General features: G+C 38.1%; 5 protein-coding genes and 1 long non-coding RNA gene across 25 annotated transcripts; 4 read left to right on the top strand and 2 right to left on the bottom strand.

Annotated features, from left to right (window-relative positions):
* The first annotated feature begins 5,680 nt into the window (after window positions 1-5,680).
* On the top strand, window positions 5,681-9,359 carry LOC137947906 (serine/threonine-protein kinase 54-like). The gene is made up of 6 exons (XM_068793745.1): window positions 5,681-6,402; window positions 7,113-7,234; window positions 7,438-7,649; window positions 7,767-7,941; window positions 8,455-8,589; window positions 8,947-9,359. Exons 1-6 carry the CDS (start codon window positions 6,096-6,098, stop codon window positions 9,151-9,153), a joined length of 1,158 nt encoding a protein of 385 aa, XP_068649846.1. The 5' UTR covers window positions 5,681-6,095; the 3' UTR covers window positions 9,154-9,359.
* A 6,686-nt stretch (window positions 9,360-16,045) lies between these two features.
* Window positions 16,046-20,384, top strand: LOC137948312 (selenocysteine Se-methyltransferase-like). Its single transcript, XM_068794356.1, has 7 exons — window positions 16,046-16,270; window positions 17,240-17,296; window positions 17,391-17,605; window positions 17,689-17,818; window positions 18,731-18,934; window positions 19,392-19,463; window positions 19,947-20,384. Exons 1-7 carry the CDS (start codon window positions 16,103-16,105, stop codon window positions 20,082-20,084), a joined length of 984 nt encoding a protein of 327 aa, XP_068650457.1. The 5' UTR covers window positions 16,046-16,102; the 3' UTR covers window positions 20,085-20,384.
* A 262-nt stretch (window positions 20,385-20,646) lies between these two features.
* On the bottom strand, window positions 20,647-24,001 carry LOC137948373 (protein RDM1). 2 transcript variants are annotated; one of them, XM_068794454.1, is made up of 3 exons: window positions 23,813-24,001; window positions 22,737-22,887; window positions 20,647-21,822 (listed from the first exon to the last, which is right to left on the bottom strand). In XM_068794454.1, the coding sequence occupies exons 2-3, from the start codon at window positions 22,873-22,875 to the stop codon at window positions 21,455-21,457; spliced, it is 507 nt and encodes a 168-aa protein (XP_068650555.1). In that variant the 5' UTR covers window positions 22,876-22,887; window positions 23,813-24,001; the 3' UTR covers window positions 20,647-21,454. The 2 variants fall into 2 exon arrangements, with proteins under 2 accessions (XP_068650555.1, XP_068650556.1); XM_068794455.1 differs by having other exon boundaries at window positions 23,858-24,001.
* A 931-nt stretch (window positions 24,002-24,932) lies between these two features.
* Window positions 24,933-35,568, bottom strand: LOC137948274 (pentatricopeptide repeat-containing protein At1g03100, mitochondrial). 13 transcript variants are annotated; one of them, XR_011111603.1, is made up of 10 exons: window positions 35,145-35,568; window positions 32,805-33,048; window positions 31,496-31,609; window positions 30,415-31,319; window positions 27,319-29,880; window positions 26,859-27,063; window positions 26,637-26,735; window positions 26,239-26,429; window positions 26,047-26,150; window positions 24,933-25,364 (listed from the first exon to the last, which is right to left on the bottom strand). XR_011111603.1 is itself a non-coding variant. In XM_068794300.1 (5 exons), exon 5 carries the CDS (start codon window positions 29,815-29,817, stop codon window positions 27,466-27,468), a length of 2,352 nt encoding a protein of 783 aa, XP_068650401.1. In that variant the 5' UTR covers window positions 29,818-29,880; window positions 31,213-31,319; window positions 31,496-31,609; window positions 32,805-33,048; window positions 35,145-35,568; the 3' UTR covers window positions 27,292-27,465. The 13 variants fall into 13 exon arrangements, 1 of the variants encoding a protein (XP_068650401.1); XR_011111605.1 differs by having other exon boundaries at window positions 26,239-26,466; window positions 31,213-31,319; XR_011111607.1 differs by having other exon boundaries at window positions 26,239-26,432; window positions 31,213-31,319.
* Window positions 35,569-45,577: 10,009 nt separating this feature from the next.
* LOC137947857 (type IV inositol polyphosphate 5-phosphatase 7-like) lies at window positions 45,578-51,135 on the top strand. 4 transcript variants are annotated; one of them, XM_068793673.1, is made up of 14 exons: window positions 45,578-46,325; window positions 46,409-46,496; window positions 47,308-47,370; window positions 47,489-47,576; window positions 47,676-47,780; window positions 47,865-48,495; window positions 48,699-48,892; window positions 48,969-49,077; window positions 49,189-49,337; window positions 49,435-49,691; window positions 49,797-49,906; window positions 50,150-50,213; window positions 50,296-50,454; window positions 50,543-51,135. In XM_068793673.1, the coding sequence occupies exons 1-10, from the start codon at window positions 46,296-46,298 to the stop codon at window positions 49,658-49,660; spliced, it is 1,683 nt and encodes a 560-aa protein (XP_068649774.1). In that variant the 5' UTR covers window positions 45,578-46,295; the 3' UTR covers window positions 49,661-49,691; window positions 49,797-49,906; window positions 50,150-50,213; window positions 50,296-50,454; window positions 50,543-51,135. The 4 variants fall into 4 exon arrangements, with proteins under 4 accessions (XP_068649774.1, XP_068649772.1, XP_068649775.1 ...); XM_068793671.1 differs by having other exon boundaries at window positions 50,287-50,454; XM_068793674.1 differs by having other exon boundaries at window positions 49,797-49,910.
* Window positions 51,136-54,157: 3,022 nt separating this feature from the next.
* LOC137947858 (uncharacterized) lies at window positions 54,158-55,564 on the top strand. 4 transcript variants are annotated; one of them, XR_011111562.1, is made up of 4 exons: window positions 54,158-54,242; window positions 54,413-55,161; window positions 55,274-55,411; window positions 55,523-55,564. It is a non-coding gene; the product is annotated as an uncharacterized lncRNA (long non-coding RNA). The 4 variants fall into 4 exon arrangements; XR_011111560.1 differs by lacking the exon at window positions 55,523-55,564 and having other exon boundaries at window positions 54,413-54,565; window positions 54,672-55,161; window positions 55,274-55,516; XR_011111561.1 differs by lacking the exon at window positions 55,523-55,564 and having other exon boundaries at window positions 54,413-54,802; window positions 54,904-55,161; window positions 55,274-55,516.
* The last annotated feature ends 6,415 nt before the right edge of the window (window positions 55,565-61,979 follow it).

Here is a 61,979-nt window from a genome sequence, read left to right as displayed (position 1 = left end):
TGAACTTGATTATGGATGAAGTGATAATTAACTACTACATATTTCATTCTGGAGTGAACCATGAGATTGGATAAATACAAGAGATCTCAAAGGAAGGAGATTTTCTGCCGCAAGTTGTCAATCTTGCAAGAGGCAAATGGGATAATACGATGACAACAAGTTGCCAATCTTGCAGGAAATTGTCGAACAAACGAGGGGTGAGACAGAGACGCAAGTAGGTTTGCTTATGTCTTCCGACGCTATCGTTGAAGACAGAACAATTGATTTTGGGTTTGATGAGATTGTCAATGCAGCATGGATCAAATGCGTCGCATGAGCAGAGGAGACAGGGAAGGGGAAGAGTTGGGGGGGATTCCATCACGTTTGGTGGCTCAGCTTGAATCGTTGGAAATTCACGGAAGCTTTGCTAGTGTGAGTTTTGTCGGAGAGGGCGTGACGGGTGGAGAGGCAGAGGAAACGATTTCTAAAAAATCAGAAGAAGACAGATGAAAAGGATTAATCGATATGCTCTGATACCATATGAGATGTTGAACTGAACCACATCTTTGCATTGATTAATAGCGATATTTATATACAATTTACAACAGAAAGGATAAATGCAATCATTAGAGATCTTATCTCCTAAATTGAATGGAAGATAAGAAATCTTATCTCCTAAACGGAAGGGAAGACAATCCCTTATCACTTATGTGGCATTAGCTCAAATAATCCTATTTGCCTATTCATGTGGCAATAGCACATAACCTAGACCCACGAAGATATTTTTAAATAACTACCTAGAGTAATAAATTAGACCTGGACTAAAAATTTTAAAAAATATATGCATTAAATCCTTTTTTTTTTCTACTAAACACTACAATAGGTCATTTGCAAAAATTTTGAGACCTACAACTCTTGGATCTGAGTGTGAAACATTAATGATTTGATTTTTTTTCATCAAGGAGTTACTCTTTACAAAACGTTAGACTCCTTTCATTGTGTTCGATCCCTTTTGATGTTCTATTTTGAGAAAATGGTCTATTCCTTCAAACAATTTGACTCTTACTTCTAAAGCTCTTCTCTTTGCATAATGTATTTGACTCATTTTCTAATTCAAAACTCACTATTTAAAGGGGTCAACTCATTTCGGTTTTGGTACTTCTTACTGATAAGGTTGACTCTATGGTAGGTGGTCGACTCCTGCTCTTTAGTATTTAAGACTTCAATTCTCCTACTGAAGTAATTGACTCCTTTATGTTGTTGGTTTCTCTTGTCCATTTTACCATGTTTGGCTCTTTTAGGTTGGTTATTTGAACAATTTTTCTTTTCTTTTGTTCGGTCAAATGGTACTAATAGGCTATTCAAATTGTGTTTCTTGTCATAAGCTATTTGTTCCCTTTTGTGTTTGTGTGAGGATCATTTGGATAGTTTTTGGCTAGAAATTTTCTTTGGAACTTTTGAGCTATAAGGCAATTTTAATGCATATCATAATTAATAACTTTATTTGTTATCATCAAATTCAGTGAAATAGAAGTTTGAGACCATTATCCTCCCATTAGTGGACCCTCTCTCACATTGTTGAGTTGTCTCAACATGAAATCAAGGTATTTATTCATGTGGTATTCATATGAGTAATAACCATGATTTTTTCTCATCTGCAAAATACAATGGTTAAGGGGTTCAAATATGCTATGAACAAGAAATAATGAAGCAAACCACTAATGACAACCTTTCATTCATAGCTCACATTGGCCATTTACATGACCAACTAGAAAATATGTACAGAGGGAAGCCTTCACAGTTCCCCATCGGCTACTAAGTTCATAATGGATGTCAATTCAATTAAGGAGACCCTTATCTCACGTGGGAATAGCACAAGGAAGGTATAGGGTAGTAGGGTAGAGAACATAGGTCTTGCATCCCTCACTAAGTCACTATCTTTGTCACTCACTAACATCCCTCACTAAATCACTATCTTTGTCACTCACTAGGGAGGGTACCCCATAGAAGTGGGGAGAGGGATTAGCCTAGTTTTCTCTCTTCCCTTGGGTCTCTCAAGTTTAGGTTTGAAGGAATTGGCCATCATGCATTGAATTGATTGACCTAGTTTGGAACAAACGATAATATTGATTAATCATACTTTAAAAATACTACAATCTAGTATTTTTATTTCTTAAACATAGGAATATAGGATGTAAAAAATAAATAAAATAATTATTTTTACTATTTACTATTTTTATGAATTTAAAATTTTATTTAAAGATAGCAGGATTAAAGAAGGCTTTTCCCTATCCTCTCTAAGTAGGAATGAGAAGCTACCATAAACCTTGCTCTTGTAACATGTTATCAAAATTAATATTACTATAAACCTTATCTAATTTTTGTTAGTTTTTAATTATTATAATATAGTAATAACTCAAATTTGAACTACGTGAATGAGATTCATCCACACGATGACACGAGCTTTATTTATCTTTAGAATGTGCTTAGGAGCTAGCTAATTCAAAGCTATTCATTAGACAAGCAAAACCGATATACTTATGCGATACTATAATGTAAATAATTTCATGAATAAGACTCATTTACATGAAGATAATGTTGACTAAACCAATTATAATTGGTGATTAGTTAATTGGGAAAAAAATAACCCATACCCATTTTCATTTCATTTAATATACGATAAATGATAAACGGGTAACGGGTGGTAAAATTACCCAAATGCCTAATCGGGTAAGAAATTATTTTATTTTATTTTATTTAATAAATAATAAATAATAAATAATAAATGAAGAATATAATTGACTCCCCTTGATAACAAGTGTGTTTGAATAAAACAACTTAGAAGAAAAAGGGAATTGACATCATATATATATATATATATATATATGTTAAAATTGATAAAAGACTAAGTCTAGAATGAATATGGGGTTGGTGCACTTATTATAAGTACCTCCCATTCGTCCTCACAAAAAGTCCCAACTCATTTCATGGCGAGATTCAATATCTTTGCGATCATAAGTCGTCTCTTCCAGAATTTGGAAAATATGGGTCGTCAATCCGATGGCATTTCCGGTTATTCGGAGGCAAACGGGAACGTACCACAACAGCAGAAAGCAAGAGAAGACTTCCGCAACAGCATCCCCGATGACTCCATTAACGGCGACCGCTGGTACGAAGCCCGAGCGATGTTTGAAGGGATGTACAGTTCCAGTGACGCCTCTTCTTTATCAGGTCGTTCTACGGGTTCGGTTGGGGCAGGTGAGAACGGAAGACACGACCGAGCAGTCTACGAGGGTTTCCTTTCAAGTCCCAGTATTGCTTCAGACAAAGCGGATTCTCCTGCTACTCGAATTTTTGCACAGGCGCCAAACGCTGATGCAAAGACGAGTAAAAATGCTTCCCTGGTTGGGCGATTCACGAATGGAAGGTCTAAAAATATAGCGGGCAGAAGTCAAAGCAAGAGGTTGATGAAATAATAGCTTGCAAGGATGCCTGCAACCCTGCTGCTGTTGGTTTAATCTTTGTTATCTGAGATTTACGTGAATAAAACTGTAACTCTTCTTGTATAATCATCGTCCCAAGATATATTCTGGTCTTTCTTTTTTTCTTTTTTCCCTTAATTTCTGTTACTGGGTATGAGATCAGGGGTGGTGTATTGGTTCTGCAAGAATATGCCATGAAATTTAAAAATTCTGCAACATGAGACCAACGTTGAGTGGGAGGATCAACCTTCTCCTAGTGAGATCTAAGTCTTCAATCCTTTTGAGCACAAGATAGAAATTGATGAAGCTTAAGAATATCAGGATGCAAAGAATTTTTTAAAGATTTGAAAAGAAATGCAAAATCAGATTCTTTTCTTTAAAAATGGGGTTTGAATAGGAATTTCAAGTAAACAACCATTGAATGCTTTTGGTTTTTAAGTAAATGCTCAACCAATGTTTTAAGAGACGTTTGATAGGCTATTTATAAGATTCTCAACCAAACTAGTTGCTATTTAGCCAATTGCAAAAAACTGACAAACATTGGTTAATCACCAAAAAACTATGATCTACCAATCGTGTGTAACAAATATATTTTGTTGATGGATAGCTTCATTCAACATATTTTCACGCCTTTCTAAAAATCACTATTGATCGATCATCCTAATTGTCAGTATCTTGAAATGACTTCTAAGCATGATAAAAATAATCCTAAAGTGTTCTAGCAGGTTTTAAACATTAATATGGATCGATTGAACACGATTTTGAAAAGAATTTATCCTGAAGCTCCAAAACTCTTGTGTACCTTTGGATTGAAAGTTTGTTGACTGTTATCATATATGGCTAGAGTTCTTGAGATATTTCCACTTGACTTGACTCTCGTCTTCAAGTCTCTGTTCTTCTTCATTTTGTAAGTTCTTATTGGTAGTAACAATCTTTGCTTTATTTTTGCTTCGAGTCTTGACTTGTCAACTTGATTGATCCTTATTTTCTCTTAAATTTTTGTCATAAACCTCACAATATTTACACTAGAAGGCGTTTACGTAGAATACACTGAGAACACCGTTAGTAGCACACTTTCAAACTATCCATTTTGTTATTATCAAAATAATGGAGATCAACATGATTATACTAACAATCTTCCCATTTTTTTATGATAACAAAATCCCTAGCTTGAAGTTCATATGTATTAAAAGACTCATGTTGGTATTTATTGCCAAAGAATCGCATCCGTATGCATATTCTAAAATTTTCTAACCATATGAAATAAAGTCCTAAATTTTCAAGCATTACAACATAAAGACTTAACTTCCTTAATATGGGCTTCTTTTGATCTATGCATGTATTGGAATTAACTCCCCCTAGGCTTTACTCTTGAATTTTCAAGTTTTAAGTTTATTTTTAATGGGGATACCCTTTACTATCACTAATCTTGAGCTAGAGATCAGGTCACCCCAGTCCAAGACAACCTGCCAAGTCGAAAAATCATGCCCTTAATTTGGTTCACCCAGCCCAAGCTGAAAAAAACTATGCTCTTAAACCGGACCAACCGGTTCGATTTGGTCCGGATTAGCCAGTACGGCAAGTACGCACCGACGCCGATTGCTTACGAATGCCGTGTCTTTTCCCTCAGCGTTGTCCAACAAAGGCCCTAGGGATCGTCAACGGGCCCCACCACTATTCTAACTTAAAGTGGGCCGCTGGTTCGTCCAATGAGAGCGTGAGTAGAACCGGATAATCTCGACAAATCCGTCTCGTCATTCACGAGACATCTCATTTTTTTATCCCGAGAATTTGGGGATACTGCAAACTGCCCACGGAATCCCGTGAGAGCCAACCGAGGCGAATAATTAAATAAATTAAATGAGTAAATTTTAATTAAAACAAATAAAAATTTATTAAATGAACGAATCTGTTTTTCCACAAGGGACGAATCCAACGGTTTTTGTGGGCGCTCGTGTCTACTTAGATTCCGTCCCTCTTCGGCACTCAACTGTATCAACATTTACGATCGTACCCCTAAAAGGAAAATAAGGCTAACCCTTATTCTAGTTCTGAAATTACCGAAATAGCCTACAGAAAATTACTTAGATAGCCCCATATGAAGCTATTGCCCTAATTTTAAGATAATTAAATCTAGATGCCTAACCGACTTTTTGCTCAAGCAGTAAAATTTTGGGAAGATGAGAGCGTACGAAGAAATTAGGAAACTCCTACAGGCGACAAAATTTCTCTCATTCTTTGATTTCTTCTTGGGGCGTCTTCTGGTGAATCGGTCATGGCCATATTTAAGGGCGTTTTCCCTCTCGATTGCTTCCCTTCTCTTTGCCTCCTTGAATTTCTTCCACCAGCTCCCTCGCACCTACGTACCCACCTTTTTGTTGATGCTATCATGCGTACAGCGAACGAGCGATTGAGAGTTTCTTACCCCTTTTTAATTTTATTTCTCGTTGCTCACAGTAGTCAATGAATTCGGCTCTGTGCGATCCTTTTGTCGAGTTATTCCTTTCGGGGTTTCTTCACCGCCCGTCTTTGGAGGGGGATTCCAGTTTTCTGTCTTCCTGTTTAGTTTCTATAATTTTTCTTTTCTCTTGATTGGGCTTCTGCCCTTTTGATAAGGATTTATTATAAGAAAAAATGAATGGTGGAGGTGAAGTAACCACTAAGAAATCTGATGTGGGAGGTTCTGATGCCATGGTAATGGGGGTGAGAAGTCTTAGCAATAAAGAGTTGTTTGTCAGAGCAGATCGAATCGATTGGAAAAGTTTGGATATCCAATTGGACAAGCACCTTAGCAGGATCTGGTCGAGAAATATAATAGAGGAGCCGAGGCACAAGGAAGAATGGGAAATCGATTTGTCTAAACTAGAAATCAGATATGTCATAGCCCATGGGACTTATGGTACAGTGTACAGGGGTGTTTATGATGGCCAAGATGTTGCAGGTAACTTATATTTTATCTGTTTGCTTGCTTCATACAGCTAAGTAATGTCTTGAATGCTTATGTCATCTGCTCTATGGATATCATCACAACTCAGGTCTTTCTTGAACTGCAGTTTGGTAGGATAGTCATTGAGGATACATCATTGTTTTTATTTACCAAGCAATATGATTGAACTAGTCGTACTTGATGACTAGACTTATTTGCTTGTATCTCATTTCATTCAGGCATTCCTGGAATCCCGAATGATTTTATTCATTAGCAGTTTGCTTGATGGAAAACTCTATGAGATGGTATTCAGAATGAAGTTTGATTTTCATTCTTAGTAAAACATGTGTTATTGTCTTGTTTAGAACAAATTTGCATTTCTGAACCGTATTGTTGTTCTTAACTACATTGAAATGCACCAGCTGGTTGTGTTATTTGTTGTACTGGCTTGCAAAGATACGGCTGTGGATTGAGTTAATTTTTGTCTGTTCCGTTTGCTTAGTCTTAAGTGAGATTTGAAGGTCATAATTTAATCGCTTGTACGTGCAAATTTTTTTATTCTTGATGTTACCTGTCTCACAGTGCCAACATAGTGTAACTATGAGCTCTAGACTCCAAGTGGTTGCTATATAATTGTATACAAAGAATAATTGGCAGCATCATTTTGTTGTTTTCAGAAAATGGTCCCTTTCTCATAAGTTTGAGATTTCTCTATGCATAAACAGTGAAGCTGTTGGACTGGGGAGAAGATGGTTTTGCTATCAATGCTGAAACTGCCGCTCTCCGGGCATCTTTTCGCCAAGAAGTTGCTGTTTGGCACAAGCTTGACCATTCAAATGTTACCAAGGTTAGTAATTTTTTAAATAAATGAGGTGCTTCAAATTCAAAACATGTTATGTGTAATTTTTTTGCCAAGAGGCTGCTTTTGTTGTTGTTGTTGTAGTTTTTTTTTTTTGTTTGCTTATATGGTTCTCCACCATCTTCATATACCACTAAAACTAGCAAAAGTTCTAAATTTCCAAATTCTTTTCTTTCTTTTGTTTTAAACAGTTTGTTGGGGCATCAATGGGGACTTCAGAACTCAAGATCCTTCCTAATAATACTTCAAACAATGGTGATTATGTTTCAATTCCATCCAGGGCATGCTGTGTTGTTGTTGATTACCTTCCTGGTGGGACTCTGAAGCAATATCTGATAAAAAACAGAAGACGTAAACTGGCCTACAAGGCTGTAATTCAGTTGGCCTTGGATCTCTCAAGGGGGTAAGAACTAGTGTTCCTCTTACTATTGTTCAAGTGGCTCTTGTGAGTCTTTCCTATGCAATTCAGGTTTTTTACGTGAATAGTAATCGTGTTTCTTCTGATTACCCTTTTTTTCAGACTGAGCTATCTACACTCAAGAAAGATTGTCCACCGAGATGTTAAGACCGAAAACATGTTGTTAGACTCGCATAGGACTCTCAAAATTGCGGATTTTGGGGTTGCTCGTGTTGAAGCTGAGAACCCAAAGGACATGACTGGGGAGACTGGGACCCTTGGTTATATGGCTCCTGAGGTACTGTCCAATTTGCTACTCATAAGTAATTTCAGGAAACAAATTGTACTATAGACGAAATAACAAGACTTTTTGTGGACATGACCTGTACCTATCCTTTGATAGGTGAACACATTTAACACAAATCAGTTTGCTAAGATAGCTAAAATTGGTACAAGATGAGCTTGGGGAATTCAAATAAGCAACACCCTCAGCGAGCCAAGGATCAAGAGCTGTAACACTTTTTGTGTTCTTTTGCTGCTGTGGAAAGGCCTACCACTCCACTTATGAGGTGATGTATTTGAAAAAAAGTGGTGGCAATAGATGTAAAAAAACACTGATAGCCTCAGACTCTTGGGGATGGAGTGTGAGATCATCTATCTTAGGAAGGTGCAGCTCTCGAGTCCTTTTGTGGTGAATCTGTCTTGTTTGTGTCATCATACTCGTTTTGACATTCTTTTCTCCATCAGTTTATTGGTTTGTTTTCTTTGAGAAGTATTTGTGCTTTAGTTAATGTGAGGAATATCTTTGCAGGTCCTTGATGGCAAGCCTTATAATAGGAGATGTGATGTATATAGCTTTGGTATATGCTTATGGGAAATATACTGCTGTGAGATGCCATACTCTGATCTAAGTATTTCAGAAGTTTCATGTGGTGTAGTACAACAGGTAAACATTGATTTTTTTTTTTTTTTGAATCTTGATTGCACGCACATGCAGTATTCTATTTCCCTGTGAGATTTTGAAACAAAAACTTCACATTAGAAAGCCCTCATGTGGGCTACTAGAGTTGAACTCAAGAACCCAACACACGACAGGTAGTGATTGTTTTTGGTGTTTTATTATTAATTAGCAGGAAAATTTGTATGTGCGTCCTTGTACTGAGTCTAGTTGATGAGATTTATGATGGCGGTGTATGCCGATCATGATTATTTGGGACTTTTAGGGTCACTATATTTTAATTAAGAATTTGGAAGAAGCATTTGACCTCAAAACGTTATATTTATGCTGTTTTTTTCAATGCAGAATTTACGTCCTGAAATTCCCCGTTGCTGCCCAAGTTCTCTGGCAAACATAATGAGGAAATGCTGGGATGGCAATCCCGAAAAACGGCCTGACATGGCTGAAGTTGTGAAGCTGTTGGAAGCCATCAACACAAGCAAAGGTGGAGGAATGATACCTGATGATCAAGCTTCTGGCTGCTTCTGTTTCAGTACCTCAAGGGGACCATGATTTTCCTTTCTTAGTTTGTTTGTGATGCGCCTGATTGGGAGATCTTGATCATTTGTAAACTGGGATTTAATTTCATTGTAGCTCGTGATGAGCAGAAGAATGTCTATGTAAAGTCGGTGCTCGTTGTTTTGCTGCAGAAAGAACAAGAGGGAAATGCTTGTAGTTCATTATCTAATGAGAAACGTGGGGACCCTGTCAAAGGGCCATTGGAGAGGTTGGCTCGTTTCTAGAAGCGTTAGACTGCTGCCCGCTGGAAGGTAAGCTTTGTCACCAGTGCCTAGTTCATCGGAACCACACACTTTCACTTGAGAATAAGACCTCAATTTTCTGTTAAGTATTGTATTCACATTGTCGGACTTAAATAACCGATTTAAAAATTATAATAATCTATACATGAAATGATTGAGAGAGATTACAGTCATTACACCATAGTATAATTTCATAGGATTTGTTTACCCAATGTGTACTTCTTGCATCAGATTTTTGATCCAATAATTCACATATTGTCTTGGCCATTTTCCTGTATTCAGCTCCAACTGATGATTTAGTTACTATATTTTGTTTTTTATTTTTTCAAGTGACTAAATTTTCACCTACAAATGTAAAGTATCCAGATGTAGATTGTCAATACTCTATTGACCCCAGCCCAATCAACATCAATATAACCTTCAATTTTCAAGTCGTCTCTTTTTTTAAATAAACTGCCTTTCCCTGGAGATGATTTCAAGTAGTGTAGGATACGCTTGACAACATTCATATGTTTTTCACATAGAGAGTGTATAAATTGACTAACTACACTTAGTATATAAGCTAAATCTGATCTGGTATGTGCAAGATACATTAACATCTCAATTAGTCTCTGATAATGTTCTTGTTATTAGGGACTTGATCTGAATGTGTTCCCAATTTTAAATTTTCTTCTATGGGAGTATTAACTAGATATTTTCGTTCAGTTTTAGATTCTTAGTTTCCTTCAACAAGTCTAAAATATATTTTTTGTTGAGATAGAAAAATTCCTTCATTTGATCTTGACACTTCAATACCTAGAAAATATTTTAAGTAGCCAAGATCTTCTATTTCAAACTCTCTGGCAAGATGACTATGCTGTCTTCTTTTCTTCTGGATCATTCCCAGTTATTATCATATCATTAACATACACAATAAGAGTTGTGATAGCCTCCTTGTTAGATTTCAGGAAGAGAGTATGATTTGAGTTGCTTTGCTTGTATCCGATAAATTTCATAAAATTTGTGAACCTTCCAAACCATGCCCTTGGGGACTGTTTCAAACCATATTGGGATTTCCTCAATATACATACTTGTTTGCACTATTTGGTTTGCATAATACATCAAGGAGGTAATTCCATATATACTTCTTCTTGGAGATCTCCGTGTAAAAATGCATTTTTAATATCAAACTGATATAAGGGCCAGTCAAGATTCACAGCTAGAGATAGTTGAATCCGAACAGTATTGATTTTGGCCACTGGTGCAAATGTCTCCATATAATCGATCTCGTATGTTGGAGTATATCCTTTGGCAACGTGTCTTGCTTTGAACCTTTCAAGGATGCCATTAGCTTTATATTTAATGGTAAATGCGCACCTACATCTGACTGGTGTCTTTCCCACATGTAGATCAACCACTTCCCATGTTGAATTCTTTTGGAGGTACTTTATTTCTTCATTCATAGCTTCTTTCCACTTAAGATCTTTCAAGGTTTCATGCACATTATTAGGAATAGATATAACAAATAATTGATTCAAAAATACTTCATTTGTCTTTGACAATCTATGATAAGACACAAAATTATGTATGAAATACTAAGATTTAGAGGTGATAAGAGGTTCATAATTGACTCTAGGTTTTCCTCTTGTGGTTTGATGAGGTAGTACTCTTAGTTGAGTTTTGAAACTTACTTGAGGCTCAGACATGGACTCAGACTTAGAAAACAATTGATCCACTGGTACATTATGAAGGGGGGAAGATATTGGTTGAGACTTTGGTTGCATCACTTCCATCTGATCTTGTTTGTCTGCATCCTGTGAACCATGCATCACTTCCATTTGGTCTTGTCTGTCTCCATCCTGTGAATCATGCTCATTTGTATCATTTTGATGTTCACTGCTGTAATCTGAATACTTACCACTTGTAGTATCCAAGATATCTAAATGATGATTAAGAGTTTGCAATTTAATTCTGTTTCCCCCCCTTGAATTGAAGATTTGGGTTCTAGTTTATTTTTCAACGGTTTATGGAGATGAACAAAGGCTACACACCCAAAACCTCTAGGTGGCAAATTCGGCATAGCAGGTGAACTTATAATTTCATGAAGAACACTCAAGGGAGTCTGAAATTGTAACACACTCGAGGGTATTCGATTGATAAGATAAGCTGCAGTTGTGATGGCTTCACCCTAGTAACTAGCCGACATATGAGCTTCAAACAAAGAAGCACGAACAACCTTAAGAAGGTGGCGGTTTTTTCGCTTTGCAAACCCATTTTGCTGAGGGGTGTACGGACAAGTAGTTTGATGAGTAATATCATGATCATCTAGATATTCTTTCAAACCTTGATTAACAAATTCTCCACCATTGTCACTGCGAAGAGTTTGTATTTTAGAATGGTACTGAGTGGTTATCATTCTGTGAATTGTTTGAACATCGAACTAACTTCACTTTTTGATTTCATTAAGCCAATCCAAGTCATACGGGTGTGATCATCAATAAAGGAAACAAACCACCGTTTATCACTAAGAGAGGCTATATTTGCCGGACCCATACAGCAGAGTGGATAATCATAAAGGGTGCTGGACTCCTATTCATGCTTAATTGAAATGGAACACGATGACTTTTAGCCAATTCACATACTTCACACTTAAAATCTGAAACATATAATCTAGCAAAGAGTTTTGGAAATAATTGCTTTAAATAATAAAAGGATGAGTGACCCAACCTTTTATGCCATAACCAAATCTCAAAATCTGTAGATTTATTCATAGAGAATGCTTGAGCTAACTGATGAGAACTCTCTGGCTTCAGATCAAGGTAATAGAGTTTCCCCCTTCTAGTACCATAACCAATTATTTTATGAGTTCGAATGTCCTTAAAAATACAACGGTTGGGCCAAAAAATCACAATACAATGTAGAGTGCAAGTTATTTGAGCCATTGATAATAAATTATGATTGAAGGTTGGAACAACTAATATAGAATCAACACTCAGATTTTCAGTGAGGGTGATAGAACCTTCTCCAATAACGTGAGAGGGAGTACAATTTGTTGTAGATATGATATGTTGTTTAGATGGTTTCATAATTTTAACATGATGATTGTCAAAGATCATATGACCAGTAGTACCAAAATCAATTTTCTATTAACTATTTCTACTAGGAGCGGAAGTATTAAGAACCTTACCAGATGTAGCAATTAAAATTGATGCATCCTTCTGTTTGCAATGAGCTTTGGCAAGATCCCACCATTCTCGATATCCAATAAGTTCATAGCATTTTGAATGTGTATGCCCAGCCTCAACACAGTGAGTACAAATATGTTTTGGTTTTGATTCATTCAACATGATGCAAGAAGATCGGTGATCACCCACATAACTAGAATGGTTCACTTCCTATAACTGTTTTTTTTTCTTTGGTCTTGGTCTGGTTCGAGTCTGGATTTTTATTTGGTTGGTTCATTGGGTTGACCCACTTTGGGTCTCTAATTTTGGTCCGGTGCGAGATATGGTTTGGTCTGCTTTTTGTTCGCTTCAATTTTCTGTTATATATTGTATTCACATAGTCGGGCTTAAATAGCCGATTTAAAAATTGTAATAATCCATACATGGAATGATTGAGAGAGATTACAGTGATTACACCATTACAGGGATTACGGGATTTTTAAGGTAAGGAAATAATATCTTCCTTCATATGAGAAGAAATCTCAACACTTTCATTGTTCAAACAAAGCTTTTGAGTTCGGAATCCCCACCTTGAGCTCCACTTGCATTATTTGCAAAGGCAAGTCTTGCAGCAATTGCCTCAGTAGCTTGGATCGTCGACACCTACGTTGTTGCCAATATACTCCTCTACACCGAAAGAATCTGATTCACTAGCAACTCCATCAAATGGCGCAGCGTTTCAACTAAGGCGGAGGATCGAGGTATTGTTGCACCTCAACTGAAAGACCAAATATTCTCTAATTGTCAACTTGACTGGGAGAAGAAAGGTCTTCGCCACCCACACCCTCCAATATGGCATCATCCGGTTCAACAGGTGAGTGAGCCATGGAATCGAGTTCAAACAAATTCAATTACCTCATTGGATTACATATTGATGTTTTTTTATAAGGGATTATCCTTTCTATCGTAAAGTATATATAAATACCACTAAAATCAATGGAAATATGTGGTTTTGTTTAGTCTCTCTTATGTATCAGAGTATATTGATTAATCCTCTACATCTTCTTTTTTCAGATTTTTTTTGTTTGAAATCCTCTCCACCCGTCACTCCCTCTCTGCAACACCTTCTCTGGCAAAAATTTGCACCGGCCAAGCTTCCGTGTACCTCCAACAATTCAAGTTAAACTATCGAAAGTGATGGATTGCATCCTCGCCATCTCTTCCTCTTCCTTTTCTCCTCTGCTCATGCGATGTCTTTGATCCATGTCGCACTTACAATCTTGTCATACCCAAAATTGATGACTTTGTCCTTAATGAGAGCGCGAGAAACCACAAGCAAACCTACTCACCATTCCATCTTTGCTTATGGCCTTTGCCAACAATTTTTCAGCCATTGTTTCAAGCTTCAATTGCCATTTTTGAAAGGAGACAATCACAAACCACTACTAGGTTTGTCGCGAGACGTCACATCGATCAAAACTCACTGACAACTATCACCATCCATCGATTCGAGCTTCCCCATTGCCACCGCCTATTGATTTTGAATTTCGATCGTTATTTCTGGCACTGATTTTCGATTGAATCGCCAACCGTTCAATTGGCGACGTACCCCAGCCAAAGAAACCAAACCTTCTCAACCCTCGCTGGATTCTCAACAATGTTGTCGTCGTCACCTCTCACCGGCACCGAGCTCCTTTCTCTAGTTTTGAACATTTCCATCGTCGCCATCAACCTTCACTTTTGTCGTTGTTGTCGTCGTCGACGTTTATCTCTGTCGGTGTCGTCGAAGACAATCACCTCCGTTGTTGTCATCAAAGATTGGGAGCCAACCAGTCACACTCCGCTTGTGTTGAGCTTCAATTAATCAGCATGATTAATCGAAGACCTGAAGGGATATTGCGCACACGAGTGACTTAAGTCACTCGCATGTGCGAGAGAAAAAATCCTTAATATTTCTCAGTTCTAACTCATTACAAATCTTTCTCCAAATTCAAGCTTCTCTTGCCTCAAATTTGTCTTTATCGAGTATGATCTCCTTGGGTATATTGATGGTTCCAACCTTGTCCATCGAAAACCCTCGTTGCAAATATCTTCTCAAATTCAACTTTCTCCCTTTTGGCTCAGATTTGTCTTCATCGGGTATGATTTCCTTACAAACCAATGTCACGTAGTTTTAGTTACTAAGAGACAAGATTGACCTTTCTAACCAATTGTATTTATCATGTTGTAAAATATATATAAATACCACTTGCAAGCTATCTCACAGTTTCTATTAATCCAAAAGATGAACTGTAATGTGACCCAACTTGTTTAAGCTTTAATGTAATAGACTAGAACTTAGTTGTGATCTGTCGGCTCGACCGCAGGGCTTCTTCCTCCTCGCCGTCTTCTTTCAGTGCGTTACAGAAGTGGAATGGGAAAGTCTGGAATGTTATTTGAGGAATAACACGAAAAGTGCCAAAATCGATCCTGAATAAGAGAAGAGACCCAGCCGGCAACTTTTAGTGCGGGAATTATCCATGCAACTTGTGTTTCCTATTTGATTAAAGTGCCGATAAGTTATTCTCTCATCCAGTGAAGCCACTGACCCATGCTTGGCGGACCCAGGCCGGCAGTGACCGGGCCCAGGTCGAACAGTGGAGACTGGGGACCAACACGAACTCGTTCTTCACTCTTGTCGCGGTGTCAGGATCAGACTGCTTTGTCTCACTCTCACTGAGTCACTGACTCGGAGACCTGGTACGTCCCGTCGCTCCACGTGTCTTTTCTGCCGCGACTTCAACTCTTGTACTGACACGTGGAGTCCACGCGGTCTGTACACGTCACAAGGGCTCCCGACGGCTAGGGGAGGGGCCCAACCATCACCAATCAAATACGTAAAACCAGACACAATGTAGGGGTATTTCGGTAAAAGACCTGGGACCCTTAAACCTGCTTTGGATTAAAGAAATAAACATCCATACATATTGTGGTATCTACCTCCTTTAATTTAACTCAATCGATCAGTCTGATCTTGGTACGATAACAGTGAATAGCGCTTGAGAATTTTTATTAAGCTTATCCGATTTGACGTGTAGATGAGAAGATGCTTGCATTTAGCAGTTAGCATCACTGCCTTATCTTTCCACTAATGAACCAAGTGTTGATCAATCTGAGCATTTTGCAAATGCTGTGTTTTTGCATTGAATTGACAGAGGTGACGAACAACGCTGACGTGGGTTCCACTGAGGCTGCCCATTGCATAAGTGACTAACCTCTGTGCGGCATTTCAGCAAACGATTGAAACTGCACCAGAATATGGGCTGGATTCCTTGAACGTCATCGATGTAATGTGGCTTCATGGATTATGATGACGGATAACGTAAGATTCGTGATATTAGGTGATTAGAACCTTTTGTTCTGGATGTGGGTAGTTTGGGGAATTCGCGTTGTGTCTTCTTCCTATAAGATGGCGGGCAAACGAATGCGATATGCATTTGCATCTGCTAGCTGCCTGCTACACTCGTCAGCTCGTCGGAAGGAGAGATTTAAGCGGCTTCGGATTCGCCTGAAACCCAAATGTTCGAACAGTGTGCGTCGGTATTATCGAATCTGCTCCGTGAGTGCGGAGGTGTCGCCGTGATCGACGGTGGTTTAGCCACGGAGCTCGAACGGTATGGTGCGGACCTTAATGACCCTCTTTGGAGCGCCAAGTGCCTGATTAATTCGCCGCAGCTTGTCCGGCAGGTGGGTTTGTTTTCTGATGCTTGTTTAGTTTAAGGTTTAAAAAATTTGGTTCCCACGGTTACCTTTTTTGTCACTCTGGTTTTGGTTGTGTGTAGAGGAGCTCTTTTCTTTGTATTTTCTGATTTTAAACCGAATTTGCTTGTATGTTGGATTTGCTTCTTTCTTTCTTTTTCTTTTTAAGGTTGTGAGTCTTCTTTCTTCTTATCGAATTTGTAATTTCTTTACGATGTAAGTGGCAGCTAATGTTTTCATCTCCTTAAGTAGAATGTGAAGTACTGCTGCGTACATTTATCTTTTTGATATTTTATTTGATGTGGGAACTGGGATTTCTATCACTACAACCGATCTTGTTGTGAGTGAGTTCTTTGGTTTAGTTGGCCTCTGGATTATACTTCATTCGTTGGTGTAGATAAGGATATGAGATTTGTCATTGACAGCGTGATAGAAAAATTGGAACTGTTTCTGGCTGGTGGCAGTAGACATGCGATTAGAAGTAGAGTAAGGATATGAGGACTATTTGGTTGTGACTGGTAGTTACTTGTGTCACGCTTCCGAGAAAAATTAACTGATAATACTAATCACCAATTAACTGCATATGGAAGACATGCATCTGCTCTTCAGCACTGTACGTGCTTTGGCACGAGTGGTTTCTTAATACGAAATCTGGAGGATAGGTTGTACTGATCTTTTATTTCTTACTGTGAAGAATTGGAACTGGCCTGGTGATGTGGACTCTCCTGCCATATATTTCTGAATCATCTTATTATTGGGTCTTCTTCTTCTTCTTTTTCCCCACTAAGCAAATAGATCTAGTTGTTCAGTTGGTCAAGTCTGTCTTCTAGTTCTTGTGATTTAATCTATCTGCAACACTTGACTGCTCCTGTTCTTTTCCTTTGCCATACAGTCTTTTCTAAGAAATCCAATAGTGAATCATTGTGTAAATTATTAACTGTATACTCTAATGAACAGGTTCATCTGGATTACCTTGAAGCAGGTGCTGATATTATAATCAGTGCATCGTATCAGGTGCCTGGCATTTACCTTCCGATTGCCTTTAAAAGTATAAGTTCGTCTTGAAGGTGTCACTTAATTCATTTATTGATCCTTGCATATGAACCAGGCTACTATTCAAGGTTTTGAGTCTAAAGGCTTATCCACAGAAGAAGCCAAAACTTTACTTCGAAGAAGTGTTGAAATTGCATGTGAGGCACGCGATATTTACTGGCAGAAATATGATGGCTTGGTGAATCTTCGAATTTCCAACAGAAGGCCTATACTGGTTGCTGCTTCTATTGGAAGTTATGGAGCTTATTTAGCTGATGGATCTGAGTATTGGTGAATATAGAATCCTTCATTTCTTTTTCCTTTTTTTATGTGATTTAAAATAGTCTTTTTCTTATTCGGGAAATGTAATGTAGTGGGGACTATGGTGAGTCAGTCACGTTGGAAACTTTGAAGAATTTTCACAGAAAAAGAGTTCAGGTTCTTGCAGAATCGGGAGCTGATATCTTGGCGTTTGAGACTACTCCAAATAAACTGGAAGCCCAGGTAGTCAGATTCATTGTTTGTTGTACAAATTTATATATACCTCTATATATTTTGTATACCATCTCCATCTGTTGGTTGATGTGATGCTAACTTAAATTTTGATAAGAGATGTGTTGGAAGACACAATTTAAGTGGCAAAAATGTAAATTAAGGGAGAACTCCTCTCCCACGTCAAGAGGTGGCAAAGGAGGTAAATAAATGGTTTTTCATAAGGATGGCACAAGGGTGTAATTAAGTAAGATGATGTATGTCTACTTATGTCCTTTTCTTTACAAAACCTGTAGTCCTAAGGGCATTGTAGTCATTGTAAATCTCATTCCACAACTATAAATAAGAGACTGAAGGCATGGGGTAGAATATTAAGTCTCTTCTCTTCTCATAAATTGGTCCTTAGACTATTCTCTCTTTTCCCTAGCTCTCTCTCCATCTCTCTCTCTAGCCGTCTCTCTCCTTCTCCTCTCTTCTTCTTTCTTCCTCTCTTTTCTTCTCCTCTTCTTCTTCCTCTCTTCCTTCACCACCTTGATCGAGGTTCTTTATCATGGGATCCTAAATCCAACAAGTTGCACAATCCCCTTTCACTTCCACGAAAAACATTTGAGTAGCATGGTGTGCCAACATTTCATTAGATTAATTTCACATCAGAAGAGTTGAAATTGGAAAAGAGATATTGGAAAACAGGGGCAGATAAGGGAAGAAAAATAAAACCCAATAAAAGGAAAACTGTCATGCAAGTAAAATATTTGACTTCTGTAGATACGAATTGGTAAAATATTTTGACTTCTGTAGATACAAAATGGTAAAATATTTTACTTCTGTGGATACAAATGGAGTATGCATGCTACTATTTTGTTGTGCGTTGTCTCTCCTTTTTCACCAATGCTCTTATTATTGGTTCAATTGGTGCTGATGCAGGCATATGCCGAGATCCTTGAAGAAGAGAACATAAACATACCTGCTTGGTTTTCATTTAACTCAAAGGATGGTGTTAATGTTGTTAGTGGAGATTCAGTACTTGAATGCGCTACAATCGCAGACTCCTGTAAGAAGGTTGTGGCCATTGGAATCAACTGCACTCCTCCCAGATTAATTCATGGCCTTATTAGTTCCATTCAAAAGGTATGTTGCCAACTAATCCTTTTTCATAATGAGCTTCAGCAAGAAAGTAACTCATAGAGATGCACTTTTTCTTTTCAAACATACAAGGCATAGATGGTTTCATTGGTAGAATATGTGCTTATCAGATTTAAAACATGATTACATTCTCCCATAGTATATAGAATAATTTTAAGTTTTAACTGAAGTTAAATACTTGGTTTGTTGTTGTTAAGAATTAAAAAAAAAAAAAGGAAACTGTCTGTTGTGTTGTTAATCAGCAATTTGATCAATTTGATGCCTAGATGAGAAAAACTACTCTTTCTGACATATGTGCTCTCAATCGACCTGCACTTGCAAAGTTATATCAGTTGCCCTTTTGATGGATGATATTCTGAATGATTTTTTACTTGCTTTTGTGTATGATTAGCTTTTGTTACTTGATTGAGTTCTGAATTAGTTATGTTCTTCCTACCTACAGGTAACAAGAAAACCTATTCTTGTATATCCAAACAGTGGGGAGACCTATGATGGCAATAAAAAGGAGTGGGTGGTGAGTTTACTTTTAAGACCTCGTATTTCTCAAGGCGCATCAACATTTTATTGGCATGTTTTTTTCCTGAAATATCATGCTAGTCTTGTAATTCTTTTTCTAATTCTTCACCTAAGGCCGTTTGGTCTAGTGGTATTCTCTTTACATCAGGTGCGTTAGGTCGCAAGTTCGAATCGTGCCATGCCCCTCTTTAAAAAAAAAAAAAAGTCTTGTAATTCTTCACTGGCAGACTGTTCATGTCATCAATGGATGATGCATTGCTGATTTGCATCAGATTCTGGGAAGTCTGACACCAAGTATAGCCCTAGAGCATTTTATGATACATTCCATTCCCAACGGAATAGGAACTAGAATAGGAAATCTAATTTTCAATTCTTGGAGCCCAATTAACTTTTTCTGCTCAATGTATTTTCCTTTAAATTTTTTGAAAGTAGTTGTTCATCATCTTATGTTTCTCATTCCTCTAAGTCTGTTAATTCGAAGGAATCAACTGGAGTATCGGATGATGATTTTGTCTCAAACGTCACTAGATGGCGTGAAGCTGGAGCTTCTTTAATTGGAGGCTGTTGCAGGACCACCCCAAATACCATTAAAGCTATCTCCAGAGCTCTGTCCAAGTAACTTCTTGTTGTTGTAAAATATTTACCCAGAAGTCAGAAACTTTTGAAATCTAAATCTCTTTTCATCCTCCATTGCTGCTTTTTCGTTTCTTTCAACCAGTAAGAGCTGCTCGCATGGTTGTAACTTAATAGTCTCCCAATAGAAGCTCAAGCTTTACATAGAAGACGCAATGGCAAGTGAAATCCTGCTTGAGTGCAGGAAACACGGAACTGTTTCACGGACGGTTTTGCGAGGCATTTGGTGGTGTTTGTTTGTGACCAAAATGTTGGACTCATCCTACGTTTTCTTTGATCTGCATAAACTTGGAGCGATTTGCAAGTTAACTGCAGAAAATGGCTTAGTTAAGGGAATTAAAATTCCAAAATATGAGTACTCGAACTCGTCATTAAAGTTTAATGTTGTCCGGGGTAATGATCTTCATCTGCACAAAATGGAGAGATGATATGGATGAAGATCAATCTGTCAAAAGCCATTTAAGAGAATGTATTGAACGGAAACAGCTCTCTGGAACAAGCTCAGTTGAATGAACATGTGACTGAAGGAAATCTGCTGGTAAAAGCAATTTCAATCAAACGAGGCCAAGACAACAGCTCCTTTTAGTTTTCACATAACTTAAATTTACAGGGAAAAATGAAAGATGGGAAACATATTAAAGTTTTGAATAGACCGTCTTAGCCTTCAGGATCAGCACAACAAACCGGAGCTCAAGAATCAAAGCCAGAGTATAAACCACTTTCCCTCAATAACCTCTTCTCTTCCTCAACATAATTCTTCCCTCAACTAGCTTGTCCAAGTTCTCTTTTTCTCCTCCTTCTGTGAGGACATGTTCTTGTTCTCTATCCTAGTATATATAAGCAGTGGTAAGCTGCTCACCTTGGGATACAGCAGCCCTAGTCTTCTGGCGCTCTTCATATGATTCTTCGGTTCCCTTGTTGCCTGTCGCTTGTTCCTTGCCAGTCCGGCTCTTTCTCGTTCACCTCTTTTGGAGGAGGAATTTTCAAGACTGAAAGTGTCTTTTATAACCATGCTTAGTCAGAGCTTCATAGTCCATAACCCCAGGTCTCTTCTTGGCAAAGTTAACTGTTCAATGGAGCTATAATCATATTACTCTGTGATCTTAGGAGCAACAAATAAAAAGGTTAACAAGATCACCAAGAAGGATGTTTAACAGGATCACTGAAGAAATGATCATGAAGCAATACAATCTCAGGTATCCTTTTCCTATACATTCAAATGAAAAAAGAAAATAGAAAAAGTCATCTAATGACATGACTCCTTCCAACCCATGAGTACAATGTCTTCAACTAAAGTACATGTAGATGCTACAAAGTAGGGGAAACAAGTGTAAGGGTGGTTTAAGGTGATGGGCCTCATAGCTGTGGCAAAATTGGGTCCACATACGCATGGTGCATGGGATCAGAAATCCACAGTTGAGCTAAATGATGGTGAGAAGTGGTACGTCTGTGGACTTCCTCCATGAGCCACACGGTGTTTTCTGCTTTGACAGGATGGATGATGGCATCTAAAGGCTGATATTCATCATCAGAGCCAAACCTTGATAAGTCCAACTGTTTGAGGTGGACATTTGTGAGATAATGCAAGGGCTGTCCATATAACTTTTTAATGGCTTTGGCCAGTCCCTGCCATGTCGTGAATGGGATGACTGACCCCCGAAGAGTTGGTATTGGGATGCTCTTCATGTATTCCTGATACATCTGTGCCTGTTTGGTCACCACACCTGCACCATATTGACATGCTTTACAACAACCTTGTGCTACTCATTATACACAAGAAGTGGTCAACAAAAATGTAAACAGCATAAGCTAAGTACCATATACTAATGAATCAACAGAACCCTAACACCAGATATGCCACTGAAAATTTTTAAATTATGACAGAATGGTTGGAAATTGCATTAGGATATAATTTCCTACAAGAAATCCCCTAGGTTTAATATAGGTTCCATTTCATGGCAAGAACTGGTTCAAGTAATAAACTTCCATTTGCCACAAGTACGTGTCATTCATACATGACATCAAATTTGGTCAACATAAATAAAACATCTGGCTCAGTAATTTTTCAGATCAAATTTGTTCAAAATTACTCATATAGATGCAAAAGCTGTGATCGATCTAGTTCTCTTTCTGTTCTCATTTCACTCCATTATATCCCGGTGTAAATCTTAGTTTCCTCTCATTTCATAAAATAAATTAAGTCTGCCAAACTGTCAAATATACATGCAATCAACGACAAAAACACAAAGACAAATAACATCAATAATTGGAAGAAAGAAAGAAACAATAAATTTACAATGATCTTTCTCTAGAGACAGAATCAGAGGTGGATATAAACTTTATCTTAACCATTGGCTAAACACTAATTCCCATACTCTTATGAATGTTTTTACAGCACGAAGAATTCATCATGGAACAATTCCCTTGTCTCAGTTAAACCAATCATTTATGTGAATACTTTCATGAACATATTGCATATACATGCTTCTTGCAGAAAACATAAATCATGTGGCAAAATGGAGATCAGTCCACTGACACCAAATGACTTAATATGTCAAGCTAACTTGCACCAAAGTAATATGTGAAGAATACAACATTCTAGAATGCTGAGAAGGTTCCCAGGACTCATGGTACATACCTTCTGATGTAACATATCTCGACACTTCTGTAACTGCTTTTCCATTGCCTCCTTTTGCACCACCTGATTCTTTTTCATCATCAGAGGAGCTATCAGATGACAACGTGTATGCCTGGTCCCAGTTCCCTCCCCTTTTCATGGTAGAAATAACCTGAAAAACAGAACCTAAGTGACATAACCATGTTAACAAGAAGCTCCTAGAGTCCTGGCCGTATTTGTAAGGCAACTAAAGCCTGGTCAAGTTGAAAGTTTGGCCACAGATATCCAATTCCTAAGCTATATCCAGGTATTAAAAGAGATGCCTACACTGATAGACAGGAAAACACCTGGAACAGTGATCTTTATTCTCTTCTTTACTACTTTCCTTCAGTAATAATGTTTATAATGATAAAATCAATTCAAAACACAATTAATTTTCATTCCTTTCTAAACATTTTCATCAGTTCTTGAGGGTCTATTTGGAACACCAAGAAAAGAAAAGGAGAAAGAAAATGATTTTCTGCTGTTTGGCAGCAGATAATCGTGGAGAGAAAAGAAAACAAGATGAAAAACCATTTTCTCTTTTAGTAAACAAAATTTCTCTCAAATAATCAAAGGATTTGGAGAGAAGGAAAGTGAAGAAAATTTTTTATCGGGGTGATTTGGGATCTTGGACATTTCATCCGTCCCTTTTCTTCGTTGTGCCATATATCCTCCTCAGCCGAGCTCCTATATCACTCCAGAACTCCTATGACAAGATGGCGGGGCGGCGAGGTGCCCGAGTTTCTCGGATTCGACCCAGAACTCGTCGATGAAATCTCTGCGTTTCTTATAGGATGAGTGTCCCCCCCCACTACAGTAGAGGAGTGGAAGCTTCTAATAGCTTGACGGGTTTCCGCAGACGAAAGAGTGTACCTCAGCACGAAAGGATGAATGAGGAAACAAAACCAAACCAACTCCCCAAGCACTGTCCGAACAGATGCCTGGGACGAACTTACACAAGGCCTTCGATTTGAAACTCAAAGGGTCTGTTTGGACAGATTCGCAACACGGTACAATAAATTTATTATTAAAATCAGAAAGGAAGAAAAGATTACATGAAAGAGGAATTGAGACAGCGAAAGGAGGAATGAGTGATGCACCCGGAGAAGACGGAGGTCTCGTGTCTCCCTTCTCGCTCGGCTGATCGTGGTAAGAGCTTCGCGCTGTAGTTAGGCAGGCTTCTAGGTGCTGAGTGCCAAGAAAGGGAGAGAGCAGTTGGCCTATATGATCAAGGGGTCGGGGATTGGTCCGGTCGGAATTATAGCTCGAGTACTTTTCTTTTCCGTTTTTTTTTCTAGAGATTCCAATGGACCATCAAACACTATCTCATGTTGAACCATCAAACTATTAATTTAACCCCTTCATTATCAACTAATTAAAAAAAAATCTTCTAATCTATCTAACAACTTTCATTATCAATTTAAGATATTTTTTATTTAAAAATAATTTATAAAAAATATTTTAATTTTTAAAAATCTTATTTATCTGTTCACGTTTCATTTTCTTCTATTTATTGTAATAAAATATAATTTTTATATTATAAATATTAAAAAATTCTTCCAATTTGATTAACACCTTGCATTATCAATTTAACATATATTTTGTAAAAAAAAAAAAAATTTTAAAAATCTTCGCATTTCATTACCTTCTATTGTAATAAAATACAAAATTTGAATATTAGTTATTAAAAAAATCTTCTAATCTCATTAACACTTTTCAATATCGCTTAAAAATAATTTCTAATTAAAAAATATGTTATAAATTTGTTTTATTTTTAAAAATCTTATTTATCTTTTATTAAAATATAAATGTTATTAATTAATTAATTTAAATTTCAATTTATCACCTTTCGTTATCATTTTAAAATATTATCTAATTTAAAATTTTAAAAATCTTATTTGTTAGTATACGTTTCATTAAGTTTTATTTATTGTAATAAAATATAAAATTTGTATACTAATTAATTAAAAAAACTACTTCCTAACACCTACACCTACTATCGATTTAAGTTAATTTTTAATTTAAAAAATATTTTATAAAAAAATCATATTTCACATTTGAAGGTAATGTATAAACTAATAGAGGCACCTAGTTACATGGTGTTGCCGAAGTAAGAACAATAGTTTGGATAGAAAGAAGTGGTAAACAAAGAAACATATTTTTCAGCATAAATTAAGAAATACTAATAAGGGTCGGGTTTCGTTGGCAGATGGACGCCGATCGCCGATGCAGATACTTTGAATTGGACTCAACCCACCCTCTATCCGGCCTACTCTTCATCGGACTCTCTACCCTCAATTACATGAATTTGCTAAACACTTTATCATGAAAAATCACAGTATTAAAAGAACAAATACCAAGCAAAACTAAAAAAGAATCATGGAGCTCTAGGACTTGAAAAACTAGGGCCATGGACCAGTAACAGTTCAGAAAGAAACGTGAAGGAAAATGGCAAGAGGGATTGAACATTTGGTTATTCCCAATACAACTTGTCCCTCATCTTCATGAATAAGCACGCCTAACTTTGAAATCATAGAGCCCTCCTTACGATCACGGATGAAGAAAGTACCATCATCACTTCCAGAAGCAATCATACAGCTTGCCAGCCTATTCCAAATGGAGGAACAAAGGCAAAACCAGTCAGTTTCACTACCACTTGTTCCAGCCCACAATGAGTAACTCATAGACCCAAATCAAAGGCAAGTCATAATATCATTTTTACAGGAATATTACACTGTTGTTATTTCAGATATCAAATAAGCACATAGGTTACCTATCTGAAACCTAGGGATATACATATATTATGCAATATTTCATGGGTATGTAGGTAGTTAACCCGTATATTTTATTTATTATCCTTTACCCTAAAAGGTTTTAGACAATTGAATGGACATATACTATTCAATTGGGGTGGCAGGTACTCTAGCACCTTCTAGATTAATTTAATGTGTCTACAAATGCAAAAGCAGGCACTTGGTGTCACTAGTTGACACTTGCAGTTTTTCTCTTTATGATGCAACTGTTGCAGGCTTAACTTTGTTACTCCAGTAAGTTGGTAAGTCCTCTACTTCCTTGCAAATTATGTTTGTGTGGCTAAAAATGCAAAACTAGAACCATAGGCCAAAAGTTTTCCCACTAGCATCATCAAGACCTCACTTGCTATGTCATATTGTATCGTCTGTTTGGTAACTTTAGATGCCAAAGATGAACCTACTGACAAATGAAAAGACAGGAAAAAAGGAAACAACTTCATATGATTGGTTAATAACATCAAGGCAGAAAAAAACACCTGTGAATCTTCAACACTAGCAGTGTGTCCTTTAAATGCATTGGCATCTACTTTCCATGTGCAGGCTGTAGATTCCCACAAGTGAATACAACTCTTGCAGTCACCTTTCAACATAAGAAAAAAGAGTTTAGAACAAAATAAAAATGGCCGAAAACGAAGAAATGATTGACCAAATAACTTTCATGAAGGTACCTTCGGTTTTTGGAATCCTCAGGAAAAACAATCGATCTGATTAGACACAATTGAACATACCAGAAACAAGCCTTCCCAAGGTAACAGGACTCAGTCAATAGCATAGCCCTCATCCATGTGTCCACAAAATTTTGGCAGGGGAGCCTGCGAAAATGCCGTAGTACTTTCTGTGATAACTTCTGTTTTTGAATCTGCTAAAACATTTAAATGAGAAGTGAAGTCCTAGACCTGATCAGAGAAGTGCACATACAAGAAATCTTTAAAGATTTTGTCCTATAAAGCATGTTACTATATATTTGAACAGAACAGCAACAAGGAATTCAAGATAAGGACAATCATTGAGTAGTTCACAAGAACATAACGAGTAAAGAGAGAACATGGAAAGTGCATGGCCCCACCTGCACATGACTAGTGTCAGCCCAGCGGGCACATATGTGGGGTTGTTGATTGATCGAATGAATACGATTTACACATCCATTATGAGTAATCTTGCGCAGCTGTCACAAGGTCACCGAGGTAAGAAAACGATAGTAAATGCAGTGATAACAAATAAAATATTTCATACTTGTGTAATCTCAGGAAGGAGATTTCCTTCCAGAGGCTTTTAAAACAATCCTTGCCTGTAAAATGGGTGGCCTTGGTCCACCATCACCTTCATTTTCTCATCCTCATCACTACTGCTATCATCATCCATATCAGAATCGGAATCAGCTGATACTTTGGGCACTAAATCCTTTCTTTTCCAGATATTTCAGTAAGCTTAAAAATATCAATGGAATTCCAAGTAGCTTTCTCAGCGTGCAGATGACACAGGATATCAGCTATCTGAGCAAATGGCGAGCATGCAAATGGCATAAACGAGACCATCTATAAGAGGATGGAAAAATGAAAATGCTAAAATAAAACCAGGTTACACAACTTTTTATTTTTTAAATCTGCTGAAAGGCATTTTCAGAAAAATATAACAGTGAACACCTAAAAATAGGAAAAAACAAGAGAAAATAGAGAACTAATTGCAAACAAGTCTAGGATTGTTCAGAGACATCAAAAGGCTGAAATAGCAAGGGTATAAGCGGATACTTGAGAAGAGGAGTGATGACACCATCAAATAATAGGGATCCATGCAATCAATCCCAATGTTGTTGGCACAGGGCTCTGATAATCAGGAGGAAATCCAAAAGGAAAGCTCACATAAACAACTTAAAACATTCAGCAGACCAACCCTGCTTACTTCACCCCCAGACCTATCCATTTCTTGAACTGCAAAGCTGCTTCCCTCCTTGTCAACTGAGCTTCAGTTTGAAACTTGGGAGCCTTTCCTTTATATAGAGTCTTGTGATACTTTAAAAAGAGTATTCTGTATTTGTATTTGTCAATAAATAAGTCCTGTTTCTCCATCATATTGACAACTTCATTAGCCCTAAAAAAAAATCCACCTCTAACAAAGCAGTATAACAAAGAATCCAGAAGTTCCTGATCAAACTTGACCTCTCCTGATGAAGCAAGAACTTTCATTTCACCCCACAACTCAGCTACTTCCAAATACTTACCCCCCAACGCAGCATAACCAATGACTAATGAATGAAAAGTTTGGGCATTTGGCTGATGGCCCAAAGCTCTCATCTTCTTCAAAGCCTTTTGAGCATCATGCATTAACCTCTTCTTGCAAAAGAAATGGATCACATTGTTCCAATCATGGACACCACTATCCGTTGTTTGCGCTTCTTTGATCTCTGCCAATAGCTTGGACATCAAACCTGCTTCTCCATTCTCTGAACACCCTTTCACCAGCTTATTGAACTCAAGATGACCACCTTTGGATATCTTGGCCTCTTTCATCTCTTTGAACAGATTAAGAGCTCCATGGTTGTCCTTGTCAATCACTCGAGATTCAATCAGAGCCTCATAGCAGGTTGAGTCAAGCTGGATCCCAGCTTTTCGGGCATCCCTTAGAAGAGATTGGACCTCCCTTGACCTGCTTTCTTTGCAATAAGCTTTCAGTAGGGAAGAGTACACTGATGAACCTGTCCTGATGCCAGCAAATCGCATCTCATCAAGCAAATCATATGCCTGGTCTAACAATCCAAGTGAAATGCAAGCATTTATTACATGAACCAGTGCAGAATTCTCAACCGAATTTGGAGAATCTTCCTTGTCTGCCCTAATTAAAAACTCAGCCAGGTCACTAACTTTGTTTGCTTCCAAGAAAGCATTCACCAATTTTGCATAAGTTTTCTCTGTAGCATGGAGAATTCCATTTTCTGTTGTAACCAGTTCCACCTGTGTTTGCAGCTTGGCTAATAAGCCATCAAGTAATCTGTTTGCCTCAGTCTCAAGACTCAAATAGTTCCTATCCGTACAGAACTCCACAAATGATGGTAGAGGACTTTCAAACAATCTAAGTGGGCTTAGATCACTGGATGTTTCAAAACTAGGCATCAGTGTAGAACTTAGCAGAGGAGTGGAAGATTTGTCCGATTCCACAGCTTCAAGTACATAAGTTACTGCTGCCAATGACGTACGTGCTTCCTTTGCCTTCCGCAACATCTCCAACACCAGCTCAGATGCCGGACCAAGGTCCCCAAATTTCAAGTAACATGAAAGCAAGCAGTTATAGTATTGTTGAAGCTGAAGAGCTCCAAGATTAGGTATTTCATCAATAAAGCGCTTCAGCTTTTTTATTTCTTCTCTACGGCCATTTCTTTCATATATGTGGGCCATTATGATCAGCAGTGTCAAATTGGGTTTCACCCCAAGTCGAGGAATCAGTTCAAGAACCTCCTCAGCTTTCCTTGTGGTCCCAAATAAAAGACAACCAATCAAAGCTATGCCCATAGCAGTTGTGTTGGGTTTCATAGATAGCAATAGTTGATTACACTTTTTTCGTGGGTCCACTCTGTTATCTTTGAAAAAATATCCAATTTCAATAACCAGCTCAGCAGCAAGAAAGGCCCCTGTTGGGGTCCGTGACATATGTGCTATGATTCCTGACCATGCACTCACAGGTACAAATTCTTCTTTTTCTATCAAATTTCTTAAAATGATTGATGCAGGAACTAGCAATTCAGACCTTGAAAGAGAATATGATAGATAGATCAGAGTTCTTTTCTCCAACAAATCAAATTTGTTCTCATTAACAACAGTCTCCACCACACTGTAAGCTTTTTCCAGCCAGTGATGTTTCTGGGTCTCAGCTAAACTTCCAATAAACTTGCTTAGAACAGATTTTCGAGGAAAACCTTCCATCTGCATGTACTTCTCATACAGCATCCATGCATCTTCAAATCTTTGATCATCAACAGCAGCTAGTAACTCTGAGGACAATTGAGATGGGTCCCGGGCTTGTACCAAAATGTTTCCAGCCATCATGGACAATTTATTCTTGAATGACAACATGTTGGATGAAGGAATTGTCACCAACTTATGGCAAAGAGATAAGTGGTCCATGGGAGTCCAACACTGATAACCAGAAACTTGAGTGATACAACGGTGTCCATGTTTGAAAAAAAATGCTGCATTGGCGACAGAAATTGGAGGAAATCGTCGACCAAGATATCTCATAGTAAGCCCGATTCCCATAAGGGAAGATATTAGAAGATGTAAAATTTTCAGCTAAACTTTGAGGCTTCAATGATATCTGTGCTGTTAAAACAAGTTGGTATGAAACCACAACTGTTAACTAACCAAAAAAGGAGAAAGAAATTGAGAAAAATAGAAACATGAAAACTTCCAACAAATTGTCAACTCAGAAACAAACAGGTAAATGCATTGCAGGACTAAACGTTATAAACAGAAACAAGGGAACTTCCATTTGCTCCTATTAGGGAAACAAGAAATTAAATTTAAAGAAAAACTGATGCACCTTTATCTTATAAAGAAGATAATAGGTTTTTCATGGTGAGAGGATAAAACTATATGGGCCATATATTTTGTATGATCTTGACAAAACCAATCAACAAAATCAGAAGGGCATAAAGATGAGAAACTGTAACCACATGAACCATGGGACTGCCAAATGAGGGTGTTTCCTGACTAGGGGCAAAAGCAATCACAAAGCCTTTTAACTACTATATGATAAATCCACCAAAAGGAAAGAAACTTTTAATGATTTTGAAGAACAGGGGACTTCAGAAATAAGTGAACAATGCTGAGAGGCTTTCAGGACTCATACCACACCTTCTGACATAATATATCTAGACATGCCAGAACTGCTTTTGTGTAGCCTCCTTTTGCCCCCCCAACCCCTACCTGACTCTTTTTTCCTCATCAAGATGATAAGTAATTAGCATGAAAGTAACTAACATTGAACCTTTTTTTTACAAAAAAAAAGAAACTAATACAAACCTTAGAGACTGAAATGATGTTGAATTACATATCATCCTGTTCAATTGAATATTAACAAGAAGTTCCACAAGTCATGTTCTTATATATAAGTCAGTTATTAAAATAGGTTCCAGGGATTTGGTTTAGTTGTAGAATGACTAACTTATGAACTTCTCTATGGTTTCAACTTTCCCTTCTCAAAAGAAAGGTTTCTAATTTTTGCATTGATAGAAATAAAGTAGTAGCATCGAGTCGAGCCAAGCTCAAACCTGCATACGTTCAAGCTTGGCTTGATCTAAATACTTTGAATGGAGCTCGAGCTCAGCCTCGAGCCTAAAATTGGAATCGAATTTGAGCCCAAGAATTTTAATTGAGTTTGAGCTTGAGCTCGAGCTCGAACCTATATTTAAAACTTTCCATAAAATACATGTCAAATAAATTGTACATAAAATTATGCATAAATTGTACATAAAATTGTCTGATAGTACAACAGCTCATGTATGGATTGACTCTCACTCACTTGAGAGACTTTTGAATCATCTTTTAAAAATGCATCACAGTTTTCATTCGATGCAGTTGTCAAATGAGACCAAATAAAAAAATGCAACCACCACTACCAGGAAATATTATTTGAATAGCTAAGCATCTTACATCAAGAATAAATGAGAATAAGATAATTTGCAAGAAGCACCAGCAGCAAGAAAAAGCAATTCCACAGACTTTGAGACTTCTACAGCAACCAATTGACAGGGAAGACCCTGAAAGAATAACTCATCACATTAGAGGAAGTTAATCTCAGCTACAAGGTCTTACAGCAATAGTCTTGTTTGAAGTTGTACAAACTACAAAAAGCTCTAATCTAACCACGAGAGCATGAATAGATTAGGACAACTAAATTATCCCAAAAAAGAATCCATTTCCAAAAAGAATGCACCTGAATTTATACTAAGGAGCACATAAGCAACACAAGGTCAACGAAGGCCTCCAAACGTAGTTTCTAGATGGTCCAAAAGTACTTGATAGGAAATCTTCTATGTGTATCAATAGTCTGCAAATAAGGTTGGCAGGAAAAGGTTATAACATTATGGTAAAATGTAAAATTCCACCAATAAGGATAGGATCACTATTTTATCTCTGAGACTTTGGAAGATGGCTCTTCAATTGGTATCTCCAGGTTATGTATATGCATCAGTAAGGAAATTCCTGTGACTTTTTTTTTTGAAAAAGATGTATATATTGACAGAGAAAAATACAAAGAGGAAATCCATATGACTATTGACTCCAAGAATGATTCCTTTTCTAAATTGTCTAACCAATTGTTTTCCACACAATTGCCTTCAACTCATAATCTGTCTAGTACGAGCTACAAAGTTAGATTAATTTTTTAATATGTGAAAAGAAAGAAAGCAAACATACAAAGTCTTGAAGAAAACGAATATGAATCGTAATAGAATCAAACACCCAGGTTCTGAAATAGAAAGAAGAGTAAAGAAGAACAAAGGAGCAGTCCCATGAACGAGAGAAGAGCTAAACCTCTCGTTCAGAAAAAGGTTAAATCTCAGTCTAGTTTATAGTATAACGATTGGTAAATATTGAAACAATGGCACTTGATTTCAAGCCCAAAATATAGTCTTGTCCTATAACAGACTCCATAAGTTGGGTTTACGAATCAAAGGAATATGATAATGGCGACTGAAAAAGAGCATTTTGAAGAAGACCCCTGATTTGAAGCTCTAATAAGTAATAGCACTAAGGTGACCATGACTCAGTACCAAAAAACTGAGAAAAAAAATGATAATAGACCATGCAAGCAAAATATCTCCATTGGTATAGCAGAGAACACATTCAAGGAATCAATCTTTCCTACTAAAATCCCAACAAAACTCATGATATCAGAAAAACAAACATCTCGTCAACAATCCCATAACATCTCTCTCTGAAATGGGATCTCTAAAATAGGATACTTTATAGCTCGTGAAACAGGGATCCAGGAAATGCTAACTCAGAAATTGGTGTGTGCCCTTTTCAAGAAATGCTAACTCAAAAATTGGTTTGTGCCCTTTTCAACAAAATGCTAACTCAAAAATTAGTTTCCAAGAAGCGTGCAAAATTGAGTAAAATTTCAATATAGAGAAGTCTCCTGATCAAAAGAGGCCAGAGAAGTTTTAAAAATTTCGCAATCACATCTGGCAAAAATTTTAGAAGCAGATTGAAGGGAATCAAATTGGGAAAGATCAACTTACCTGTCTATTTTGTGACTTCCATCGACAACGCCCTCGGTAATGCCCAACTCTGCTGGAGAGACGAAGAAATCGAGGACGCTGGAAGATGAACATGGCAGAAAGGTTGAGGAATGCCGGTTATTGTTGAAGGAAGACCGGATTCTGAAGGCGAAGAGGTGAAGTCATGGAGTGGCTGCCCTATCGTCTCAACGAAATGCATACCGAAGAGTTGAAGACGAAGAACTACTGATAAACTAATAAATAACTAAAAAATTGAATTAAGATTAATTAATTAATTAATTATATAAAAATAAAATATTTAAAGAAATACTTACTTTATAATATCAAAATAATTAGTCAAAATTTTTTTTTTACAGTGTTTAAATTCTCACTCTTAAACTAGTAATTAAATATAATATTAAACATCATCGATTTATGTAAAAAAATATATTTTATTATATTAAATTAGTCTATTAACTCTTATAAGATAGTTGTACTAAATTTTTTTATTGATAAACAAAGATAAATTTTAACTTGTGAAGAATTAATAAATGATTAAAAAATTAAGTTTAAGATTACTTAATTAAATCATCATCTCTTACAGTAAGACTTGACTATTCCTTGACTTGAAATATATATGAAGATTTTCTGGCCTTTCTTTCTTGCATGTTCTTATGCTTGTCTTTTTTCTTTCCTCTTCTTTTTACTTCTTATGTTAAATAGTGATTGTTTATCCGTGTAGTGAGGAATGTGATTGTCCTTTCTTATGAGATTGTTGTAATGAGGTATTCTGAAGTTCTGTCCAAGACAGGTTGATCCAAGTAGCATCAATTGTATTTTCTAAATGCTACTATTAGTTTGATCACTGCCTTGATCATGTCATGGTTGTGAAATCCATTTGACAAGTTATTCCACTTCTCTTGTAAAACTCGACCTTCTGGCTGTCTAGTAGTCTTTTGACAAACTTGTGAATTTTTAGATGGTTGATGTGATTAGAGGATTTCAGTTGCTAATTTACATGGTTAGGGTTTCTTATACTTTGGCAATTAACCCAGTATGCTTGAACAATTATCACCCTTTTTAACTATAAAAGGCTGTAGTTAGTTTTAGCTTTCCACAGGGGGTTTGCCTTGAAACTGATTGCTTGTGTTTCATGTGAATAAGAAAATGGCCTCTAAATCACAGTGAATATAAAGAAGGCATATTTTCACACAAAGCATCATTTCCAGTAGAAATTCCAAATTGTTTAAGGTGGCCCTTAGTTGGCTGATATAATTTGGTTTGGTCACCAAATTTCTACCAGAATAAAGCAAATTTTCATCTCTTGGTTTGGTTCATGACTTAAATGACTATTTAACAGCAAAGTTGCAAAAAAAAAAATTGTCCAGTTCGTCTTTGACTGCAGTATATGATCACTTGCACTTATCCCCCTTATTATTCTTGAACATGTTGTGCTCTATTTGCTTTTGTGTGTACAGGGTCCTGAACTTACTTGAGAAATAGTCTGAAAAATGTTAGTGGTTAGAAATGTGAGATTTATTTACCATGAACTATTCAGAATTAGATAATGATTGATTTTCTTTTGCACGGCTAACTATTGTCCTTTCTGGCTAAAGAAATTGGTCAAATTACCTTTTGAGAAAAGGGTAACTAGGTAGCGAAAGACACTTCCCTCGGTGATGATTACCTAAATAATCAATCTTTCTTCTCAAAAAATGTAATTGATGGTTGGATCCCTCGTCCACCCACCTGAATCTTCTACAAATTGGGTGTTCGCTTATTAAGTCCTTTAACAGTTACAAACACTCAAGCAGGACCAGCACCCAAATCTGGGAGGACTTCTCCTTCAATTTCTCATTGATGGGGATTAACAGTGCAATTACAGAAATTAAATCATCTCTTGTTTAATTAAGTCATCAATTAAAATAAATCAACAGTGAAATTACAGTGCAATTAAAATAAATTAAATTCAACAAATCAACAATTAAATACATAAATTAACATGAATTCAATTAAATTAAGTCATAACATGAAATTAAATCAACTAATACAATTAAATACAGAAATTAAATTAATAAAAAATGTAAAAAATACAGATATTCAATGTCAACGTCAATTTAAAAAAAAAATTATTCGATATCATCAACTCAATCAAATAACACAGAATTTATTAACAGAAATTAATTCATTATCAATCCAATTTCAATAAATTTATTAGTTCGTTATTAACCTTAAACTAAATATTCGGTATCAACCGTAAACACAGAAATTACAAAAATATAATATCGAACAATTAAAGAGGAAACGCTAAATTTTCAGAAATTAAAAAAAAAATCAGAGATTAGGGCTAGAGTACAATACCTTTTGAATTTCGGGTTACAGAAATTGAGTGAAATTTTGAGTGGGAACGATAGATTTAGGGTTGAGGGTTCAAAATAGGGCGCGACCAGGATGAGATGAGAGCAATTAGGGTTAGAGAGAGGGGTGCAGAGAGAAACCGAGAGGGACGGCGACTGGGGAAAACAGAGAAAATAGAGAAGGCGGGAAAAGAAGCCGGTAGAAGCAGAGAGGATGAGAAGCCGAGGAGGGACGAGGACGCACAGGAGAACCGGAGAGAAGGTTAGCTGGAAGATGAGAGGCGACCGACGGCGGGCAGATGGACGGCGAGCGCGGGTAACAGACGAGCTCAGAAGAGGGAGAGGCAGACGAACCGTCGAGTGAAACGACAAGTGAGAACCGGCTTAATTCGCTTTCACTCACCACTTTCACAGCGCACTAACGCATTTTGGGCCATTTCCCCGGTGAAAGTGAATTCTTTGTTACATCATTTTTCCTGCGTTCATAAATAGAAAAGAAACAAAAATCTTATCATGGGGATTAGTTCTAGTTTCATATTAAGTGAAAACGAGATCACATTTATTTATTTACTCTTTATTTTTTATTTAATTTTTTATTGTTTAGATATTATTTTATTTTATTTTCAAAAGGTTATTTTTATCTTTTTTACTGTTTATTTAGTATTTTTTAAAAAAATATAGTATTTAGATTTAATTTTTATTTAACTTATTTATTTAGGTCAATGGTTATATGTAAAAAGTAAGACTACAAATAAATAAATAATACAAACAATTAGTATATTAAATACAAATAATTAAATAGGTTTCACAGCGTGCCTCAACTGGTCCTCTTCCCACTTGGTCTGATCGAGAAGGCTAAAAGGGGGTTAGTGCACATTATAAGTGCAAGGGGAAAGTGGAAGAGAGGGACAATGAGAGGGAATATAAAGTACTTGTTTGTGTCTGTATGCGTAATGGAAAGTGTAGTGTAAAGTACTTGTTTGTGCACAATGTAAAATATAATGTAAACTATTTAGTATACACAATGTAAAGTATAGTGTAAATTACTTGTTTGTATTAGTGTGCACAATGAAAAGTGTAGTGTAAAGTGTAGATAAATTATTTATTAAATAAAATATTTTGATATATCTGACTTTCAGAAAATTAAATTAATATTAGTTATGAATAAAATATATTAAATATAACTATTAAACAAATATTTAATTTTATATTATTAAAATTATAATTTTGTAATATCTAAATATGAAATAATTATACAAATATCGTACTACACAGCGTAATACACAAACATCGTAATAATAAAAATAAAAATCATACAAATATAACTCAATCACCTATTTAATATAAAAAAATTATAATTGTACATACAAAAATACAACATAATTATTTTTTTTCAAATTAGGATGGGAAAACAGGGTGGATCTAGATCAATTTTTTAGCCTTTTTTTTATTATTAAATTAGAAGTTGGGGTTTAAGATAAAGGGTTCGGGGTAGAGTTGAGTTCTTAAAAATATGGTTAAAAGTTAGGTTGAGTGTTTAGAAACTCCACTTGACCAAACATTAAACAAAGCTAAAATTATTTTAAAAGGAATGAAAAAAAATAAAAATAAATTATTAATTTTAATTATACTTTATAATTAAAAAATAAATTTGGGAAGTAATTAAATATTAAGTATTGCATAATGAAAAAGTCCAAAATATGAATATAAAATAAAAAACAGAACATAAATAATAACAGTAGTTATTTAAAAAAAAATTAATAATAGTAATTATGGCGTGCATTACTGGAGCTCGTCTTCCTTGCTCAGCGTGTGGAGAGAAGTCGTCAATGCAGGGGACGACGAGAGGAAAAGAGTCGAGCGTCGGGGATAGGTCGCAGAGGGGGGGCGACTGAAATCGCCGAAGGTCGCTAGCGAGAGATGAGCCGAAGAGGTCGCAGAGAGGAGAGAAAAGTTGCTGAAGGTCATCGGTGCTGGGAGGTGAGAGGAAGGGAGTCGAGCGCCGGAGACGGGTCGCACAGAGGGCGATTGAAATCGCCGAAGGTCGCGAACGAGTGAGAGAGAAATATTTTTTCTCCGAAACCCTCGTTCGACAGAGCCTTCCTTCCCGACAACTCGAGCCCGATTTAATTGAGGATGGAAAAGTGAATTCAGAGCTCGATTTCACTTTCCCCCGTTTTAGGCATAACGGGAGTGAAAGTGAATTTGAATTCAGAGGGGTCGAGCTCTGATGCTCCTCCTTTCCCTCTGTTCCCTCCGCCCCTTTTTCGGCGAAAAGAGGGCCAACAGATCATTAAAGAAAATGGTACAGAGAAGAAGAAACAAGCTAAAAGAGGAAGGAGCCAAAACGAAACTGAGAACAGAAAGAGGCCTCGGATGGCCCCCTCAAAAAAGGAAAACCTAAGCAGAAAAAGAAGTTACCCTTTTCGTTTTCATTGCACGTCTCGTTTCTGTGTTTCCCTCTCGGTTTTCATTGAGTTTCTCGTTTTCGGATTTCACTCATTTCTGTTTTTCATTTGGTGCCTCATTTTCGGGATTTCGTTCTAGTTGAGTAGTTACCCATTTCTGGTTTTCATATGGAGTATCTCATGGCCCCTCCAGTCCTTCTGCCCCCTCCCCTTTCGACGGAAAGAGAGGCAACAGATCATTAAACAAATAGACATTAACAGGAATGAACAACTGGAAATCGGAGGGGGCCGTAACGAAATCGAGAATAAAGCAGAAAAAGAACATGGAAACTGAAATGGAGACCAATACATTTTTATCAACGGTCATGAATCGATTTCTCTCCGGGTCATACAAGTGGAGGATCCGCCCCTGCTTCCGTCGGGGCGAAAACATACAAGAGGGGGGACTTCTCATGGCCCCTCCTTCCCCTCTAGACTGATTCATGGTTCAGGATTAGGCCCTTAACTGAAGGTTACCCAGAGACTTACTAATATGAGTGCAGAACTCTGATTACTTCTTCAGGAAATTACATTCTGTTGAGTGGTTTTTATAGGAGTGACAGACTGAGGAAGAAACGGTCACAAAAACAATAAGTCTTACGCAGAGGAGGGTTTGGTGGTCAGTATACAAATGCCCTTTAATATAACCGTTAGTATAAGATTTGATAGATATAGAACTACAACTTTACTTAATGTTTATTATTTGATATATTAAGTTTAAACCAATAATATCCAATTTTGGATTGGCCAGTTGAATTGGAACCGGTACCTAATTGTTAAGTTATGGAGCCTAATTAATGCCTTACGCAGAGTCAGTAAACCTTTGTAGTAAGGTCATCGTGGGGATTTGAAGGGGGCAGAGAACCCTTGAAAGATCCATGATATTAAAGGTAGTTTAGAGAATTCACACTTGTATTACGGTTGTCCTAATTTTTTCTTTATATTTGGGGGCATTGTTATTAGGGTTATCATCAAGGAAACTGTGTTGTAGGAGCGAAAAAATTATTTCTCTGGTAAACTACTTCATCAGCGGCGAAAGACATGACGTAATCTCACCTTGAGGTAAATTTGTATAAATCTTGTGTTTTATTATTTTTCTTTTGCGATTATTATTACTCTCGTTAGTATTAAATTAGGTATCTAATTTTTAACACTGATGTCTTCACTGGGTTTGATATTGTGAAAATCCAGTAACTTGTCAAAATCGAATTGATTAAGAAGCTAGTTGGTCAAGTTATGCAGTGACTAGGTGACATATATGCAATCTTTTATTTATTTAATATGTATAAAACCCAAAAGGACTAGTCAATTTCGGAAACCTCTTTTTCAACTAATAAACTTAAATCTTTGTACGCACTAATTCATGTGAGACTATTTCTTAACACTCCCCCTCATGTGTAGGCCCTCGTTTGTAACTCTACATGTGGATAATTTGGATACCATGTAAAGTTGGGCTCAAGGCCTATCCCAAAATGAATAACCAACTTAATAAACCTCTTTCCTAATTGATAAACTCAAGATCTTTATATTCATTATTCTATGTGAGACTGTTTATTAACTCACAAAATAAATGGAGTGATTTTGATTATATCCCGCCCTCTCCGGTTTGTTAGAAAATAGAGGAAGAGGTGGAGCCGTGCCGGAGAGAGGGGGTGGCTGCCCTCCCTCTATTTTTTATTTATACTTATCTTCACCATATAATGGCAATATCATAACTAGGACCTGATTTGATAACGTCGCTTTAAAAAACAAAGGAGAAAGAGTAATTTCTTTTGTTTTGATAACATTATAACTGTTTTCTCAAGGTCTCTATCTATTACCTCCTCAGCCTCCCTAGCCTTTTCTCTTCACTGTTACCATCAAAACAAGAAACTGACCTTAGCTTTGCAACTACTCCAACAGTGAAGCCTTTGTACAAGACACTGACAGTTTACCTGGGCCACCCTCTTTAAAATCATACCTTGATCAAGCAAATGCCACATTTACAGGAAAGATTGATTATAGTTCTAGTAAGCTAACTTCTTGGCCCTCATAAATAAAGAGAAGAGTAATTTCATTTGTGAATGTGTTTATTTTTTTAAATCTGGCTGCCTATTTTACATGTCTTTCAAGTAAGCTAACTTCTTGGCTCTCATAAATTGCAGGTTATTTGAAACCTCACACTTAACCAGTGCTTACTGTTGGCATGAGCCATCTTCCAGAGGAGGAAATACGATCCGAGAAATCAGAGGAAAAAAGGTTGTAATTCTATGTATATATATATAAGAGTGTTGTAAATGTATGAAAAAAAAAATATACGAAAAGAAAGCATTCTCCGGTGAGAGCTTACACTTACATTATTCCTCTTAGTCTCGGTTTTCAGAGATACACTGGCAATTGTCAAAATTTAAGAAGTCTCAGACTTGTTGGCTGAGGCGTTTCAAACGTTTTAGCTCCACCCCTCGTGCTAAAATGCTTCCTGAGATTGGTTTAAAATGTCAATGAATACTTATTTGAGTTGTGAAGATTGAATCAAAATAACATTCTTAGAGTTGCTGTGTTAAAAAATTTGTGGTTACAGTGTCCAATGCACCACTACTCAAATGCAAGAAATGTAAACGTGAAACCAACAAGGGTGCCTTCCACTTGCAGTCCCACTACGGTGCTCTTATCCCTTACTCTCATCATTCATTGCAATTTGCAAGGCTGAGGAATGTCCATTCTTTGCTTTGATTTATGTTGGAAGCTAACACAACAATCAAAAGCAAAGTTGAAGATCGACCTGTCCAATTTCTATGACAAACCACTTACCTCCCCATAATTTCAAGACACGACCAGTATTATTCGCGTTGCTGATAGGTTTGGTTGTCCAGTGATTCATATCAGATTTAGATGGAAACACCCCCCCCCCCCCCCCCCCAGTCAAAACATTTCTCACCTTGCAGCCTCTGTCAGGACAGTTAGGATACAGGCCTCCCATCCCACCTGCATCATAATCAAAACATTGGTAAACATGACATAAAGAAGAGAGAAGTTCAGAAGGAATCACCATTAATGAAGATAAGAAGAATGAAACGACTGGTCATCATGTCTTCTTCCCTTCTCATAACTCTGATTACTTCTTTAGGAAATCACATATGTCAGAGAGAGCAGGGCTTGCCTTTCCCTCCTATTTTCATTGGTTGCAATTATTTTCAGAACATCAGGAAACAAAGGACCTGGTTGATAACATTTCTTCAAACAAACAAAGGAGAACAAAGGAGAAAGAGTAATTTATTTTGTTTGTTAGGATCTCTCTTATTAGCAAATGGAGGCTTCACCTCTATTTTCTTTTCTCAAAATGTTCACGCAAATAATAATAGCAGCCACCTAAATGCATCCTCCCTCATCTAATATGGCTCTATCCAAAAACAACACTGCTTGTCCCACATTCTACTACTACAGTGAAACAACTGTGTAGACAAAGACTATGTTTGCCTCATTATAACTGTTTTCTCAAGGTTTATCTATTACCTCCTCAAGACTTCCTACCCTTTTCCCTCAACTGTTACATCACTTTTCCTAGACAAACTGTTGCCATCAAACCCAAAATTTGGCCTTAGCTTTGCAACTACTCCAACAGTGAAGCCTTGTAGAAGACACTGACAGTTTACCTAGACCACCCTCTTTGGAATTATACCTTGATCAAGCAATGTCACATTTACAGGAAAGATTAATTGTGGTTCTACTCAGACAAAGCAATTTGCTTGATTAAGCATTATTGATCAAGACTTGGAAACTGGTTCTTGCATGCTAATGAATGCTTACTGGTGGTGGAAAACTCTCTGCTGTGACATGTTAGGATGATGACATGCATTGTTGCAGATATGTCCCATTTTCCAAAAAAATATCTATGATTGTTTATAGTACTGGTAAAATCATTGTTTAATTTGGGTGATATCAATTTTCAAGTGAGTCACGAAAGATTTAGATTGCCCAAATGTACTCTACATCACCTAACTTAATTTGATAATAAATGTAAATCTCTCACTTGTCATGGGTGACGAATTGTAGGGCCAATTTGACACGAAATTGAAAGAATTATCATGGGTTTATTTTAAAGTAGAAATATATGATATGAGTCTTCTACATGAGTGCAAGTACTATTCACAAGGATCTTTAGGGTGACTAGGCTCATTCAATACCTAGATTAATGGCAAGAAATTGTATAAATCCAGAGAAGTTTAAGCGATGAAATCGATTGGCTTATTCATGTCTCAACGTTCGTGAGTTTGAATGTATTGATCTAAATAGAGCAAATCACGAAGGAAGCATGAATATTTAACCACTTCGCATGAATCCCCTTCATGCTTTTGATCATATAATTAACAGATAATTTCATTTATATTCCCCGTATATATTCTTAATTCTCTATGAATTTGAAAAAAAAAATCACCACCATTGGATCTAATAGCCGGGGAAATCACCAAGCTTGGTGCTCATTATATCATTATCAGTTTAAGATAATGCTGAGATTTATCAATCTTCCCTAAATATTCCTACAGGCATACTCCAAAGTGGCTTTTGGAAATATCTCTTTCTCCGGGGGAGACCCGAGAAAACGACGGAAGAAAACCCTGGCGAAACGAAAGAAGCAGAATTGGGAAAAAACGGTGACAGAGATGCAAAAGAAAGAGAGAGAGAGAGAGAGAGACGCAGAGGTCTCCCAATCGGCGAAGAGAAGAAGGTTTGGGCGTTCAAGCAAAGCTGAAAAGCAAAAGCAGAAGGCCCAGAGCGAGAGATACTTTGCCCAAAGCACAAATCAAATGTTGCCCTTTGACTGCCTTGTGTCTCTCGTTCTTCTTTCTCTCGCGCTTTCCTTTCTCGATCCCGCTTCTCTTCTTCCCCTTCTTCTTCTGCTGCTGCCGTTTCTTCTGCTTCTTCTTCCGTCAGTATCTTTCGTCTCCTTTCTCAAGAAGATCTCTCAGAATTTCGGGTTGAAAGCTCGAGGGAATTTTGGAAATCACACGAGAAGATCTCATGGGAAATGTGAACCATAAAAAAGATCTCAGGGACCACTCCCGCCATTTTCGAATTTAAAAATACGGAAACGGTCGGCTTTTTCTTTTGTCTATCGGATTTTATTCAGAAAAAAAAAAAAAAGTGTCCGTTATCCGAATCCTTAAACCGTCTAAGATGAGATTCTCGTCCAGAGGAGGCGTATCGGTTTCTCAAAGGCAAATTCCGATATATATTGGATCGACACTAAGCCCACACCTGGTTCCGTGTTTAAATCTCAACTGATGGGCCCAGCAAGTAATGATATTGATTATACGAATGGGGCCCATAAAACCGATGGCCCCGATTTGCTGTAGAGAGAGAGAGGGCAGATTTGAGAGGTCAATTTACGACAACACATATGTTCGTCTCATGCCAAGTCACTCCTGAGGAAACCCTAGGTACGTTTTCCATGTGTACATGTAGCCGATCGAAACTTAAACATACTAGAGATTTGTTATTTTTTTTTGGATAAGGACCACATAAGGGACCAAATATGTGGTGGACATTTTGGGGGATTAAAGAGTTATGACACGAGAATGACGCCCTACCAGAAATACACTAGTGTGATGTACAAATATTTAAAGAAGAGTCTCCCCTATTTTTATGTAGACCAATACTAGGTATAAAAAAATGGCATGGACCTTGACTACGTGACATCGGTGTATTTTGGACTCTACATGTCACAAAAACAATACACTTACAATTAAATGTATCGTTATCTCGAATCTATTATATCAATCTCTTACGGGTCTTCCTCTTCTTTCTCATAATGTAGTCAATCGTTTCAAATCGTTTATCCTTATTGTATATGTCTGTCTATATTATGTTTCGTATTTATTAATTTTTATGGGTTTTTTAATTAATTAACTAATTAGGTAATATAAATAAAATTATTATATAATAATTAATAATAATAAATACTATTGCTTAGAATTGATGATCACCTTTAATGGTGAATTCCTCTAATTAATTAATAACTAAAGTAAGAAAGAAAGAATGAAGTGGGTGGACCTATACATAGGGGTGTCTGTCCCTAAATCCACTCATGGCTTGCACTTGAAAAGGCTATGTTATCAAAAATTGTGATTAACAATCATTAACAGTTAATTAAAAAGGAGGGACGGTCAGGATCCATACATGAGATGATGATGTTGATCGTGAAGACGTGGCTCCACGTGGCGTGCCGGCTCCAAAGGCGATAAGATGCAGGTCATGTAGGTAGGGATTGGAATCATAAATACATGATATCTTGATTGAATCCATATGTGGGTGTGTCTCCTAAGATCCCGTCTCATGAAAATGGTGGATCGACGTCCCTTCCAGAAAAGGATGGTCTTCGCGGGTCCCAGATCCTATCCGCCTTTTAAAATGTCATTTGAGGCGGAGGCCCCAGCAGCCTCTCTTTCCATTTACTCGCCCGGCGAGTTCCATCATGATCAGCAGCATCGAATTTGTGATGGATTCAAGGAGGGAGAAGGACAGATCGAAGTTTGGATTCCTGCACAAAAAGAAGGAACCGGAGGCGGGCGCCGCCCCGCCGGCGCGGCCCCTGCTCGGGCTTAACCGGTGAAGGGTGGGAGGAATCTCTCAGGGGAATTTCGTCGAACTATAAGAGTTCCATGGATTTGACTGAAAAGGGTGTTTGATTTGATATGGGCAATAACCGACCGCCTGAGGCCTAGTCATGATCACACTCGAATATCAGAGAGATTAGTTGGATGGCTAAGGTTGGTCAAAATGTATGTCTTGATCGAGGCCTCCGTTTGGGTGTGGGTCCTTTGGTTTAGTGGAAGCTTCACTTAGTTTTTTTGAGTGGAGAGGGTCTGGGAGGGCATTGCTGGCTGCTGCTGGGTGCTGGGGGAGGAATGAGGAATCCCATTTTGGAGATGGAGAAGGATTTATTAAATGGGTCCCCTTTGGCTCCTGCCGTCAAAACCCATTACATTAGACATTCAAACACATCAAACCGATTAAAGAAATGAGGCTACTTGATCGCTCAACAGTCCCCCATATGAGGCTAGTGGGGTACTAGGAAGAATCAAGCAATGTTTCCAGAGATGGAGAACTCAATCCGAGAAGCTTACTTGTTAAAGCCAAGCAGCGGGGTGGGGGAGGTTGAGCGTGGGCCGTCATGCAGCTTGGGGGAGTCAAATTAGTTCATGGAACCCCAGAAAAGAGGGGTGGGGAGTCCCAGATAAGGTAGATGGCTTACAACTTTCTGTTCATTTCCCAAATGTGGTCCATTGGAGAGGGAGAGATTGAGAGGGGCTAAGCAAACAGGTCGCCTCCACAAAGCCCCAAATTAAGCCAATGTGCCATAGTTGCTGCAGACAGGACTCTAGAGAGACCCATAATTCTATACTCGAGAAACTTTTACAGCGAGAGGAACAGATGAGCAATGAAAGACACAGGGTGTTCCGGGAAAGCAAACACAGGGGAGATTCGATTGCAACTAACAAGCTATGGAGGGATTAAAGTTGAGGGCAAGTTACCTAGGAGTTCTAAAAAACTTACAAAACCCCCTGAGCCCCAAAACATTTACATTGGAAAATCTGCCGGAGGAAAAAACAAAAGGAATTCCAAGAGCTTTTTCCATGGACAGGCAACCCCACAAATACCCCCCATGACATTCAAAGCCTCAATGGGTATTGGTAGAATTGCAGGAGTAATCAGAGACTCGCAAATACTTCCTTCACAGTCCTTCACAGTCTCTCTCTAGAGAACATTTCCCCCTTTTTCTTTTTCCTTTAACTGCTTTTTGTCCATGCCTCAGAAGAGAAGACCAAATAGAACGAGGGACAGAGGGGTTACAGTAGGATAAATGTCACCGAGTGAACTGCCCGTGGGCAGAGGATTCAGGAGAGAGAGTGTGTAGGAGTTTCTGCCCGAAGTGCCCTTTTGCTGACCTGGTGTCTCTCTCCATAGGCATTGGGTTTGGTAAAAAGCCTCCAGAAATATGTAGAGAGAGAGAGAGGGGGGGAGCGGTCTCCTGCACTTTATTCTCTTCAAATTCGATACTTTGCTGTACTGAGAACGAGGTTTTGAGGAGAGGGGTCTCTCTCTCTTCCCTTCTTTCTCCTCTTCTTTCTCTTTCATCTTAGTCTTCATTTGTTTTACTGCATTGTCTTGCAATCTTGCTCCACCTTCAAAATCTCTCCTCGCTTCTATACATTTGCAGTTTCTACCACTTCCTCCGCTAAGATTTGAATTCGTCAGTTGGGTCTCTTTGAGCCTTTAGGTAGCTTTAGATAAAACCGAGAAAGGAAATTCAATCCCATTTGTTGAATCTGGAGAGAGAGAGAGAGAGAGAGAGAGAGAGAGAGAAAACAAAGGAACTCAGATTCTTTTCTTCAGTTGTCTGTTACTCTGTTTCTACCACTCTGAAACTCCAAAACCAGAAACTCTTATTTCAGCGACGCAGTTGTTGTTTTCCTTCAGTTCGAGTTTTGAGTTTTGACTTCTGTTGATCCATAGTTGGTGGAACACCGACTAGTGAGCTTGTTTGCGACGGAAGCCTGAGACTGTGAACTCGAATAAAAGATCTGATTTTCAGACTAGTCTTCTGAATTTCAGAGATTTCCGTACTCACTCCCACTTCCCACTTACGGAGTCATCTATTACAAGTTTTCAGGGAGAGGTGAAAAATCAGTTTTTGAAACAAGGCAACTGTATGAAGAAGCACTGAAACAATGAGAGATGGGAGCCAGAAGAAAAGCAAGGTCTTTGCTCCTTCTATTTTCCTCGAAATCTCTCTCTCTCTTACTTGTCTGTCGTCTAATCTGTTCCTTTTTACAATTTTCAGCTTTCATGGTCGAAGACTTTGGTCAGAAAATGGTTCAATATTAAGAGCAAAGCAGAGGACTTTCATGCAGATGATGTCGATGTGGGAGGTGCGTCTCTAGTTTCCATTCTCTTCGGCGAGTCCGCGTGTCAAGTTTTGAAGCTCTGCATTTACCTTTTACTTTCTTCATACAGATGGAAATTCTTCTCTGAAACAACCCCAAACTTCGATGCATTTTGTGAGATTTTCCTCCTCAGATGATTCTTGTGACTACCTTCTCCTAAAAATTCTCGCGATACTTTGTTTTCGCTAAATTTCTTAGTCTGAACAAGTTTTCAGTTTCCTCGAATTTCTTGTTCCTCCGATTTTCTCAATCTGGGGTTTAAAGACCGTGTTGGAATTGTTTTTCGTAACAAGTTCTCCGACTACTTTTGCCTTTCTTCCAATGGTTCAATGGTTCTCATCTGCCTGTTTTCTTCAAATTATTCTAAGCGCTCAATACTTTTAACCTTCTCGTTTTCCTTCTCTATGGATTTATCTGTCGTCCTCCACACTTCTTCTGAAATAATCGATTGTTCTGTTTTTTATTCTCTGTGCTTCAACAATTTACTGGATTTGGAGTCTTTCACTTTTTCTCTTTTCTCTGTCTGCGGTTGGGGGTTTGCATCTATTTGTTCGTCGCGGAGATCCTACTTTCGTAACATTTGGACCAATTACTGGGTTTGTGGGATTCTCCTCTCTTTGCTGCAGCGTTACCTGGGTGTGGTCCGTACCTATTTCTCTCCAAAAAGTTCTAGTTGTCTCTCTTACTTCTCTTTCATTTTCTTTCTGAATGTTACATCTCGTAGTTTTTTTCTATGCATGTGTCTGCAATCAGCATGGAGCTTTACTCAACTTTTTTTATGGCTTCTTCCTTCCAGGTGAAGTTGAATGGGGGAGGCCCAGCTTCTCTGAAGAATGCACTATCAAGAAAAGTAGAACAGGTCTCCAGCAAACATCTGTATACATTAGGACCAAGCTTTGAATAAAATCTCCTTTTCGTTTTCTTTTCCCATTGACTATAAGCCTTATCTTCTTTCTTTTCAAAATTTGGCTCCATAGAAAGATTGGCAAGGAAGCACGCAGATCGAATTCGACGAGGAAAGATTGATCTCGAAGCAGCTGAAGTCATGGATGTGCAAGAATACAGGTACCCCATCTCTTCCCATGTTCTTAAATTCAATTACTTTGGAGACTCTCTTCTTAATCGATCGCCGATTTTCTTTTCCTTTCTTCCATGGGCCTTTAGGATCTTTGTGGCTACCTGGAATGTTGGCGGAAAATCTCCTCCAAGCAATCTGAGTCTTGAGGACTGGCTTCATACTTCCCCTCCTGCTGATATTTATGTGCTAGGGTAATTTCTCTTCACAGCAGAGGACTAGTGTATTTCCTTTTAGAGGAAAGAAATTCTTCTTGCTGATAGCGCTGCCCTTTTCAGGTTTCAAGAAATAGTACCCCTAAATGCAGGAAACGTCCTTGGTGCAGAAGACAATGGACCTGCAAAAAAGTGGTTAGGACTCATCAGGAAAACTCTCAACAATCTCCCTGGCACCAGTGGTTCTGCTGGTTATCACACTCCATCCCCTGCCCCCGACCCACTTGTTGAAATAGATGCCGATTTCGAAGGTTCATCTCGACAAAAGACCTCCTCCTTCTTCCACCGTCGATCTTTCCAGTCTTTAAGTCGCAGCATGAGAATGGATAATGACATATCAGCTCCACAACCAAGATTAGACCGACGTTTTAGTGTTTGTGATCGAGTTATGTATAGCAACAGGCCAAGTGATTATGATCCAAATTTCAGGTGGGGTTCTTCAGATGATGAAAATGCCCCCATTGATTCACCTCGTACCAGTGGGTTCTTCTCGCCCATGTCATATGCCATTGCAGCTTCCATGGAAGATAGCCAGAGATCCACATCTGGGCACTCTAGATACTGTTTGGTTGCAAGTAAGCAAATGGTTGGTATATTTCTTACAGTCTGGGTGCGAAGTGATATAAGAGATGATGTGAAGAACTTGAAAGTCTCATGTGTTGGCCGGGGTCTAATGGGTTATCTTGGGAACAAGGTACATTGTGAAATCCCTTTTAGTAGAATGACTTTTGTGCAATTCAGTTAATTTCTTTGTCTTTAAACATGTTTGCCGCTACCACTTGTATTGCTTGATCTGAACTTGATAGATAATCTTTATCACAGTTTCAGAATACTTTTATCTTAATCTGGGTTGTGAACTAATGCAAGGTCAATTTCCTCAAACTTTGGTTTCTTCAGGGCTCAATTTCGATCAGTATGTCTGTACACCAAACAAGCTTTTGTTTCATATGTAGTCATTTAACCTCGGGGCAGAAGGAAGGGGATGAACTAAGAAGGAATTCAGATGTGATGGAGATATTGAGGAAGACCAGATTCCCTCGAGTTCATGGACTTGGAGACGAGAAGTCACCAGAAACAATCCTTGAGCATGAGTAAGTTCGGATGTCTTTATAACATTATCTGAACTTTCGATCTTATGAAGTAATTCATTATCATCTGTTTTTACAGTCGAATAATTTGGCTAGGGGATTTGAATTACCGAATTGCTCTCTCATACCGATCCGCAAAAGCCCTTGTTGAAATGCACAATTGGAGAGCTTTGTTGGAGAAAGACCAGGTAAGGCATCTCTATTTTGTTTGTTGGTTTTAAATGAAGGAATTATTCTTATTTTGTTTTTCTTTCCCCTTTTCTAATTTTATCTAAATCTTTGATAACTTTTCTTACCAGCTTCGCATAGAGCAGAGACGTGGTCGTGTTTTTGAGGGGTGGAATGAGGGAAAGATTTATTTCCCACCGACTTATAAGTATTCAACTAACTCTGATCGATATGCAGGAGATGAGATGCATCCTAAAGAGAAGCGACGGACTCCAGCATGGTATTTGCTCTTCTAATTATCCAATATGATCTCCTCTCCTTTACTAAGATTTTGTATAACATTTCTTTGCGTCTTTTATCCAAATGTGATCATATAGGTGTGATCGTATTTTGTGGTATGGAAGAGGGCTCAACCAATCATCGTACGTCCGCGGCGAGTCCAGATTTTCAGACCATAGACCAGTCTATGGCATTTTTGCTGCTGAGGTCGAATCAATTAACAGAAGCCGGATAAAGAAAAGCATGAGTTGTTCTAGCTCCCGAATAGAGGTTGAAGAGTTGCTACCACACTCACATGGGTACACTGAACTTAGTTTCTTTTGAGCTCAGAGTGTTAACAGATACCAAACCTCAGGTCTGTGCTCTCTTTTATTTACTCCCATCCCTTCAATGAACGGAGTAGTTCTTCAAGTGGGTGTTGTTGTCAACTCTCTCTAAAACTTCTTTAATTGTTTGATAGGAAGATTTGAGGACTTACTGCAAGACAACCGGCTTCTACTTTTTCCTTTTTCGAAAGATCAACTTCAGACTAGACACACACTTGGGTTCACTTGCTGTTTCTTTCCCATGGTAGGTAAGCTGGTTGAATAAAAATAAATGTACTTTTCGATGAACTGATGCTTTTATACTGAAAATGCAGTTCATATAAGACTTGATTGCAGCTGTCTCAGTGACGGCCTACTAGTACTATTCATCCATTGAACTAGTTAAAGATAAAAAGACTATTTATTTTATCAGCTTGATTTGTGGTTGCATGTCTTAATCATCTACAGCAAATTCATTGCTTTGTCTAAATTTATTCAGTTTTTACAGGTGGAGATCATTTTGGAGAAATCTCTGCTCGCGGATGGAGTTTTCTCTAAACACTAATCCAAAGGTGGATCTCTCTCCCCCTCTCACTTTCCCTTTTTCAGTCTCTCTCACTGTCTAGTTGGTTAATTTTTCTACAGTTTTACCAGATTTTGAACAGGGAAATTGCTGTAAATTTGTCCATAACCGACCTGCATTTTCACCTCCCGCAGTCAATAGCTGTACATGAGAGTCCATAGGTTTCTAACAATTCACTCGCTCTCTTGTGAAAATTTTCACTCCTACAAAGCAACTCCACATATCATCTGGTAAGAGAATCACTGACTTCTCCAAAAGCATTGTTAAAACGTACAAGCTCATTTGATTCTGAAAGAGAACAAATCATCAAATTTGCAGGAGGCAACACGAGAGAGCCAACGTGGATCACATCCATCAATTCTTTCAAAATTCTTGATTATTTTTCCCGGATTATTCTTTTGAAAAGATTGTAGGGTTCTGTTTAAGATTGTGATGGTGATAAGAGTGATTAGAAAATAATCATATATGTATTTCTTTCTGTGTTTAAAGAAAAGAAGAAAAGGTGAAAGATGGGATGAATAGTCATTGCCAGACGATTTTAAGAACAAAAAAGAAAAAAGAAAAGAAAACCGTTCATTATTTGTCTGCACTTCTCCAGTCCTGTGATGATTATAACTGACGATGATGATGTGAGGTGGGTTTTGGTAGACCTGGAGAGGAGCTTCTTCTTCTTCTTCGACCTCCCGAGCTCAAAACATTGATTGAAAATGATCAGGTCCCGGCCGAAAGCTTTAAAAAATTCACGCTTTCAATGAAGAAAAGCTTTCGGTAGTACAATCCTGTAAACAATATTTTTTAAAAAACAAGACAGCGAAATAAAGCAAGAAGGGTGATCAGAAATGGTTGGCAACAAATTTTTTTGGGCTCCAAAAAAAGAGGAAGGCAAAAAGCAGGCAGCTTCCAACCTTCATTCTTTGACCGTATTCAACGTTGAACGCTTGCTTTGAATCAAAGTTCAAACTTACAGCAGTCAACAACAGGGTGGTTTCAGCTTCAGTTTCTGAGCTCTGCAACTCAGAAACCAGCGTCTACCTTTAAATTTTCAGTGAAGCTCTAGTGACTGGCGGGGGGGAGGCTACCGAGAAGGAACAAGACCTTACTGAAAGCAATCAATTTCCAATACCCATCTCATTAAAATGGATTTGGTAATGAGAGAAAACCAACGGAGAAAACTGTAAATTACACCTGAAAATGAAATGACAAGCTTCAGAAAGTGATGAAGCATATCCATGAATCTCTTTTCTCCTCCCTAATAATCACTCCAACTGATAACCCGCAGCTTTAGAAAATCGAGAGTGAAAGCGGAATAATCAATGCAAGCAATTAAACGCCCACCCCCTCGAAGAAAAAAAACGACAGCTTTGGCATCAGAATGTGGACCATCGAAACCCCGCAGAATCCTTCCATCATTGCACTCCCACTGCGTGCGTGCGTGCTCCTAGTCAAAAACGCTTTAGATTTCCATTTTAAGGTTGCGGTGGGCCCCTACCCGGCTGACGTGGAAAATTCCGGCCCCGAGGAAAATGGTTTCCATTTCAGGTAAGCATTTTCCGGGTCAAGATGTCAAATCGGAATTAACCGTTTCTGTTTTTTGTTTCCTCGCAGAGACCAATCCGAGGGTTCAGATCTGTTGTCGAGAGAGTGATGAAACTTGTCTGATCTGAATGGTCAAATCATGATCGGACGGTGACGAGAGGTGTGAGTTGCCTCGCCCACAAAAGCCCATCTTTGTTCTAGTCTGCGATCTGCGTTTCCAATTCAGAACGGTAAAAACCGTTCACCCCGGGCCCACATGTTGCACGGTCCGGTCAATCTAGTTCCGGTTCATCTGTCAACCGGCTAACTGGCCAGAAAAGATTTGGTGGGTCCTTTCTGGTGGTAACCCCAGGGCACACTTTGCCCCCCACTAGCTGGTTCGGACCCAAAACCATGAACAATAAAGAAGAGGAAGGGGAACTAGCTGGTCCTTTCTCTGTCTACTCTTTCCGTACACTTAGATTCTTCCTGTTTCTTTAAATTAGTCTCATACTTCTTCCTGAGCCAAACACAATTATGAAAAATGTATAGTTTGTGAAGGATATTTCCATTACACTAAGGCAGAAGAGAGCCATAAAAACCATCAATTCGTGATGGTTATAAAAAAAAAAAAAAATCAAATCTACAGTCTCTTATTTATTCTCTAGTGTACTAATGAATCTATATAGTTTCAAATATATTTTATCACTGACTGTTAGAGAAGATAGATTTATATAAGAAATATTCATAAATCATGAATTTGTTTGAGGAACTCGGCTGGCGAGTAGGGTTTGTAACTGATAGGTGACCCGAGTGCCCCCACAAGGATCTCCGTCCACATGATGGGTAGAACTTTCCTCAATGATGCACCCAACGCCACCACCGACCAGACATGACAACTAACCGTCCTCTTCCGGTCTCCCAGAGTAGTAAGATGTTGTCTTTACATGACGTAATTAACAAAACTTGGAACCCTCTCTGTCTTCTTCACTCCTCTAATCTTTTCCCGATGGACCCACAAAATGTCCAACAATCTCACTGTCCGATTTAGATCAGAGATCTTACAGATGGCTTTTACTTTCTCGCCAGTTAGGGCAGGGCCCCCGCTGTCCTAACCAAGAAAAGGCAGTGGGACCCCAAACTTCGACTCTGTCAGGGAGAGTAACAAGAATCTACGGCGGCAGGAAAAGACAAAGACGAAAGGCTTGTGTAAAAAATAAAAACCAATTATCACCGGCCTCTGCTTTTTCTTCTCCGTCTTCCTCTCTTTCTTTCTTTCTTTATTGCAGGCTATGGGTGTGGAAGATCAGGGGACAAAGAATCTTTAACGGGACGCATCTCGGTTTCCGTTTCCTCAAGCAAATGGGAGATATGGCGGGAGTCTCCCACGCTTTTCTTAATGATTATAATAATCTTGGCTCGCTTCCCAATTCTAGAGAAATCACTAAAAATTATGCCCTAGAAACTGCTCAAGATGGAGGCCCAAATGAATATCAACCTATATTATAACAAGTATATGAATATCAACCTATATTATAACAAATGGTTAAGAATAATTATCACATAAAAGAGGATAAAATCTTCTAATTTCTCTAAGAATTAGAAGTATGATCTCGTCTTTTTGAAATAGCACAGAAGGAGCAATTTGTAGATCCTGAAATTCTTAGTATAATTGAAGACATTTTGTAGTATGTTGAAGTTATTTTTATACCAGGTGGGAGATGGATCAATGAATGGACAAGACGAATACAAGCATGAATCTTCTTATGTATCTTTGTAGCTTTTTCTGCAAAAAAGAAAGCTGTTTGTCTCCGTTCTTCTTGAAATTCCAAGATATCGTATCTCCGATTCATTCTGCAATTCTAGCAGTTGCAATGGACAAAGAGAATCCAACAAAGGAAGAGCCAGAGTACGAGTTGGTTGGTACCTTACTGCTTTTTTCAATCTGGAAACCCTAATTTCTGGTTTCCTCAACGATCTGATCGGAAACTTCTGCATGATAAGAAGATTGAACAGTACTGGAGTTACGGTGAGTTAATTGGGGAAAAGATTAAAGCAAATGTGGAAGTCAATTTTTCCATTTGGAGGGACAAGGACGAGTATCACCGTCAAGTCTCCTCCCTCAGTCTCTCCGCTTTCACTGCCTTCTCAGATTTCAACTTTGAACAGAGATTGCCTTACCTGCTTCGAATCCGGATCGCTTTCCCTTCCGCGTCACTGCTAATCCTCGATGTGAAAAGCTTAACGAACATCTTTGCAGAGCTGCAGACGCAAGCCGCTGAGGAGGATAATAATTGTGTCTTATTTTTTAGATTTCGCCAAAGCGAAAGCGAATTGCCCGCCATTAACACAGAACAGAGCAACTGACACACGCGTGAGACGTTTTCATCGATGAATTAGTTATCCGCCATTGGCGCAGGGTGACGTCTCCCTGGAGTGCGCAGTCCCACAGGTTCTTTCTGTACGAAACACCTCCACCGAGGCGTACGGCACTCACCGGCACGTGAGGAACACATTACGTCACTCTTCTACTTCTGTTTTTTTCTTTCCCCTTCTCGATTTCCTTTCACTGCGTGAGATCCAGACGGAGAGGAAATATTTCTTCTTTCTGCGATTTTCAGTATTTTCAGGCGATGTGAGCGAGAGATCTAATCTTTTGATTCTCGAAGGCAGGTTACGTGCCGGATCTGAGAAGAGCAGTGAGTAGTGAAACTGCGGTCTGCTCACGCACGGAAACAACGGCAGACGGAGAGGGAAGTGACGAAGTGGTGCCGTGGTGGTGCTGCGGTGGGCCTCCACAAAAGGCTGGATCTAGCTGCTCAGTCGGTATGGCGGTGACGCCATTCTTTTCTCTTTCTTTTTCCTCATTTGCTTTTATCAGAGAATTTTTTTCAGAAATCTCATCTCCTGGAATTGGATCGGATCGTAGCAGCAGCTGCAGGCTGCAGCAGTAGACCAGCAGCAGCTCCTCCTCGGTGGCCGCGACTCTAATAATATAAAACCAAAGCCTGTCTCTGTCGGAAATTCCGCCTCCATCATCACCACCTCCGCCACATCAATGACGTCTCCCCTGCCCATCCTCTGCCCTCATGCTTAATTTTAATTTACAATATTAGCCCTACCTTTTTCCAAAAATTACTAAACTACCTCCTCTCTGTCGTCAGTGTCGGTGGGGTCCATTGTGTGATATATATTGGCTTGTTGGACACGCCGTCAGCGTGCTTTTACGTGTACTGGTGCTGCAACACGCGCACGAGGCGGTTCTATGAGTCAACCAGGCGCGGAAAACCAAAATCTCATTTTATTGGGAATTCAATGCTACAGTGGATTACATGGGTGGCGTATACTGGTGGGAGAATCCGATCAAGGAGACGGGAAGATCGGACGGTGGCGGTGGGGCGTAGTGTCACTCACACTGTCAGGTACGAGATCTTACTTCTGCTTTCTTACTGGACGACAATTGTGCTCTCATCGTACACCGGTAAATGTTGACCCATCGACACATTTATGGATTTTGCACCGATCCTCGCGCAGGGTTCTAGACTAGCGAAAAGAAAATGGGTATTTCATGAAGAAAGGTGATGGAAGATTTGGATCACAGTCCAAAGCACTGCCCAGTTAAAACGACGAAAGCCCACCTGAAATATTTCATTGTGGATGACCAGATCACAGGTAAATCTGTAGCTCTTGACCTGTATGAAATCATTTTTTTTTTTTTGCACTATCCCATTCTAGGTATCAAATCATTATTGAAGGTAATTCTCGGGTAATTTTGAATTTCAGCCATGGACATTGTTCGTGTGGCCCCTTGCATCAATTATGTTGGATTGTGGTACTAGGGAATGTCTATCATTAATAAAAGAAAGGAAAAAATATATAATAAACATAATATAAATATGAAATTTATATTAAATTATTGAACTTTTTAAAAATCAACATCAGTATAATACATAAAACAGAAAAAATAAAAATAATTTAAATTTAAAGTTTTTTCCAACATGAAATACACATCGAATTCGATGGAGTGATTGATAGATTGTCTGAACTGGAACTCCTTTCAGATACAAGCTCCCTTCCTTTCAAATTGAAGCTACCTTGCCTGAACTCTATGGAGGGAGTGGAGAAGAGAATTAGATAAACTATAAATTACGGACAAGAATGGCTAACCATACTTGAAACTAGATAAGAATTGTTTAGCAGCAATATTATATAATCTGTGACATATAGCACTTCGTCTTCCTGCACTACATCTACTGGGAGAAGGTCTTTAAGTTTCCTTACCCACCCTTAGTAGTCTTTGAAAGGATTACCAGCAGCGAACAACTAAAAGGCAACCTAAGATCTCTTAGAGGCTTCGGCATGAATTGACACGAACATATAACTTAGAAGAGGCGGAGTACAATCTATCCAGTTCTACATAAACAAGCTGGAGATAATTTTAAAAGGATGGCCATACCCGGAAGTCACAACCATCTGAAATCTTGACTTAGCCGGAGCTTTAGTTAAAGAGAATTCAGTGTGATTATCGGCCTAAGATCTATCATGAAGCCAGAAAGAGAAAGAGACAGACATCAAAGCGGAGCCCTGCGTTTTCTATCTTTCACTGAAAATCTCATCTTTTTTCTTTCATCCGCTATAAGTCATGAGATGTTAAAAGCAAGTCCACAGAGCCGTTTCAGCCAAAGTTCAAGAGGCAGAGCAACTACTACATTTTGAAGTTATAGTTGCAGAACAAAATTGAGTGCTTACTACGGCAGGAACAGAGGTATTAGTTAATACTTGATGCCCATCCACCTTAATCTTTCTACAACTATCTTGATGCACGGCACATGTTCAAGCTGCCCAGTGCAACCTAAAAACCCTACGAAATAAGAGAGAATTGTAAAAGTTAATCAAGCTACAAATTAGATTTTTGAAGTGGGAGACATGCTCCTAAATATATAAATCGCGCATACATCTAATACACAATGCATACATACATAAATTTAGTAACAGAAAACACAGTAAGGATAAAATTAAAAGATTTTACGGACGTTCACAAAATTGAGCCCTCCATGACTGGTATAAATTCGATCAAGATGGGTCGGGTTGCCGCCATTGAAAGAACTCCACCGGCTGAGGCGAGAACGGTAAGAACCGGGGAAAGGCAAAGGCCTCAAACAAACTGTACACATCATCTTTCGAATACATACAATCCTTCTGTAGCCTCTTGTCTGTGAGATTATACTTGAAAATCTCCACCCCTTCCTCCTCCACTCGGTCCCTCTCAGGTATCCTAGCAAGGAAAATTGCATCCGACTCGGGACGATAAGCCGCCGCATAGTAGAGCCAACGGAACTCACTGCAGCAAGGAAGTTTCCCTGTAATGGCATCTGTGGCAACTTCGAGCTTCAGAACCCATTTTCCACTTGCATTGTCCTCCAACTTCCAAACTTCTAGCATCTGGGTTCTTTCGCCGGATTCATGGGCTCTGATGAAATAGAGGAAGCCGTCGATTACCATCAAGTACAGTTTCATTTCTTCACATACTTCGCTTTTTGTCATCTCCGGCAGCTTGATGGGAACGAATCTCTTTTCGTCAATCTCCAAACACAACAGATTCTCTGCATCACATATTCTGTACAAAAGCCCATTCAAATAAACGGGCAATGGTATAATGATTGCATCAATGTTTGGTACTTTCCCATGCACTGTGTAGACAACTCACTTCCCAGTTTTAGAAGAAAACACTTCAATCTCTTTGTCTCCCGTCTTGACACCACTCCTACACGAGGAAGACGATGACTTTGAAGTGGCTAGAGATGGAAGGATAAAAAACCAAAGTTGTGGGAAGCAGATGGAATAGCCACAAATTGTTATGCGAAACACAAATAAACAAACTCAATCAAACTATCAAATACTCTTTATGGAAGCTCTAACAACCAAGCTCCATCATACAACCACAACACAAGATTTACATGGAAAAACCCTTCAGTGTGAAGGGAAAAAACTACGGGGCAAATTCGAATAATCTTCCACTATTAAATATGGGCTTATAGTATCAATTTCTTTCAAGTTTGCCCAAACTTGAGGTTTACAAAATCATGAGAGAAAACAAGTTTCTAATTCAAACTCATTCACAATAATTGAGAGATAACCAAATAAACAGAGGTTAGAGATCACCGGATATGGAGATTTCACCAAAATAAGGATGTAGAAAAAAAAGACGACTTTGGAGAAGCTTCAAAAACCTTCTTTTTTTCCTTCCTTTCTTTTCTCTTTCTCCTCTCGGTCGAACCCCTTTTTTTCCTCTCTCGGCCGAACGACTTCGCGACACTGTTTCTCTCGCTCACGGCACTATTTTTCGCTCACGGCACTGTTTCTCGCTCACGGTCAAACAACCCTCTTCACTTAGGGTTTTATTCTCTTTCCTTTAATTTATCTCTTTCACATGAAAGAGATTAGTGGTGGGGTGCACTCATGGGCTGGACCCCACCTACTAAAAACAACAATCTCCCCCTCCAGACCATGAGGAGGGCGCACCACAATCTTCCATACCGTCTAGACTAGTGCACAACTCATGTTTTTCCTTGGTCACCACTTTTGTCATCATATCTGATGGGTTTTTATCAGTGTGGATCTTCACAAGAGATAACATATCATTTTCCAACACATCTCTAATCCAGTGATACCTCAAATCAATGTGTTTTGTCCTACTGTGAAAAGTAGCATTCTTACTCAAGTCCAAAGCACTTTGACTATCACAATGAATTGCATACCTCTTTTGTTTGAAGCATATCTCACCCATCAACCTCTTCAACCACAACATTTCTTTACTAGCTTCAGTTGCTGCAATGTATTCAGCCTCTGTTGTAGAGAGAGCAATGCATTTTTGAAGTTTAGATTGCCAAGAGATGGCTTCCCCTGCAGAAGTAAACAAGTAACCTGACGTAGACTTTCTCCCATCTATGTCACCTGCCCAATCTGCATCTTTAAAACCTTCTAATATATGTTTTGAACCACCAAAACACAAACACAATTTGCTAGACCCTTTGAGGTACCTGAGAATCCACTTAACAGTAGCCCAATGTTCTTTCCCTGGATTTGCAAGAAATCTACTCATAACACCAACTGCAAAAGCAGTGTCTGGTCTAGTACATACCATAGCATACATTAAACTTCCTACTGCAAAATAGTAGGGAATCTTCTCCATGACTTCCTTTTTCTTCTCAATTGAAGTACACTGTTGGGAGTTTAATTTGAAATGATTTGCAAGTGGTGTACTTACCGGTTTTGCATCTTTCATGTTGAACCTCTAAAAAATCTTCTCAATGTACTTATGTTGTGACAACCAAATTTTCTTCTTCTTTCTATCACGAGAAATTCCCATGCCCAAAATTTGTTTGGCTGCACCTAAGTCCTTCATATCAAAGGACTGGCTGAGATCCTTTTTCAACCTGTCAATCAAATTCATATCTTGTCCAACAATTAGCATATCATCAACATACAACAAAAGAATTATAAAACAACCATTTGGGAACCTTTTACAGTAAACACAATGATCTGTAGATGACCTCTTGTAGCTTTGACTCATCATAAAGGAGTCAAACTTTTTACACCATTGTCTTGGGGCTTGTTTCAACCCATAGAGACTCTTTTTCAACTTACAAACCATATGTTATTTCCCTTTTTCTTTGAATCCTTCTGGTTGTTCCATATATATCTCCTTCTAAGTCACCATGGAGAAAAGTTATTTTGACATTCATTTGTTGAATCTCTAAGTCTAAGCTAACAGCTAGACTAAGAATCAGTCTAATTGATGGCATCTTCACTACAGGTGAAAAAATTTCTTCAAAATCAACTCCTTTCTTTTGGCTAAAACATTTTACAACCAATTTTGCTTTGTACTTGACTTGATTATTCCCTTCTTATTTCAGTTTGTAAACCCATTTGTTTTTCAAGGTGTTCTTACCCTTCGGCAATGTCACCAACTCAAAAGTGTGGTTCTTATGCAAAGAGTTTATCTTCTCTTTCATAGCTTTCAACCACATATTCTTGTTCTTATATTTTAGAGTTTCTTGAAAATTTTCAGGTTCACCTGCATTAGTAAGAGAAATAAACTCATTAGAAGGATATTTCTGAGAAGGAATTCTACCTCTTTGAGATCTTCTCAATTCAAGTTTAGCCACCGGTTGTTCAATAGGAGTTTCTTCTTCTTCAACTTCTTGAGAGGGTTCATTTCAATTCTGCATCATTTGGAGTCACATCTTCATGGATGACATCATCCTCTTCATGAGATTCTACACTTTCTTCAATAACTGGTGTAGGAAGGGACACAGGAGGCAAGAATGAGGTAATATCTGGAGTACTTTGACTTTTCTCAACTTTTTCAAGGTCTTCAATGGTTTTGTCTTCATGAAAGACCACATCTCTACTTCTATGCAACTTCCTGTTCTTAGGATCCCATAATCTGTATTCGAACTCATCATCTCCATATCTAACAAATACACAAGGAATAGATTTCACATCAAGCTTTGACTTGTTTTCTTTGGGTACATGCATAAACGCTTTACAACCAAATACATGCAAATGGGAATAAGAAATGTCTTTTCCTTTCCATACTTTCTGAGGAATATCCTCTCCCAAAGGGTAAGAGGGTGACAAATTTATCAAATAAACTACAGTCCTCACAGCTTCCCCCCAATAGGATTTAGGTAATTTAGCTGTAGAAAGCATACACCTTACTCGTTCCACAATGGTGCGATTCATCCTTTCAGCTACACCATTGTGTTGAGGGGTCATTGGAATTGTCAACTCATGCCTAATTCCAACTTTTGAACAATAATCTTTAAATGCTCTAGAAGTATATTCACCTCCATTATCATTACGTAAGCATTTAGGTTGTTTATATGTCTCCCTTTCAACCATGGTATGAAACCTTATAAATATATCAAAAACTTCTCATTTGAATTTCATAGTGTAGACCCAAACCTTCCTGGAAGCATCAACTATAAAAGTAACAAAATACTTTGCACCACCAAGAGACTTAATATCCATAGAGCATACATCAGAATAAACAAGATCAAGAATATTTGTGTCTTTCTTATGAGCATTTCTAGCAAAGGTAAGTCTATGTTGTTTACCAAATAAACAATCATCACAAGGAGAAATTTTCATACCTTTAGGTAAAAGGTCATTCTTTGCTAGAATCTCTAACCCTTTCTCACTCATATGTCCAAGTCTCTTATGCCATAAATTTGATGAGTTTGCTTCTAGGGTTGCAGTCAAGCCTTCATTAATGACTTTTACTTCAGTTTTGTAAAGAGTACATGATTTAATTCCTTTTGCTAGTATAAGTGATCCCTTGTAAAGCTTCCACTTGTTATTAACAAAACGACTCTCAAATCCCTCTTCATCTAATATGCCTGCAGAGATCTGGGACATACCTTACATCTCGAAGAATCATCTTGCACCCGAGGTTACTTTTGATGACTATGTCCCCCTTTCCTTTAACTTTCAAAAAACCTGTGTTTCCCATTTTCACTGTTCCATAATCACCTAACTGAAACATAGAGAAATACTCTGCATGAGGAGTAGCATGGAAGGAAACACCACTATCAACAATCCAACTTGTTTCAAAATCACTTGCTAAAAGAGAATCTACATCACAAGTCATAATAGCAACTTCATTATCCAACACTATTGTGTTTTCATCTTTTTCATTCTCTTTTTCTTTGGCACTATATTTTCCTTCCTTTTGTGGTTTCTTGAGAAACCGACACTCACTCTTGATATGTCCCTTCTTATGGCAATAGTAGCACTCAAGATCCCTTCTTGACTTTGACTTTCCTCTAGATTTTTCTCTCTCTTGAGGTTTTCTACTTTTGCTTCTACCTCTCTTTTCAAACACCAATGCTTGAGAGTGGAAATAACCTAGTGATTTTCTTCTTGTCTCTTCATTCAACAAGCTGCTAGTGACAAGACTCATACTCACAATTCCATCCGGAGCGGAGTTTCTCAAAGACACCACTAAGGTTTCCCAACTATCTGGTAGAGAACTCAATAATAGAAGGGCTTGGAGCTCATCATCAAGAACCATCTTCATGGCTGTCAATTGATTTACAATGCTCTTTATCTCATTGAGATGGTGTGCAATGGAACCATTGTCATTGTACTTCAAATTCACAAGCTTCCTTATGAGGAAAACTTTATTTCCAGCTGTCTTTCTCTCATATAAATCCTCTAATTTTTTCCATAATGA

Source organism: Aristolochia californica, unplaced genomic scaffold (assembly GCF_029961685.1).
Source record: "Aristolochia californica isolate CCGP_79_NKW_82.1479 unplaced genomic scaffold, dmAriCali1.0.hap1 SCAF_13, whole genome shotgun sequence".
In the NCBI taxonomy this organism is placed as follows: Eukaryota; Viridiplantae; Streptophyta; class Magnoliopsida; order Piperales; family Aristolochiaceae; genus Aristolochia; species Aristolochia californica.
This window is presented reverse-complemented; position numbering and strand designations above follow the sequence as displayed.

Excerpts from the sequence above, each read along its gene's own strand:
- LOC137947906 (XM_068793745.1), top strand. The coding sequence starts at position 6,096 with ATGAATGGTGGAGGTGAAGTAACCACTAAGAAATCTGATGTGGGAGGT. Across the intron at positions 7,235-7,437 it reads ACCATTCAAATGTTACCAAG|TTTGTTGGGGCATCAATGGG; the intron begins GTTAGTAATTTT and ends TGTTTTAAACAG. Across the intron at positions 7,650-7,766 it reads GCCTTGGATCTCTCAAGGGG|ACTGAGCTATCTACACTCAA; the intron begins GTAAGAACTAGT and ends CCTTTTTTTCAG.
- LOC137948312 (XM_068794356.1), top strand. The coding sequence starts at position 16,103 with ATGTTCGAACAGTGTGCGTCGGTATTATCGAATCTGCTCCGTGAGTGC. Across the intron at positions 16,271-17,239 it reads CGCCGCAGCTTGTCCGGCAG|GTTCATCTGGATTACCTTGA; the intron begins GTGGGTTTGTTT and ends TCTAATGAACAG. Across the intron at positions 17,819-18,730 it reads CAAATAAACTGGAAGCCCAG|GCATATGCCGAGATCCTTGA; the intron begins GTAGTCAGATTC and ends GTGCTGATGCAG.
- LOC137948373 (XM_068794454.1), bottom strand. The coding sequence starts at position 22,875 with ATGAAAAGGGGAGGGAACTGGGACCAGGCATACACGTTGTCATCTGAT. Across the intron at positions 21,823-22,736 it reads GAGATATGTTACATCAGAAG|GTGTGGTGACCAAACAGGCA; the intron begins GTATGTACCATG and ends AATATGGTGCAG.
- LOC137948274 (XM_068794300.1), bottom strand. The coding sequence starts at position 29,817 with ATGGGAATCGGGCTTACTATGAGATATCTTGGTCGACGATTTCCTCCA.
- LOC137947857 (XM_068793673.1), top strand. The coding sequence starts at position 46,296 with ATGAGAGATGGGAGCCAGAAGAAAAGCAAG. Across the intron at positions 46,326-46,408 it reads GGAGCCAGAAGAAAAGCAAG|CTTTCATGGTCGAAGACTTT; the intron begins GTCTTTGCTCCT and ends TACAATTTTCAG. Across the intron at positions 49,078-49,188 it reads CTTTGTTGGAGAAAGACCAG|CTTCGCATAGAGCAGAGACG; the intron begins GTAAGGCATCTC and ends TTTTCTTACCAG.